The following is a 67714-nucleotide window of genomic DNA, read 5'->3' on the forward strand; positions in this document are numbered from 1 at the left end:
CAGAGATGTGAAACAAAATGATAGATGTTACTCTTGCCTGCCTCCAGAAAGGAGCATGCAATTAAAATGTAAGCATGAATGGAGCAGAAATTTCTTTCACTGGCAACAGTGTGCATTGAAAGAGCACAAGCAAAGCAGAAGGCATGAATTGCTGTCTTCAGAGACAACTCCATTTGTGTTGGCAACATATAGGAGGAAAGAAGTAGTAAGGCATTATCCACAGCCAAGTTCTTGGACCTGATACACAAACATGAGTGAGATTTGAGGAGCTGATACAATCTGATATGCAAACCTGTTGATTTTTTCCAGTTAGCTGTAATAATACAGTTGGAGGCTTTTCAGTTGCTAGAGTGTTGTTTGAGGAACTCATGGCATCACTGACCTCATTTGTTAATAAATCTTAGAAGACTGGGAAACTGCAGATACTGAAAATTGAGAATGCTGGGCCAATACACAGAAGAGGGCAAGTTTGATAACAAATGCAGATCTGATGGTGTGTTTAAAATGGAAGAGGTTTTTCAAAGAAAAACAGTTTTATTTAAGTTGAAATGTTTTAAAAGGGACTAGTCTTAACAAAAAATGCTGTAAGCAAAACCAAAGTGAAATACCAACATGTTTTTGACACTCTTGGAATAGCACTTTTTGAGTTTTGTTTAAAAAACTTTTCAAAACATGTTTACGTTAAAAAAAAAAAAGTTAAAATGGAAATCAAATGTTTTCCATTTGCTATGGATATACATTGCTAAGAAAACTTCATGGAAAATTGTGATGTCATCTTGTGCTATTTGTGCTCTTTTTGATGACAGGAGAGGAGAACAAAAAACCTCAAAACAATGGGATTTCCTGTGAACGGATACTCAAGTTCTCTGTGAATCTATATGGGTCACTCCAGGCTCATTCCCAGACTGGTCAACATGGAATTGCCCACATGTGGAATTTCAAGGTGCCAGTGTAATTAATTAGCAGCCAGTGATCATGGCTCTATGGGAGCAGATATTCCCAAATGACCTTTTTCCATCAATAGTATTTCCACTGTGGCTGGTAACTGTGGGTACATAGACGTGGCAGTGTTTTGCAAGCATCACCCTGTGCACACTAACAGCAGGTTTTTAGTTCTTCATCCATTAACCTATAGATCTCAAAAGATGAGAACTTGTCATTGAACATGTTTCTAATGGGAGTCAGTGTCTTCATGGCTGATCTGGAGATAAATAAAACATCATTTGCTAATAACCGTGGCAGATGGCACAAAGATTGTCTGTCATCACTATTTCCCGCTTCACCAAGCATGCAACGTGATCTGGCTTGCCTGATGAACTGGCCCCAAGCAGACACAGTGCAGCATAACAAAATAATTCATCATGCCAGTGGAGTGCCAGGGGGGCATCTCAGCCATAACACCTCCTTGGAAAAGGTGTTGGAGTGGATGAACAATGAAGTCTGGTTTCCCACTGAGATGTGGTGGCATGAAGGAAAGAGTCAGTTAGAAGCAGTGAATATCCATGGGTCAGGGATTTCACTTCCTTGCACAACCCAGGCAAGAGGAGAGACATCTCTGCCACCCACGGTCTGAAAATTATTAAACAGCAAAGGAAAGGAAGAAAAACTTTTGGAAAACTTGAGAACAAACCTTTCATGGGCAATGGATTGCCAGATGATTTGGCAAGAGCATGCAAATACCCCCATGGACAGAAAAATCCCTGAGAAGTCTTCTTGCTGCAGCAGAGCAATGTAGAACAAGAACCCTGTCTGGAAGCAAAAACCAGGCAAAACAACAATCAGGCATGGTATTAAGGGTGAGGCTGATTATTCACTTGAACAAATACTGATGAGTTGGAAAACTCTTTGATGTTTTCAAGCCAAATGACTTTGTGGCAGATACGTTTTAGTGAAGTACAAATCATTAGCCTGATTACAGGCATATCAGTGTAAATGTTATGTCCCCTGTGTCTGGCCATTACCGTGTCTGGTATTATGAAGAATTAAAGTCTTATTCTTCTACAAACCATTCTGCAACATTTATGTGTCTCATTAACATCTTTACAAAAGGGGCCTGAGTGGTGCATTTATCACATCTTTTTAGAGCCTCAGCCTCTCCACAGCATGACCAGTAATGGTACATAATACAAACACCCATGTGAACAAGAGTCAAACCTTGCCTCTTTCACATGGATTTGGGCAGGCAGCTACAGGGTCATTCATTAATGTTTCTCCCTACTCCTACTCATGCATTTCCAGAACAGCACCGCATGTTCCTGGGTGCCAGATGGGGCCAAGTGCCTGGGTGGTAAGCAGAGAGCACCTAAGTCCCCCAGGCTGCAGCTCTGTGCTATGGGTGCACCCTCTTGCGTACCATCGTATGGTCTCCCCTCGCCTGCTTGACGTGTGTCTGGGATATACCCTTACACTGAGTATGTCACACTGGGCAGACACCATCCCAGAGGTGGTGCTGCCCTTAACAGAGATTTGTGTTAAACCAACAGTAGGAGAAAAAAACCCATAAATATGGAGCAAGGGTTAAGGGTTTGAAGCATTTTTTCCCTATTTCTGGCATCTGTTGGTTCCTTCATGGTCTTGTCATCATTTGGGAAAATGTCTGCTATAAATAAAATTAGATCAGATGCCCTGAGATCAGCGTCTAGTGTAACAGATGAGAATAAAAACCTTTTTGATCTTAGGAAGAGAATTTGTTTAAGTTCTTGCAGGTTAGTGATTCATCCAACATTTCAGATGTGAAGAGCAGCCCATTATTGGCATGCCCAGTGGAACTTGACAGGGAGAGACCTCCTGGGTACCAGAGCTTTGCAGTCACTGAAGTGAAGACAAGTTGATGTTGAGACAGACTGAGTGACTTGCCCGCATTCCCGAACTGCCTAGCTAGCTCTGTTCAGTGTCTTCCTGACATCACCAGCCTTCCACAGATTAAAAACATCTAGATAACCATGGAAATATTGCACAAATGGCTCTGCACGTTATGACCTGGTAGCCTTGTAGCGTTGCATGCCATAGGTAGGATATGCAAGGTTGTATGAATGTTTTTATATTAGGATATGGTAGAAATTCTCCATATATACTAACTCTGCTCCCCTCTGAACAGTTCTCTTGAGAGGACTGGGTAGGGCAAAGGTGATGATAGTATTGTGCTAACTTAACTTTGGAGACAATTGTATTTTTGTACACAACTGAAAAATGCGTGTGTACTAGAGAAGAGAGGAATGATTACAGTCCATCTGCACCAGTCAGTGTTTTAATTGACTTTCAGAGAGCAGAAATCAAACCCTATGCAAAGAGTCTGTTCTGGACCTAAAGTGGGACCTCGTGTTGGTACTTGGGGGTATTTCTAACCAACATGCTTAGGATGAGAGACAAATACAACTGAAATCGGTTCTAGGGTTTAGTCCCTGTGTTCTTGCTGAGACAACCCATCCAGTACAACGTGCCTTTGGGCTCTGGGAGCTTGGCCTCAGGGGGCAAGGATCTGCACACGCTGAAATCTGCTGTGTCTCAGTATTTGTTACAAGGGCAACCAAAACGCTGGGTCAGTTTGGTGGGTAGTAAAAGGGGTAGTAAAATTGCACTAGCTCTGTTGAAGCAACAGAAGAAGCAATGGTCCTTTCCAGTTTGCATTTGTTCTTTCATGAAGAGATGACAGTTTGCCCAAAAAGGCTGGATTTGGCCATTCTGTACATCTGTTACAAGCTCCAGCTGTTGCTTCCTGCATCTTTGGATTGCTGTTGTCAACCGAGACAACACCACAGTCAAATAAGGGCAAAGTTTGTAAATAAAAGCTGTTTAAATGCCAACAAGTAACAAATATGCTGGCTCTGGAGGTTGATTGATTGCAAATTATTTGTATTTCGTAGCTTATGTTTTCAGCTCTACCAGACTCATTGAGGGTACCCTCCCACATCTATTTGTAAGCAACTGGAACCATTTAACCACTTAATGGTATTTTGATCACTTCTCACAAAGCATTCTGCAATTTATCAGCTCACTTTCTAAATACCACACTCCTGATTCTCAGTTCTGTTTGAGTACTGAGAATGACCACGTATGGACAACACTTTTCTGAGCCATTTAAAATGTGTCTGCTTGAAATTACAGAGAAAAACATGCCTGGAGAGTTCTCCAGAGTCTAAATTTCTATTTCCTGTGAGCTGGTAGGGGATTTTGCCCTTATTTTATTTAGATTGACTGAGCACCAAGCTTTTTGGTTTCTATTCTCTTGGTCTGTTGCAGCAGGTCTGTTAGGATTCAGCTCACAGAGGCTTGTGATGGGAGAGCCATCACCTGTGCTTGATCTCAGAAAGAAAGAATGGAAGAAGTGGGGACAATACTGGGGAAGAGGGGCTGCTGAGGGAAGGAAAGCGATGCGTGAATTATAACCAGGCTTCAGTGCTGTTAAAATGGGCGAGATGTGGGCCCTTCCTTCCTCACAGCTCCAGCAATTTCCCTGAGGTTGCATGTGAGGACATCAGATAAGGGTCTGTCCTGGGGGCAACAGACCCTGTACCCCGAAAGCTCAGTTCATATTTCCAAGGCAGAAGAAAAATAATTACTTGCCAACCTGAAAGGCAGCAACCAGACTGACCAGAGTGGTGAAGGAGACCTTTTTTTTGTCTCAGGGAAAGAAAACAAATGCAGTGTATTACCCAGTCTGGCATTTCTGAGCATCAGCTGAAGGTGCGCAGCTGATTCCCAGGGTTAGCACCTTTCTTCGGCGGGGAAAGAAGTTGTTATACGAAGCAGAATTAGGCAAAGGAAGTTTTCATTGCAGATGAAGAGTGGGAAACGCTGCCGACAGCCAGCTCAACAGGCTGATGAAACTGCAGCCCCAGGGAGACTGTTCAAAGGCTCTTTCGGTTATTTAATGAAGTGTGGTTGAATTTTGACCCCTCAGCTTCAGCGCCTGAGGTTTTCTGTGAGTGTTTTAGGTCTTGCTCCTATCCCTGAGCTCATGGACTACTCTGAGAATTTTTTAAATCATATTTCCCTAGATTTGTAATGTTTTTTTTTCTTGCTGCGTGAAAGGCTGCACAACTGACAGAACAAATTCATCATATGGGAAGCCGGGAGAGGGACGGAGCCCAGGAGCACAGTGGAAGCACTGGGAACAGGAGGGGACCTCAGTCAGCTTGGGTAAACCACCTCCCCAGGCACCGCCTGGTGAACAAGGCTCTGGCATTTACCGGTTCCCACAGCACTTATAACAACAGCAGGATAAAGAAATCAGTTTTATTTAGAGAGAAGGGACTTGTCTTAAAACTTTTGACCAAGTTCTTTTAAACCACAGTGGATAATGCACTGTACTGCATGGCACACTCATGCACTGGTGGGGGGGGGTCCCGTTGCCCTCATTAGCAAAGTTTTATCCTTTGCAAAATGCAGCCTTGCTCCCCCTTCTCCAGGGTTTACCACCAGGAGCACGGCTTCTGCCCCACGCCTCCCTCCCTCCCGACCTGGGGACCTGCCCTCCCACACCCAAGCCCAGCAGCAGCCCTGTGGCAAACACGACCAAAGCTGGGGAAAAGCAACACCAGAGAAACACATTTTCAGCTCCACTTTGCAATTTAAATTAAGGAGAAGGACCTGGGCAGGCAGCCCTCAGCCACTGCTCTGTGTGTGGCTGCAGTCCCTGCCTCAGATCACCAGCACCGGTGATATTGTTGCAGTCCTCCGTGCTGGTATGGGAACGACGGTGAACAACACCGCATCAGCCTGTGATGTAAAAATATCTTAGCTGGGGCTTCAGTGAGTTTCTTATGCCAGCCCAGCACCTGCGGTGCTGTCAGCCTCTTGGCTAGAGTACATAGAAGTCATTGTTGTTTGACAGGTCACTGTAATGGCAGAGGGCGAGAGCGGGAGCCTGCGTTGGCGGGGGCTCTGGTCGACTTCTGCCCTGAACCCCCTGCACCGTGGACCTGCCTGAGCCTGGCTTGCAGAGATGAGTGTCCCACTTGGGCTCAGCCACAGCCCGATGCTTGCGCTTGAGTCTGCTGCTGCCATTGCAATAGGTCCCACAACACCGGCACGTCAAGAAGTGCTTGGCTCGGTGTTTGGCCTTTGACACGGGGGCCGGGGCTGTCCCTCCAGGAGTGAGAGTCCCTGCCATGGCACCCTGTGGGTCAGGCTGCCCTTTCAAGCGGCTCCTTCTCCTCTGGACCGGATCCAGGCTGATGTCCGACTGGGAGGAGCAGCTCTCATTCCAGCCGGTGCCAGCGCTCAGACTGCGCAGTGGCAGGGCGAGCCGCAGTGCCTTCCAGAACTGGGAGCCAGAGCGCTTGGACTTCTCCCCCTTCCAGGTGACGAAGGAGACAGACTCCTTCAGCTGGAGGATGCTGGGGTGGGTGCACTGCAGCGGTCTGTACTCCACCACGATGAGCTTGGTGGCGATGGTGTTCTGGCACATGATGCCCAGCTTGAACTCCAGCAGGCTGATGCTCTTCTCCGTCAAGTAATCGGGACTCAGAACCACGATCATCCTGCGGCTCCTCTGGATGAAGTCGAACACGGCTTCAGTTGTATCTAAGAGCGCAAGGGTAGAGGAGTTGGGGTGCACAAGGGGGAGGGAGCAGGGAGAGAAAAGCCGAAGGAAGCTGTTTGGTGGCATACCTGCACAGATTCCCCTCCCCACAGAGGGAAACCTGGCACAAACCCAGTGACTTTGAACTTGCCCACGCTCCTGCTGGCAGGTACTGCAGCAGCAATAGCAGCATTTTTGCTTTGCAGTGGGTTTTTGAGAAGGCTGAAGTGGTAAACGAGAAGTCAGGACGGCAGGATAAGCCAGGACCGTACTCTGACTTCTGCCCTGCACGGCATCACTCCTGCCCAGGGAAGTGCAGGCATTTGAAAAAGGGCAGGTCTTGTCCGGGAACCACCTGCCCACAGCTCTGGCAGCCCTTTGCATGCGGGAAACACAGCGAAGCAATCATGTAATCGTGCCACAGCTCACACTGCCGAGGCGAAGACCCAACTCCCTCCCTCTCGTGCTCTTCCATCTAGAAATGGAAGCCTCCAAACTTAGAAAGCAAAAATGTCAGCCTTAAACCTCTCCACCAGTTCCCCTAGCTGTGATGGGGGACGAAAATATTGTCCTTCAAAGCATTTCTTGGGATTAATTGCAGTTTGTAAAGCTCAGCAAGATACTTAGCTGGAATGGTGCCAGGCAAGGGCAGCATCTCTTTTATTATGAACGTTGAAAAGCAGCAAACCTGAAGGATGTCCTTGGAGTTCTATCTATGGCTTGGGATACAGTAAGCATATTGAAGGTGTCATGGCTAATGGGTGAGCAGTGGAAAGCACGGAAATTAATAGGGCTGTGGCACTTAGCAAATTAACCCAAGCTGATTAACAGAACTATAAAAAGTTTAAAAAAACCCCCACCAACTTATTTAGTGCTGGTGTCTGAGTTGGGGGGGTGGGGATGAGGACAAGGTGGTGTTCAAGCAGGACAGGGAGCACTGGAGTAAGAGCTCTTGCACACTAAGTGAGAAAAACCTTGTAGTAACATCTTGCGAAGAGCTGTTCTGGGAAGAAGAGCTACCTGCTGCTTCCATCGTCTTTCGCACTGCTAAAGCTTTGATTCCTCAGTCTGGAGACTCCCCTCCCTCCCTGTCAGTAAAACATTGGTCTTTTATGTAAAATAAAAACACCGCTCCTTCCCTGCAATGGCAATGCCTCTTATTCTTCCAGCACTTGGCTGTCTCTTTCCTTATCTCTCAGTAGAAGGTGCACCATGTTGCACCTGAATGCATCTTATTTTATTACTGTACAGAGCAATACTTCTTTGTTTTTTCAGATATATTACTAACTGTAAAACTCCTTGTCACAAGATTATTTGGGGATCAAGAACTTGGGATAGGAAAAATGACTGAACAATATTCAACAATATTCCTAATGGAGAAAGTAAGGCACTGTTTGGTTCTTTAATATAATACTGGAATTTAAATCAAACTATTTGGAGTATTTTTTGCTTGTATACAAGCTTGTATACAAGGAATCCCCCCCCCCCCCCCCCCGACACACACAGGAAAACACTGATTCATTGAAATCAAAAGTAGGTGATGAAGTCAGTTCTGCCAGAATTGTTAGTTAACGCCATGAAACATTCTTGCAACCCTATTTCAAACACACAAAGAATTGGCAGCAATCTCCCAATTTACTGAGTCCAGAACTCATTCAAACCTTTCTATAACTGATTGAGATCTATTTTGAAATCAGCCAAGCTTCAACATTTTGTGAAAGAAAAAGCTCCTTTGCTGGTTTGAAAGGTCTTTCTTTTTGCAACTGGAATCACAGAATCACAGCGAAACGTAGGCAGGAGCAGCCCCTGGGAGGTCACCTATTCTACCTGTCTGCTCAAAAAGCACGGGTTCAATTAATGTGAATGATTCCTATGCCGCTGAAATGAAATGTTTTGATTGAGCTGACAGTGATGGTTTTCTTTTATCAATTTTGAATTTGCAACACTTTTTGAGACTCAAATTTTTTTGGAAGGGAAAATGCTCAAGTTGCCAAAGATAGACTTGATTTCTGAGAATGCAATGCTTTTAGCCTTGACTGACTAGGGTACCTTGGGATGTTCAGTTTACCATGTAATCACAGCTCATGAAAAATCCTGAGTGGCCACTTCACAGTGTGCAGGCAGGATGGTACCTCCCAGTGACACCAACAGCACAGGATGGGCCAGGCAGCAATAATGCTACAGGGGTTTGGATACCAACAGAGCTGAAAATTTGATACTCTTGGATATCCGCTTTATACTAAAAAACTTCCATCTTTACTACACGGTTACAAAGGTCACTGCATATTTTTGTTTGTTACTTATGTCTCCCCTAAAGCACCCCAGAGATGTAACAGAGGAATGTAAGAGCCACACATTTGTCCCAGCCCAATAAAAGCTGGGGGTTCATAGATGCCACACCCATACCCCATAGACCCCAAATCCATAGATTGTCACAAGTATTCATTTTGCTAGTGGTCTGGAAGTGCTAGGCTCTCTCTCAACTCACCTGCTAGCATGCAAACAAGGGAAAAAGCCAAGAAAGTGGCTTGGATGAGAAAATACGAAGCTGAATGAACATTTTCTAGGCAACTACCTGGGAGGTGATGGGCAAAGCAGACTAAGAGTGAGTTTGACTTCTGTGGTTAGGGCAGATTTCCAAGATTTCTATTCAAGACTCTGGCTTGGTCTCTCAAACAAAGGGATGGTGTTCCCTTCCCACCCTTCTATCTTGTGATTGCTGAGTGAGCAGTCTTTGGGTCAGAGACTTCCTCTGTGTGCACTTCCACTGCTGGGTGACATTTGAATGCTGCGTCACTGTGCTTCTGCTTGCACAGCCCTGGTAGTAGTGGTGGTGCCTCAGGACCTCTGCAGGTACACCATGAAACAGCCAGGAAAATGCCCCCCTCTAAGGAGATGTCCCCAAATGATCTTGACGCTTGGACTACACACAGTCATCTTTCTTTAATGGCCTTTAGCAGACGTAATGGGGAGGAAAATGATAGGAGAAATGCACAAGAACTGAAATGCAAAAGTGAAAATGTTTTATTGAAAAGCAAAATAAAATAATACTGACACTTCACAGACCAAATAACACAAAGGCAAAAACATACAGAAAAGAGAAGGGAAACCTCTGAAACAGCTGTACAACATCAAATGACACAAGGGGGAAGATATTTTTTCCAATTTGTGCCACGCTGTTTCCCCATGAAATAACAATGAGGAACTTTGTATGAGCTGCATATTGATAAATGTTAGGTTAGAGCACAGAAACTCAAATGAATCAACTGAACTAGACAGATGCTGTGACAGAATCCCATAATGGAAACCACTTGTGGCATAGGATGAAATGGAAGGCGTATTTGAGGTGCTTTGTAGATCTGCATTACAGCTGGGACTGGGCTTTACCCCTGCCCTGACAGCTCCCATCAAAGCCAGTGATACAGCTCCCGGGGGAGCGGAGCCTGCTCCAGTGCTCTTCCTTCCACTGCTCCCTCTGGACCTCTCAGGCCCCCTTCAGACCATCGCACCTTTTGCCTTGTGGGTGCTCTGCTGATGGCTCTCAGTAATCCTGAGTAAACCAAGGGCCACTGCAATGTATGCCAGAGAAAGTCCTGGTCCGTTGTTTATTTGGAAAACTCTTGGCATAAAATCAGCAAAATAAAAGAGGTGAATTTAACTTCCTAAAATAATAGACTAACTAAATCAGCAGAAGTTCTCTTGGTACCACAGCCAAAAGTGACACGTGATGTGGTGAGGTCTGGGATGTTAATTGAATTTATGCGTATTTTTGAGTTAATTTTTTAAAAATTAAATTGGAATCTAATACAATTCTGCTCTGGCCTCAGGGCCTTCCCTCTGCCTGCAGATCTGGCCGCCAATCACAGAAACACTGAAAACAGATCACTGAAAACAAACAAAAAGGTGAAGCTGGGCAAAATGACGTGGTTGCAATGGCTTCACAAAGCTGAGCATGGTTTTGGGTGCTATCTCATACAAATGAAACTTCCTGGAATGTGGAAAGCAGCTCTGCCCCTCCACAGACAGCCACAGTAGAAAAGCTCATAACAGCAAAGCTTTTAAGCACCTCTGAGCCGATGAGGAGCTCCACTGCCTTCAGTGAAGCTGACTGCAATTTCACCTGCTTAAAGCAAATCTTACTTGGGGGGAGGATGAAGAGGAAGGTGAGAAAGAAGCTCTATTTGTTCCATGTTTGTACAGTACCTGCCCAACGGCATGGGTGGCTGTGGCTCCCCACCGCCCTGGAATAACATTATTAATCATAAGATGCTAAGAGCAAGGGCCTTTGCTGATGCCAGGATTCAGCCCCACACCTTTAAGGCTGGGCTGTTTACTGGGATGCCCTCAAACCTCCCTGCTCCGCTGGGTGAATAGTGCATAGACTCCAAGTTGCAGTGCTTTTTTAATGCCATTATGAATGGTTATGCTTCTCCCACTGGACACCAACAGAGCAAAAGCATGAGTCAGAGGTGACTCAGGAGCAACCATTATCAACAAAAAATAAGTGTGCACTTAGTGTGCCTAATACTGAATTCCACAATTAAGTGGGCAGGCCCTTGCATTGGGAGCTACAGGAGTATGGAGACACCCCCAGAGCTTGTAGTTTTATGTGAAAACATTGTGAACAACAGCACCAGTCAATGCCAGGGTCCCGCTGTGCTTTTGTCTGTCCTACAAGGGAAGGAACACTCTTCTCCTCAGTCTGAAAAGCCCATCTGCCGGGGGTTAACTTACCAGGTCCTCTCCTATGCCTGCTGCCTCCCACTGAAGCAAGGACTGGATTTTTGTATTTCCATTTTGTGCAAAAGTTGCAGAAGCTGAGATACATCCTCTGTTCTGCCAGCTCGGAGCTGGAAACAAGATGGGTGGAGACTTGCTTTGTAAAGCCAAGGCTAGTTTAAACCTGAGCCCTGAATTATGAATGGTGATGTTGTTCATACCCAGGCAGAGAACACTTGAGTCTTCATAGAATAGTTTGAGTTGGAAGGGACCTTTAAAGGTCATCTAGTCCAACACCCCTGCAATGAGCAGGGGCATCTTCAACTAGATCAGGTTGCTCAGAGCCCCATCCAACCTGACCTTGAATATTTCCAGGGATGGGGCATCTACCACCTCTCTGGGCAACCTGTTCCAGTGTTTCACCACACTCATTGTAAAAAATTTCTTCCTTAAATCTAGTCTGAATCTACCCTGGTCTAGTTTAAAACCATTACCTCTTGTCCTATTGCAACAGACCCTACTAAAAAGTTTGTCCCCATCTTTCTTATAAGCCCCCTTTAAGTATTAAAAGGCCACAATAAGGTCTCCCCAGAGCCTTCTCTTCTCCAGGCTGAACACCCCCAAGTCTCTCAGCCCTTCCTCATAGTCTTACACAGCTGGACAGAGCTAGTAGTTTTTAGTAAGTTCAAATAAGTTTGTAGGGTCTCCTGGGGAATTGGACATTTATCCAGTGTCGTCCCAGAGGCCTCGGTAGCACCTTGCGTGTTGCTTTCCCCCAGCCAGAAGCACAGAGACAGTAGGCGGGTTCAGTAGTAAACGGGGGTTCCTTGCAGTGCTTGTGAAGTCCCTGAGTTTACTCTACAAAGAAGCATCTCTCAGACATGCTCCATGGCCTGTACTACTGAGAGATTTCCCCTGGATTACGACCGTTACAGCCCTGAAGGATCTGGGGTACACGGGAGACTGCAGAGTCCCAGGGAATGACCACTTATTAGTAGAAATGCTAAAATACAAATATCACCTGGCAAAGCGTTTGTTTTTTTTTTTTTAAATGCTTTTGTAACAGCCATTTCACATTGCCAAACTATCCAAATGCACCTCCTCCTACAGAAATGTGGGGAGCAAAGATGAGGACCCTCAAGAGTCTACGCTCTCCCCACTGAAGCAGAAAGCTGTGATCGCACAGTGATCATGACTATATAGCTGGGACATGTATGAAAGGCTCTATATTGGAGCCACCTTTCAAGCTGTCCCCCAGCCTCCGCAACAAGGACCAACGACCAGGAAGGAGTGAAGCCGCTTAAGAGAGGAAAGGAGCTCTGTCCTGGATGCTAACGAAGGCCCCATAGGAACTGGATTTAGGAGTACTGGCCTATACAAATACCATCCTATCATAAAGTGCTGGCTGCATCCCACCTGGATAGCCCAAATTTAGACCTTGAGCCCAGGGCTTGTGTGGTTGATGACAAAGACGTGCATTTGCAGAGAGGAGGTGTATGCATCTTCGGTCTCTCCACTGCCAGGGCAGTAGAAAAGCTGCAGGGAGGCATGACTGTCCTCTGAAATGCTTGGGACAGTCCTTCATGGGAAAAACCCTGAGTTCCTTCCCACTCCCTGGCCTAACTTGTGGATTTCTGGGGTTTGTTTTGTTTTGTTTTCTGATGGTGTCAAACATTTTTCAGGGATACGTATGAGCCCATCAAGGCTCAAACTCCGGCTAATTTTTTTCACTGGCATTTCCACCTGCAGCTGCTTCCAGAACCTGCCCTTTGGGAACTTGGATTTCTCGCCTTTCCATTTAATAACAGTCAAGGCCGCCTTGGCCTGCTTCAGCTCCTTCACTTTGCTCTTCTTGATGGCTTTGTACTGCACTAGAATGACTTTGATGTTGCCCTTGGAGGCCATATTCTCTAGACCAGCCTTGAGCTCCAGCAGGGCCTGTGTCCCCTGCAAGACGTAGTTGGGGCTCAGGACAACAAGCAGACGTCGGCTTTTCTGGATGAAGCTCAGGGTTTCATCTGTGACAACTGGGAGAAAGAAACATTGAGGTAGTTAGTGATGGCCAAGAACATGATGCTGAGCTGCTAGTGTGACACCAGGTGTCTCTTGAAGGGGACAATAAAATCCCTTGGAGGCCCTCCCTAGAGACTATACTGGTGCTTTCCAACCCTGCAAGCAATTCCAGGTAGGGCCTCCTACACCATGGCTGGCACCCACTGCCCCATACAGTGACATCTTCTACTCCCAGCCCCAGGCTGCCTACAGATGCATTTCCTCCTCCCCATGGTACACGGAGATGCCTGAGGTAGCTACATCTAAAAGGTACCGTACTACGTGGCAGTGACACCACCCAATCCTATGAGGATGCCATGTGGCCAAGAGGGCTGCTCTGGTAGGCTCAGATTTAGCTTCCTTCTAGTGACAGTGGAAAAAGAGGCTCTCCGTAGCAAAGCAGGAAAATTGCCAGCTGGACAACACATGACCTCAAGGAAAAGACTCAGCCTGAAGAGGCATCGGGAAGCCCGAATGCCTACACTTACATCCTCCTCTGGAAGATGTCCGGAATGACTCTGGGTAATCCCTTCACTCCTCTTGCCTTGATTTCCCCACAACAAACACACACAGTAAGTATCTACACCCTCCCCAAGTGTCCTCATGGGTTAATTTGCTTTTGAAATACTACCACCCTAACTCCTGTTACTCATCCAGCTGTTCCTGTTGCTGTCATCAATGAAAGCAGATTTGAGCATTTCTGGAAGTGACAAGTAAACTGCTCTGAGGACTTTTAATGAAGTGTCCCAAAAGTGACACCCTTCGAGCTGGAGACATGTCACGGTAACCACAGATCCTCTTTGATTTTCTAACATCAGCAGGTAGACTGTCCTTAGGCACCTTTCTGTAATTAATGTGAAAATTCCTTCTAAGTGTGAATCCTGGTGCTTGCAGTCTGCTGCAGGATCTCCCACACTTCATTGACAAGGGAACACTCTTGACTGGTCAGAAAATACCAATGGAGAATAAAATAATGCTGATAGGCAGCTTCATTTAGCTGTCAAGCACGTTTGATTATTTCCTGTCAGCAAACTCGCAGGATAATCCATCTCCCACTGTTTCTTCATCAAGGACAACGTAACTCTCTACCCATGACACAGATGCACACTCTCGAGGCATGACACCAGCTGCCAAAAGCTATTTCCTGGCCTGCCGCGCTTCCCCAAGGAGAAGATTAGTCAAATCCCAGCTGAGAAGCAATGGGGAAGCCCCAGCAGCATTGCAAACGGCAGTGCAATGACGAGCCACGCCAGCAGCGCTCTGGCGCACTGGTGCTGGATTGAGGCTGGCAGTGACTGCCACGATAAGCAGGGATGGGAGTGCTCCGCGTGTGAGTATGAGGGGCAGGGAGTCCAGGAGAGCTGCGCTGGGAGGAAAATGAGACCCTCCAAAGGGAAAGGGGAAGGATGTCAAGAAGCAGCAGAGGGAATGGGAGGGAGATGTACGTCTTGAGGAACAACTGGTGACAACAGCGCAGAGCAAACCTGCTCTGAGCCTGGCGCTGGCATCAAGCAAATAGAGCCTGGAGGGTGCCCTACCATGTCATCCAGGCTCTCTCAAGAAGGAACAGCATCAGGATTGCAGCTGCCTCCCTGTCCCGAGGCACACGTATTTATTTGCCCTCAAACTTAGAGGGGCTGTGTCCTGGCAACAATCTAGGAGATAAAAGATCCCAGACTGATTCTGCTCCCTCTGTCACGCAGCTGCGCTGGGACTCCAGCAGTCCCTCCTGTCCTATCCAAAAGGGACCCCAATGGACTTCATCAGCACAGGTTCTGTCATCCGTGGGGTCCTGACCCAAAGCCTGTGAATTAAAAGTGGGGCAGTCTGCACTGGCAAGAGTTCAGTCTTCGAACTTTGAGTAGGCATCAAGGATCATACAGCCACTCAGCCTCCAGGACACTGGAAATTGAGAGTGTTGGCTAGATTTGTGCCCTTGCTGTGGCACCTGTGTGACTGTATGCATGTCTGGAGAGTTTCACAAACTTCCATTCTTGGTGATTCCCTGCATCCCTGCAGCAGACGCTGTGTCCAGAACCTTGTATGATTTAGCTTGAAACAGTGAAAAAAATCTAGTGAAGAGTCTCACTACCTGCAACAAAGTACTCTTAATCACAGGAACTTAATTGTATGCCATGTTAGACACAGACTCTCTAATTAATGAGTGTGAGTGGGAGGCCTTCTGGGAGGGCATGTTATCTTCTCACTGATGTTGGCACAGGGCTCTCGACACCTCCCTGAAGCAGACACTCCTGGTTTTCACAGGCACTCGCCATTACCCTCTCAGCTACCAGTCTGGTCCAGTACCACAATCCCCTGCCTCTTTTCTTTCTAGCCTTGATTTCAGCCCCTTTTTTTAAGGCAGCTCAGAGGGTTTGCATGAAGGTCAGTGGTCTGTTTCCCTCATGTTGATAGATCAATCATTCCTGCACATCACTCCTCGGGAGAGCAACTGAAGCGACCAACAATCACCACTTGCCCACTGCAGCCTTTTCAGTGGCCTGGAGCATCTACAACATTGTCACATGAAGCAAAAACATTAGAAGATACCAACAAGAGATCATTAATGAAGGTGGGGAAAAAACCAAAAGATAAAGTTAATCTGGATAGGCCCGTTCCTATCAATTATCAGTACCTCAAAGAACAATAAAGAGAGGATGTGCATGGAGCACAGCCCCTTGTGAAACACTCACTTCCCCCAGGGAGGCTGTCTCTGTCGAAGATACACAGCTTGTACCCAAACTCGTTCTCCAAGACTCCCCGCAGTGTCAGCAGCACAAATTCCTCCTCCTCCGCGTTGCGTGCGTAGGACACGTACACATCATACTCCTTCCCGTCTGAGTGTTGGGAGCACAGAAAAACACAAATGGCAGAAGAGACACTTGTGATAATGCACATGCTGAGCCTTTGACTTGCTTCACAGGGAAGGCAGGTATGAAGGCTCGCTCTGAGCCCGGGCACCGCAGGTTAAGACACATCGATTTCCATAGTTACAAGACAGCAGCGCTGCCTCTTTGACTACCCAGCCTGAATGCGCAGGTACCCAGACACTGCTGGGTTGCCAAAGGCACAAGACCGCAGCAAGACGACCAACCCATTCTGTCCGGGGTCCTTTTGTCTTTTGATATCTCTGACATCGCGTCCTCTCATTGCTGTCTATCCACATGAGCAGTCCCACCAGACAGAGACTTGCACCCTGCCTACACCCTCCGAGAGCTGCCGCACCCCCTTGGCAGGTTCACACCACAAGCTGCGAGGGCTCGAACACCCTCCTCATCCTACAGAGGAAGAAATCTCAGCTCAGAGTCCCAAGAGATGAACTCCCAGTAGCACTGGGAAGCTGTGGAAGAACTGAGGACAGAAGGGTGATTTCCAGATCCATCCTTTTGGATGCCTTCCCACATTTTAGACTAAATCACCCTGGATTTGTGAATCCTTACACAGTCACCAGAGAAACCAGGGACTTAGTGAAACTTGGTGACTTATCTTGACCATCTAGATCAGATGAAACACAGCTAGCCATCAGCAGGGCAGTGCCCCAGGGAGCCTGACATGTCCACGCTTCACCTCTGCAGAGAATACAGAGGCCTTCTCTCTTCTTTCCCCTGACCCAAGTCTGACTCCTCATGCTCTAAAATGACCCACACAACTAAATGCAGGTATAGAAATGGAAGGTCAAAATGTCATTATGCTGTGAAGAGGGTTAAAAATAGCTTATATGAAAATTCCTATATGAAAATGAAGGGTCTGGCCTGTGGCAGGATAAAATAAATGTAAGTCCTTTAACTCCTTACCTAGAATGGTTTCATCTGTTCCAAAATGAGCCCGATAGAAGAGGACCATTTCAAGCCAATAAACGTGATAGACGACTATCAGCACCACAACGAGCAGGATGGTTGCCCCCAGTCCACAGGCCAGCTCCACGGTGTACTTCGGTGCTGCAACTGGGTTTGAAAAGAAAGAAGGGGTCTGGTTTACAGAACAGGTTGGGCCTTCAGCTACGCAGGAACAAGTTTGTGTGTCGCATGCAGCCGAACAGCACAGAGGAACAGCCAAGAGCCAAGCTGTCCCTTCAGAGGAAGGCAGCCAAGACAAGGCTTTTCTGGCAGGACACGTGATGGTTGGCCACCCTGGAGTACCCATTCTGGGTTACTGGGTCTGGCTGGGCTGGCAGAGCAAGTCAAAGCACAGGCTGGACTTCTGTCTCGGAGCAAGACCCTGGGAACAGCCAGATAGTAGAACGACCTATTGATGGAAACAACCTGCACAGTCCAAAGCCAGCTCATGCATATGCAAACTCTTGGGGCAACACAACAGCACTTACTTCTAGGAGAGCCAGCCAAAGCTCACCTGCAGCAAAATAAAGGCAATTGCCACCATTTTCCCCCCCCATCAAATACACAGAGTTCTTGTGGCTTGTCCCACACTGACTGCAACGATATAACTAGCCATGGCCTGATTGTTTTCTACCAGGAAATAAGAATCAGAGTTCATTACAGAAAAGCTGGAATGCTTGCAAACAAATAGGACAACCTGTGGACATCAAGCCAGAACACCACAGGCTCCCCTCCAACTCATACAGTGTCTGTCACACCACTGCTGCTTCTTTGTATTAAGGACAGAAAATAACTCTTCTAACTGTATCCCTGGGAAACTCCGTTTTTATGGCGATTCAGGTGGCAGCTGACATGCACACTGGCAAACTGCAAGAACAGCAGTGAGTGGAAACATCACCAAATTCCAAGATTTAATAAGTTTTTTTAGAAACTGAATTACAAAAAAGAAAATGGAAGGCATTTAACAACTTTAATTAGGTGATGAGCAGAAGTACATGAGAAGGAGAGGGAAATCATCCAGAAAAAGCAGGAAACGTATATAACCTAATGTAATGAAAGAGTTGGAGCCAACATATATAGCTACTTGCTAAAAACTGGAAGACAAGTGTTGAGGGGTTAGGTTCTGGCATGCTTGATGTTCCTGTGGGCAGTGGGATGGTCTGCAGTGAGCTTAGCTTAAGGTTGCTCTGTCAGCAGTAGTCAGGGATGGTTCTTGGATTTTTCTGTGGAACAGAGCAGAAAGGAGGGGTGGTGAGCAACCAGGTCTGCTCACCTGCAAACCCACTCAACTGCCCAGGAGCAGATGGGGGAGGAAGAGAGAGGCTAGTACAGATTAGTCCACTAGAAAACAGCCTTTAGGCACTGCTGTATAGAGAAAGAATCCGAAGATTTCAGATTCACCTCTGCTACATGTACAAACATTATCATCCCAGAAGAATTATGTATGTAGGATGAACACACTGGCAGATGGTTTCAGCCTTTCTCAGGTGTGTGTTTGGTCTATTGTTCCTTCCTAATGATCCAGAACAGGTTTGTCTCAAAAGAGTGGAACTAAAAAGGAAGAAGGACAAGTACCAAGAAGGAAGAGAAAGAGCTCTTCCAGTAAAGGCCTCTGTGAGCCTTCACATGATAATAGGGCAGAGTGGGGGGAAGAAGGTGTCTGGCACGAGCTGCACAAGGCAGGGCAGCATCCCTTATGGGAGAGGGGAGGTCTGACCTACAGCAAGCAGGTATTGAAGCTCTAGATGAGGTTGATAAGGAGGCAGAAATATCCACCTTAATCAGGAAACCTCACATACCGGTAGTGAAGGCTGAGTTCTTATTACTGAGACATGGGTCTGGGAAACAGGAACAAAATCTTTCATCAAAGAAAAATGTAGGAAAAAAACCACACTGAACAGAGCTGAATCTGTCCATACCATCCATGCAGAGACAGCTGTATCTAGGCTGGAGCATCATCACAGCAAGGAGTAAAACCAGAGCGTCGTGGTTAGACTGTCTCACTCCCTGAGCAATGTCAACGAGTGCAGTCTGCCTTCTGGAGAATGCCAACTGGTAGCTGTTGCATCATGCAAAACCCTCACGCAATCAAGTAACCTGAAATCATTTCAAGCAGCTTGTCCCCTCAGATCTGCTTCTATTGTGGTACATGGATGGGATAAGAACAACAGGCCTATCCACCCCTTTCTCTCCCCAGGTGCTTGACTGTGGTTGGGTATATGTGACAGGCATCCTTTGCTCCCTGCCTCCAAGAAGTGGTGCAGTATGACAGCAATAACACAACAGTGCATAGAGAACAGCGTGTGTTGGGGAAAAAGGCCTGATTTGTTCCCCTACTGTTTTGCAGGGCAAGGCTCAAGGCAGGACCGACAGCCCTCTCTGAGCATGCCTTATTTCACACCCATGCTCTGCAAGTATTTTACCTTTCATGCGCACTATGGCCTGGCTACGGTCCTCGCCTTTGGCGTTTCTGGCATAGCACGTATAATTCCGTTTCAAGTCCTCTGGTGTGGCTTTTGCAACTGTTAGAGTCCTTATGACAGTTTTGTCTTCAAAGTCTCTAGTAATTTCACTGTAAGAGAAAAACTAGAGCACTACATATATGAAACTGCAGCAAGATCTTAGCAACAAATACTCCTTTCCCTGATATAGCCCAACTCTTTCTTTAAAAAAAACAAAACACATGAACTGATACTTATAAATCGATACAGACTTCAGATTTTAATACAACTGCAGTTATTCCTTTATCTGATTTTCCTTAATATTTCTTTTGCCACTCATAATTTTCTCATTGCAGCTGTGTCACATTGCGTTTTAGAGATAAAGGAAGTTCTTGCCTACAAAGCAACAAGATCTCATGAACTCAGGATTCAGAGCCCACGTCACATTCCCTGTGCCATCCTGGATGAGTCACTTTGTCTCTCTCTGCCTGAATTGATTATCTGCAAAACGGGGATAATAGTATTTCCTTTTACCTTTCCTTTTTCTGCGTAGGTTTGTAAACCGTTTGGGGCAACAACTGCCTTTCACATATAATTCAGCACCCAGCAAACAGGACTCTGAACCTCATTTGGGTTCTTCATGTAACTGAATCTCTACTCCTCCTAATCAATGCTATGTATAGTACTACTTCTTTGTTTTCAGCCTCTGTTTTTTGAAACATTTTTATCACTTATGCTATTCGTGAACATTCCCCTAAATAAAATTGTGTCTGCCCCTGTTTTAGAAGTCCCACAATAGCACCAGCTGTTGGCACCACTACCAGGACCTCAACAAGTGATGATGTGAACTGGTAAAAAAAGGTCCCTCAAATCCTTCTGTAAGACAAGACACTGTCCAGGTCTGGAGGCTTCCTCCCTGGAGCTCCTGGTGCTCATCACGGCATAGTGCAGACACAGGGATTTCTGATTAACAGGGAAGTGGGAGACTCCACACTCCCTTGAAAGGGCAAGTGGGACTGTCACATGCCTGTACCCACACTCCTCTGCAGGACCCAAGAGAGGGTTAGATACAAATGAAGGTTCACATGACTATGTTACCTTTGTGTGACTTTTATCTTGGGGTCCATGATGTCATCTGTGTTTTTCCCATCTATGGTCCACCACACCTCAGTCCGGGAGTCCTTCAGGAAGGTGAAGAAGACCTCACAGGACAGAACAAGGTCATCTCCTGGGAAGAAAGGACCATGGTGAAGTATTGCAAAGCAGGAACAGCATCATCCTGACTTTTGTGCTTTCCAGTGATCCTACCAGCCTGAGTTCTGCCTCCCTTCAGGAGGGAATGAGGCCAGCATCCACCTTCAGATACCTGGTAACAGTTTAACACCCCGGACATGTTGATTTATGACAGACAAATAAACAGGAAAAAATATCCTGCCTTCTCAAATGTGTTATAAATTCCTTGACTGCACCAAGTGACCCACCCAAAGGGAGATGCTCCATGCCAACCACTTCCTTGGAAAGGCAAGCAGTGTTAATCATCCCTACTGCACAGAGGACAGATGCCATAAAGCGAAGGATCCAGCTCCACAAAAGTATTTTAGTGTGGGAACACTTGTTCAGGCATTTAACTTCCCCTCAAGATTAGGTTTGGGAGTGTGAATATCTTTGTGATCAGCCCGTAAGTGATTTTACCTTATAGAGTGACTGTGGAAGAAGTCTGGCCTTCTGAGCCAAAAAAGCTGTGCTTTAAAGTGAAGTCCCTGCTGCTAATCATCATCATTGGCACCACATTTATTACAGCAATGTAATGGGACATGATCCATTCAATATAGGGAACTGCTCCAAAGAGCCATCAGTCTAAACAGATCGGGCGGGGGAAGGGGTGTGGTACCCCGTTACACAATGCTGTGAGGCCCGCAAAAGGAAAGCTGTCATTAATTAGGAAGTAATCAGCCAAAAAGGGACAGGAGATGAGCAAGAAGTGGCCAGAAGGCTGAAGCCACTGAGGGGCTGAATGAGGGAGGGTTGGAGCAAACCGCAGCCAGGGACAGTGGCTGAGACAAGGTCCTACAGGAATTTCTCTAAGCAGCTGAGGGTCCCCATGTCATCTGCTTCTGCAGCTGCAGCCCTGTGTTTCTGTGACTGAATATCTACCTTTATTTGTGCTTGCAAAAATAAACTTTTAAAGCTGCATTCTCCTATTCTGGCATCGAGAACTGGCACCTCACACCGTCTGGCAGGCAACATGTGGCAGCTTGCGTGCTCTGCGAGGGAAAGCACCGGGGACGCAGTGGAAGGGGAGAGCTTCTGTGCCTGGCTGGGTATCCCCGTCCCGGCAGGCAGGCTGCCAGGACAGTGACAGCAGGCAGCAAGCGTTGCAATTTACCTGCTTCCAGTTCGTAGACAACTTTCTCATTCGGAGAGGTGAACTGTGGTGGCAAGGCCTTGTTTGGAGATCCTGCAGGAGAGAACAGAGAGCCCCCCATGGGGACCCGGACTTCATGAGAACCTGGGATCCTTGCAGACTTGCTCATGATGCCCTCACGCCCCGCTGCACATGCCCCAATCTAACTAGTGATATAATTGCACTGCAGAGTTCCATGAAAAGAGAAATCTAATCCTAGTCCCCAAACTCAGGGCCAGACCCACATTTTGAGGCTCCTCCAAAGTTTAGGTAATTCTAGATACAAGGTTTTGGGCCTCTCACATCAGAAGAGCTCCGTACCCCTCTCATCTCCCACTCAACATCTCCCACAAAGCACAACCTTTTTTGCCACTTCTAAAAAACAAAATACAAACGTCATTTCCTGTCGCAAGTATTTAATTCAGCTCTTAAAGCAGCAGTTGCCATGGGACTCGGCATGTGCTCTACGGTTCGTTAGGTTTTTAAGCTCTGTCTATAATTCCCTGGCAGGTAGGCTGAGCCCTTGTGCCTGGGGCGGACCTGTCCAAGCACTGGGCTGGGTAACTGGAGCCTTGCCTGGCCGATTAACAGTCTCAACCTCAGCACATAAGGCTTTGAGATTGCAAGAAGACTGAGGTAAGTTGGCTATAATGGAACAATCCCACAAATCACAGAATCGCAGAATGATAGGGGTTGGAAAGGACCTCTGGAGATCATCTAGTCCAACCCCCCTGCCAGAGCAGGTTCACCTAGAGCAGATTGCACAGGAATGCGTCCAGGCGAGTTTTGAGTATCTCCAGAGAAGGAGACTCCACAACCTCTCTGGGCAGCTTGTTCCAGTGCTCTACCACTCTCAAAGTAAAGAAGTTCCTCCTCATGTTTGTGCCCATTACCTCTCGTCCTGTCACTGGGCACCACTGAAAAAAGACGGGCCACATCCTCCTGGCACCCACCCCTTAAGTATTGATAAGCATTAATAAGATCCACCCTCAGTCTTCTCTTCTCCAGACTAAAAAGACCCAAGTCCCTCAGCCTTTCCTCATGAGAAAGATGTTCCAGTCCCCTAATCATCTTTGTAGCCCTTTGCTGTACCCTCTCCAGCAGCTCCCTGTCCTTTTTGAACTGGGGAGCCCAGAACTGGACACAGTACTCCAGATGTGGCCTCACCAGGGCAGAGTAGAGGGGGAGGATAACCTCCCTCGACCTGCTAGCCACACTCTTTGATGCACCCCAGGATGCCATTGGCCTTCTTGGCCCCAAGGGCACATTGCTGGCTCATGGTCATCCTGTTGTCCCCCAGGACTCCCAGGTCCCTTTCCACAGAGCTGCTCTCCAGCAGGTCAGCCCCTAACCTGTACTGATGCATGGGGTTATTCCGCCCCAGGTGCAGTACCCTACACTTGCCTTTGTTGCATTTCATAAGGTTCCTCTCTACCCAACTCTCCAGCCTGTCCAGGTCACACTGAACGGCAGCGCAGCCTTCCCGTGTGTCTGCCCCTCCTCCCAGTTTTGTGTCATCAGCAAACTTGCTGAGGGCACACTCTATCCCTTCATCCAGGTCATGGATGAATATATCGAACAGGACTGGACCCAGTACTGACCCCTGGGGAACACCACTTGTTACAGACCTCCAACTAGACTCTGTGCCACTAATCACAACCCTCTGAGCTCTATCTATCAACCAGTTTTCAATCCACCCCACTGTCCATTCATCTAATCCATGCTAATACAATAATACATAATAATAATACATAACAAATAATGATGAGCAAAGGGCCCTGGAGAATCAAAAATGAGCAAGAGTGCCAGGGTTATGCATTCACATGCCAGCAGAGGGTACCCCTGGCCATCTCATGGGCTGTACCTCACCAGCCTGAGCCTGGTCACCCTCTGTGTTGTTTGGGGCATTTGACATGGTGGTGGGTAGGACCTCCAGTGCAACGCATCCTGGGCAGTCACACAAGGCTGACCCCAGCAAACAAAAATACACCAGGTCAGCTGGGTAATGCAGATTGAGCACAACCACAAATGGATCCTGCGACTGACTCTTCTAGCTGTTTTCACCACTTCTGCAGTTATCCACCCGCATTTTACACATTTTAAAGTCATTCTTACCCACCACCTTCATCTTTATGGTTCTGGTGAGATTATAGGTTCTTCTGTGGTCCTTGAATGTCACAATACAAGTGTAATTCCCTTTATACACACTGCGGACAATGCCAATGACAAGCCTGGGCCCTTGAGGGTATCGCTCATAGAAGCCATCCACTAAGTTGCAGTTCTGGAGTCAAGCAGAAAAACACTTGAGTTTTGGGATTGAAAAGTAAAGATGTTGGTTTAAATGCTACTACAAATATCTGTTCTTAAACTATGAATATGATACTTGGGATTGTGATGTAGGCTGGACCTAAATACCATGAACTCTGAGCATGTTGGAACACAAACTGTTATGTTCACCTTGAAAATGAGGTGATGAAGCAGATGACCCTAATAGTTTTATCCCACCTTAAATACAGACAATTTTATAAAAGAGAGATCTCTGATCCAGAAGTACATCTGCAATCAAGGTGAGCACCTCAGCAGAGTGAAGAGTGAAAGTAAAATGAGACAGGAAGAAAATTATGATGTATTCACAAACAGATACTAAGACTAAAGGACATGTCCCCCGTTGATGTCAGCCTGTCTAACTTTTTGGGACTAATCAAGCTACCCTGACCAACTTCAGCTGAGGATGAGGCCCCAAAACTGGCAACTGGCAAATGAGAATCTGTAGTACAGAAACCTTAATGACTCTTCTCTTTCTGTCAGGCGAGGCAGGAAACCTCTGCCAAGTACTAAGCTAGAGATCCCTTTTCAGAAAGGGCTTATGCAGATGACATCTTGATTGTCATAAAACTCAGAGATGTGCACATTTTCTAAGAGATTATTTCTGAATGGTACATTTCCAAATCAGACACATCCTAATGGGGCAGTTTAAGACAGGGGTCATGTACCATTTTTAATGATTTTTATTAGGCGTGGGATGACTTGCTGCCTGAAAAAATATTTCCATGGGGCTTTTTGTTTCATTCTGCTAATTGATTGTTGAGATGTGAATTTCAATGAATGGTACAAGTAAAGTATTTCAACTGCTGGAGTGAAACTGCTCCTCTTAGATAAAAAAAGTAAGTTTTTCCTGAAGCGTTTTAGAGTTGTTTTTTTCCTTTTGCAGTGTTTTTTTTTTTAATCTTTTTTAATTTTTTTTTTTAAATCAGCAGATAGAGTTGTTGCCAACTTTCTTTATTATTAAGTTCACTCATACAGAACCTTCTATCTAGAAATTGAAAAGCGCTTTATAAGCAGTTAGAGAATTCAGTCCCATAACCCTCTGGCTGTACATCCCCTGACAATTCTTATTCTCTCTTGACTAAAGGCATCCACCTAGAGAAAAACATTGAGGTCAAAATGTAATAAAATTTATCAGTAATTCTGTAGGCAAGATCCTGAGGATGGCTAGAAACAGCCTAATTATCAGAGCAGTATGGAGGGTGGGGTAGGGATGTCTCCATCTTCAGAAAAGAGGTTTGCTGGATTGTGTCAAGCAGGGCACCCATAGTCCTTGCAGAGACCTGATGTACAACTTCATTTCCTGACCTCAAAGAATTTTGGAAAGGATGATATTTTCATTAGCAGGTGGGTTGGTGGGGGGGGTTTTGGGGGTGGGTTTTTTTGTTTGTTTGGGTTTTTTGCACAGAAGAGGGAATAGGAAGCACAGTTTCCTTTACAAGGATAGTGCCTTGCTTACATGGCAGGTCAGGTATACTGCCAGCAGCTGAACTGAGGTTCCTAAATCCCTGCTAGAGTATTCTCCACTTGTGCATGCTGGTCAAAAAAAAGTCGTGTTAGCTCTCAATTTTATTCAAGTTCCTTCAAGGGCAGTTTTACGCAATGGAAACAAAGCTCTTAGAATTAGTAAAGCTGCATTAACAGCTTCATCACTGAGGAGACACTGAAACGTAGCTCCATGATTCTCACACCAACCATTGCCTTTTCAGATACAACACTGCATTCCCCCACTGCCCAGATAAGACAAAAATCCTTCTTACGAAGTACCACTTGACAGTTGGTGTTACACTAGCAGGGTAAAACCCATCAATATCTGGACATATGATCTTCTCATTAGCGTGCTCCAGGTAGAACATCTCCTCAGCGGGTTTTACTGAATGGCTCACACAAGAGTGTTGGTCTTTTGGAACAACTTCCAAGGGAAATGCAACTTTGCTGCAGTAAGTTGTATTTCTAAGGAGAGAAGAGGATAGGGCTGATTAGTTGAAACTTGTTTACTCCTATAGCAGTGGAATTAAATAAAAATCACATTTGCAGTAATGAGCATCATAGTGCTGATGAGGTATGTACAGCCTTAGTTGACTCATTTATAAATATGAAAGAAAACACCATCAGAGATGGCCACACTAGCTCAAGAAAAGCTTATAAAGATGACTAACAAGCAGCATTCACTCCCCTGCTGGTAAAGCAGATAATAGGGTCAAAGACACGATGAACAAGAGACAACGTGAGGAAGATCAAAAAGAGCTCTTGTGCTCAGTGCATAACAGATGCTATGTTCATTTTGTACCACACTTAGAGACACTTTTAATTTCCTAGAAGTCTGAATCTCATGAATCTTTGCCAAATTACCATGCAGTCAAAACATTACCCCTGCATCTGAAGATATTTTTACTCTAGACATACAGATCACTTCTTAATGGTGAGTGCCTGCGGATTTTGCCATGGGCTCAGCAATAATATTTTCATGGACACTTGCAGCTAGAAAGAAGAGGCATGTTCATTAATGTTTGCAAGGCTCCAAGCATTATTACAATGTAAATTGGCTCAGCACTGAGCGGTCTTATAATTGTAACATTCTTCTCCCATTAATACTTATGTAAATGGTCTTCTCCCTACAGAAAGATGTGGTGCTAACAGCATCCTTTTCCTGTTTCCATGAAAGTCCCTCGATCATGCTGAAGTCATAGAGAACCTGCACCGCACAACCTACCTGAGCATGCATGTATAATTCCCAGTGTCATTGAGAAGAGCAGGCCAGAACCAAAGGGTGTCTTTCTCCTTACTGATGTGATTGTCCGGGAGACGAAAATTAATGGGCTCCTCCAGATCCCGGTCCTGCCCAATCCTGTACCAGATCAGGGTTAAACCCGCAGAATGGGCTGTGCTGTAGTTGTACTTCAAGAAGGTCTCAAAAAGCGGGCATTTGATCTTGGCAGGTTCCCCATCATAGATCTGGATCTGCTTCATGGTGTCCACACCCCAGTCATCGCAGCGTTCTGCAACCAGGAAGAACAAGGTACCTTAGCTTGCAAGTCCACAAGAGAAAAACAGTTCTGCTCACGTTCCCCACAGCCCTTGGTCCTGTCCCCATTAAAATCAGAAGCAAAAAATGTAGTGTTTTCAGTGGAAGCAAACTGGGCTTTTATAAAGCACAGCAAGAATACTATGTTGATTTCTAGAGAACCTGCAAACCTCTACTTTCATTTGTACGCCTCTTTCCAAGCTATTTATCCCCCATCAGGACAATATGATAGGATACAATATTCCTGCATAACACCAGGCTTCCTAGAGAGCTCCAAGAAAACTCAACCCTAAAAATAACCAGTGTGGGAAGGTAAAATTTGGATGAAAACAACGCTAGATGCGTGTATGCAACCATGCACAGTGATAGGGAGGGTGGAAATAGAAGTGTTGGAAAAAGAGGAAAAAAATAACACTGCAAGCATCAACCCTCCCTTAGAGGTATGGGCCATTGCCCCTGCCAGAAGAAGCTGGACTGTGGGTTCTGGCAACAAGGACTGTCTTTCCTGTGACGGATTCATGCAACACCTGCGCATGCTATGATAATACAAAGAGTACCAGTGACACGTAGCAACTGCTTGTAGTGAAGTTTGGGAAGGGAGGCTGAGGGGCAGAAAAGACAGTATGGAGGAGGTGATAGCAGGTTGACTTGGGGACCCCCAAGGTCAGTGCAATAACCTCAGCATGGCTCATTGCAGACTCAGGCTAGCATAGAAACTGGGCAGCATGAGGAAAAAACTGTTCAGAGCCTTTTTTTTTTTTTAATTTATTCTTGTCATTAGCGAATAGTTTCAGGACAAACACCACAGTCAAAACCCACTTCTCTTCTGAGAGCTCCTTTCCATGCCATTCCTCCTACCCATCAGGATGCACAGGCACGAAGGGACTCTGTGCAAGCAAAGCATGGTACCAGCGTGTCAGCAAACCTGAAAGCAACCTGCGCTGCCTGCACCGGTTGAGATGCACAGAGAAGCTGTGGTGACTGCATCTCCTGTCTCCCTGCGCTGACGAGGCAGTGGATGGCACGGCACACTTCCCAACACATCTCTTGTAGCTGCTGGGAGGCATTAGCTAGGGCAGCCTGATGTGTGAGAGCCCAAAATGCGCCAAACAGGAGAGAGGTGTGCTACCTGCAGCGGTCCCCAGGAGCAGTGTCTCAGCATATCACAGGCACACCAGAGACGACACTGCAAAGCCCCTCCGGTTTACAGATATTAGAAGAACTCAGACAGAGAGGAAAAACAGAGTACAATATGCTCTTTGAGCCCAGTTCTTCTGAACTGACTTCACAGGCCCAAAGCCGGATTTCTGGCATTTTATCTTCCTTAAATAGACAGTGGGATGTAGCTTGGCCCCAAATTCATACTTAATTAAAAAAAGCAGAGAGATAAACCTTTGAGAAGACGGGCCCACAGCGCTTAAAGGCAGCAATGCTAACTCCTGTGGCTCAGCAATGGTTAGTCACAGTGAGGAGGAATCTGGGCCAGTAAGAATAGAAATGCTTTCTGGCGGGTTTACACATAAATGTAAATACAAACTGCACTTCTCCTCCTGCGGTATGCCACACACCCATATGACAGAGTGCTGCTTCTGGAGGAAGAGAGGGAATTGGGCTAGGAAGAGGTAGTGAAGGTACCCAGAGTACAAGTATTTGCTAGTAGGAACCCCAAACCCAAATGGCTGGAGAGTGCCATCACTCATCATCTAAGAAACATATAGCTATTTCTTTCAAAAATGCACAGCATCACCCAGTACGGCTGCTACCACAGCCAGCACCAAGGCTCATTTTGAAAGACCAAACCACTATTGGAAGCCTTATACCATGGGAAGGTGCATAGTCACCACCATGGTCAAGGCCAACTGGAACCAGTACGGTGCTTTATGCTGGTGGGGTCAAGCTACTGGATTAGGCATGGTAAAGTTTCTATAGTAGTAAATGAGACAAATGAGCCTGCCAGAGACTGCCTGCTAATTGCATGATAAAGTGCTGATTACTATTCTCACAGGGAGGGCATTTGTTTTTATAAAGAAAGGCTTTCCCTCTGAAAGGAGCAGACCCAGGTCTGTAAATCAGGACACCTGGGTTCTCTTCGTAGCACCTGACTTTGCTCTCTCCTCTTGGGCTGCATAAAGACAAATTGTCCTTATTACTTCAAATGGCAGGACTGGAGAGGAAGAAAACTACATAAAACATTACAGTAGTGAAATTCTTGGAGTCAAGATCAATGAAATTTGCAATCATGAACAGCTCTTGCATTTTGCAACAGCTCATAAATCAGCATTGTAAAACTACTTACCCATTCTACCCGGATGAGTTATTGAAAATAAATACAACTATTTTATTTTTTTCTTCCTAGATTACTCAAAAGCAATGTATGGGCTTTGTCTTCTTGGCTGGGGAAGAGGCATCTGTTGTTGTTCTTCACTATAAGAGCTGTACCTGGAGATTTTGTCTCAGAGCTGGCTAATTCGCCTGATTTCAGCAACATTGTCACACCGAAAGGCTAGTCCAAGGCTCCCCATGCGCATCCTGCCTTGGGATGTGGCATACTCTGAGCTGAACCCCAAACACAGCACATAACCATGCTAGTAACAGGCAGCCACATCACAGACCCCAGGAGCAGCCATGCAGCTCGAGATCGCAGGCTGTGCTTGCCACCCTGCCGGCAAGGACTCCTCCTGGCTGCCAGGGCAAAGCCAGCCCAGCACGGCTCCGATGGCTCAGGGAGCAAAGCCACGTTCCATTGCTCACAGCAGAGACGGCAGAAACACCACGGGCTGGAGCGAGACCTCCTTCACGCATAAAACACCAAGGACAGAAGTTGTGGCACTTTGCACAACCTCCCTTCTGCCTGTGCCATGCTGACAGTAGTACTGCTATTTCAATTTTTTGGGGTGTTTTATGCCTGAGACAGCTGTGCTCTGCCTGACAAGGCATGTGAGGGGACTACAGGGCACCCCTCACACACACACACCTTTGTGAGCCTCTTCCTCCTCGGCTGTGATGATGTGGCTCCTCAGCTGTGATGTGCCTCTTCTCCCTATGCCAACAACATCCTTTGCTGTGGTGGCACTTCTGCAAACCCCAGCGGATGGGTCAAGCCCCGACAGCTGGCTGCACTCCCCCCACACACATGAAGTGGAGGGGATGCTCGAATTATTATTGCTATAGGTTTATTTGCATCCAACAGCCCCCTGCACCATTTTGTGCCCCTTCCACTATTTTAACGTTTATTGGATATTCAGAGCCTATTTGCTGCTAACACCAGCATGCAGCTACTCAGATATCAGTCTAAACTGGAGATAGCCTGAAAAAATGGCATGACTTCACACTGAACCTCACCGGCATAAAGCAGCTCCCACTATGAAATAAAATATATATATACACACATACACATACTCATTGTTATATCCTGACTCCAGTAACAATATGTGAGGGGGCATTGCAGAAAGAAGATGCAAGAACCCAGTTCTAATTGTGAAAAACAGCACTAATTTCTACAGTGCTGTGCCCATTTGCAGCAACTCACACTTGTTTTCGCTGGCTAAACCTAGTAAGTGAGTTTCTTCTCTCTTGGAAGGTTTCCTGCACAAAACAGCTAAGAGCAGCTCCTGATTAAATCAAGCGGGATCAGCATTCATGCTCTGACTTCAGAGGTTCACTGCAAATGGAAAGCAGTGAAGAGATGGGGGAGCTATGTGCAACTCCATGGTCCCTTCCATGCTGCAGCAAATGGAGCACTACACACATAATGGAGGCAGACAATAAAATGCTCTAAAAATCCACCATCCCACAAATGCATCTTCCCAGAAATGCCTCTGCAAAATACTTTTTAAAGAAGCCATCCTCTTCTCATTTCTGATGAGGTATACTGCTGGTGCCTTAATTGCTGCTTACTGCTGGGTGCTCTGTAATCACACAGCAGGTCAGTCTGTGACCCATAATACCTATCCATGACAGGCAATGCAAGAAAAAGGCAAGAAACAGTCCTGTTTCCACAGCCCTGCTTAGGAAAAGGGATGAGGATTATACAGGCTGGAGGGAGGCTGCGTGGTAGAAGGAAACACCCACCTCCAGCGTGGGAAGAGAAAGTGTAGACAGAAAGGTCAGGGTAAAGATGCCCATCTTGATTTCATGTGCCTTGAGATAAAGATAAGAGCTGGCTGCTTCACTACTGCTCCTCCCTGATGCACCCTGGGAACTAGGTGAACTGGCAAAGTTAACTCCAAATATCTTCCTTGCTTGGATTGTACATTGCAATCCGTGTTCAGGGGGGTATCTACTACTGATACAAAGGACAGAAACCTCTTCTGTTACAGTAGTCAGATCTCTCCCATTTCCAAAACTGGTGCTACAACACCCTTAAACACCAGGTATCCCAAAAGAGACTCCTTCTCAGAAGCCAAACAAAGTTGAAGAAAGTGGCTTCTCCAGATGCAAGGTAGAAAATGAAAGGGGTGGAGGGAACGTTGCTCAGCTGCATAAAGGTAAAAACAGACATTTCTGGAAACCTTTCCCAACCTTTCACTTATTACACTGATTTACACCCTTGGGAGCAGAGGTCTGAATACACACACCTGAAATGCTCCTGAGATGCACCTGCAGCACCCACTACAAGCACCCACACAGTCAAAGCAGAGATTACACTGGTGCAATTATTTGGATTTTTCAAGTGGAGGCAAACTGCTTAACCCGTGGATCAAAAAAGAAAACCAGGGTAATGCCACATCAAGAAATGCTGTCCCATTTTCTCTGTGGTTTGGCATTTCTATACAGTAATTTCAAGTACCTCCATTTAAAAAAAAAATTCTCAACCACCAAAACTCTACCAGCTCCACACTGCCTCCACCCCTTCCCTCCCTGGCCCTCCTCTGGGGCTACAAAGGCTTCCCCTAGTTAAAATTTCTGTGAAGAAATAATAAAGAGCCATTCTTATGAGAGGCCATCTATCATGCCGACACAAATTACCCTGCCATTTGCCAAATTGATGCGCCCTTCTTAACCATCTCTAATGTTGGGAGGGAGCCCGCCTTGCACACAGGCTGGGACCGTGCAGTGGCAGCAGGACACGAAGCCATCAATGCTGCCGGTTGAACGACATGGCAGACCCCTCTTCCCAGTACCATTTCAGCTGTAGCATCAGATGGGGCTGCACTATCTCAATAGCTTCCTACCTTCTTCAGCCGCCCCTGCTGCGTTACCTTAAAGCAAAGCTGATATGAGTCAGCCTTCACCCGGGGAGCACAGCCAGGCCAGCGGTTAGCTTGATGCAAGAATCAGCATCAGTAAGGCAGAAAAAGCTGGTCACGCAAAGCAATTAAGTGAGAATTAATCACTACTATCTGAAAAAAAAAAAATGTTTCCACTACCCTCTTTCAAGTTCACAGCAGTCAGTGAGAAGGAAGCAGAGCAAGTCGGGCTGAATGGAGGAGTTGGGCTGTGAGCACAGGAGGTACCAGCTGTGGCCAGCAGCCACACGTGGATGCACTTCCCATTTACGCCAGTGCCAGGAGCACCCACTCTTTCACTGCGTCTGCATTCTTCCTTCCACAGGCGCATCCTGCCCAGGACCACCCCACAGCAGCATGCTCCCTGGCCGTGTGCTTTGTTCAGCAGCTGAGCAATAAGGCAGCGGGGCAGGGCAGTGTTTCCCATGTGGTCTGTATCCTGTCTGATTGTACAACACATCGGAGGGAGGGTACCACGGAACAAAACAAATGAGAACATCTTCCCTGAACTGGGAGAAGAGGTACAGACCCAAACACACTGAAATCGGTGGAAATGACAGAGAACTTGGGTTAGCCCTAGCTAAGAGCAGCTAGCTCCCACCATTTGCTCCTACTATCTCCACAGATGCGATAGTGGTCAGAGAATGCCTAAAAACTGGTCGTAGCGCAATGCTGCCCTGGAGGCTCAGCTTGGAAGCTGCACAAACTCTGCAAGAATTTATAATCTGACTTCCAGTGGAAACACATCAAAAAGGGCCTGTCGTGACCTCACTGCCTTCTTCCCACAGCCTCTCCAACAGAGCAAGTAAATGGAAGTGGTCCTGGCACAAACCTCCCCATGACCAGCTCCAACACACCGCACACAGCCCGGCCCCATCTGCGTGGTTCTGCTGCAATGGCATCGGCAACGTGGCTTTACGCTTCTCCCAAGTCTCACCATATTCCTCCGGTGCTGCCGCTGAGCTGCGATGCCCCCATGGAAGCAGCTCCACTGGATGCTGCACAGAAGGATGGAGTCTCTCTCTCTCTCCCCCTCCCCAACCACTTTTATCATTTAAATAGGTAGGACAGCCGAGAAAGGAAAAAGGAAAAGGACTTTCTGTTGCAGAATAGCTCATCATTTCCAAAAGCACTTATACATTGTGGTGGTTTAACTTTAGATCCTGAAAGTCTAGTTTAAACAGGTGTGACTGTCTGCCTCTCTGCCAACGTCACAAAAAACAAGCTGACTGCGTAAACTTCTGTTGACTTCAGCACAGCCAGAACTTCAGAGGAAGCAGCCAAGGCACAACATCCAGAAAGCAATGATTCTGTAATGGAGCCCATAGCTCCTGACTCTGAGTTTCCTTATCTAATCAAGCACAGCCTGTAACATGGGGAGGGGTAGTTGTTGTTTGTGTCTTAAAACTCCTTCACAGTGAGCTCCATGCCTTCACTCTCTCTGTGCATAAAGCTGTGTTTACTTTATATGGCACAGAGTATTTTGGTTACCTCCAGCAACCAGGCCAAAAAAAAAAAATTCAGTTTTCTCCAGCAAGCTTGACATGTTTTTCTGGAGGCTTTTTTTAAAATTGAGATCAAAACAATAAAGGTAGGGGTATAAACTGCTTCAAAGCCTGAAGGAGAAAAGGAGCAAATAGCTTATACCACTTCATTGAGGAAATTGCTGCGTGAGGCAAAGCAGAGCAGCACGGGAGGAGGAGAGAGAGAGAGAGGAAACAGAACAGCCCGTTGCAAACTCATGTGTAGGAGAGGCAGCATGAAAAGGAGGTTTACCTGATTAGCACCACCGTAGATCCGTGCCCAAGCTGGCAGGGGCTCTTCTGTGTGACTGGGACTTGGCAAGGTCCAGGCTCAACTCCTGGCTCTGCCACAGGCTTGCTTAGTTAAACCCATGCAGCCTAGTTATTGCACTAGCCAGACCCACTTAGCCAGGGTCTCTCTTGCCTGCTTTAAAATACAGTCAACAGTTCTGCACCACCCACCACAAACATCCACAGGAATGTCTGCATAAAAAAATGCTGCAGCAGTTGTTCTCGGTTGAAGACAGGAACTAAAATAACGCAACAGGCAGTAAAATGCACCATAAGGGTCTATGAGCCTGGCAGAAGTCACTTGTGTGCAATAAAATATGAGAGTGAGCGCACTACTCTGCGGCTGCAGCAGGGGGGATGTGATGGATAAGGAAGGTAGGAGACAGGTCCCCGATGTCCCCGACACCCTATTTGATACACACAGAGGAGCAGAAGTGACCGTCCAAATATCACATCAGCAACACACCCAAAACAGGCTGCTTTCTTCCATATGTTTCTGCACTTCTGTGCAGATGGGTCACATCAGGTTGACGCCTGCACAAAACTCACACCTCACAAACTATTTCCTCAGCTGACAAGAAGCAGAAGCCAGGTCTTATCTCCTCAGCAGTGGCTCTGGCTGGTGCGGAGGGAGGCTGGCGGCTGTGGTTACACATCTGCACACAGGCCAGCTCTGCTCTGCAGGTTTTATCTCCATCCACTTCAGGGCTATGTACCTTTCAACACTCACGGTGTTGAATAACTTCATGCCCCCAAGCGCAATAAACTTCTACAACAACAGTAACTCACAGATGGGTATGGATGGTTATAAAATCATGTCCTAAATTAGGACAGCAAGAAGCTGAGATTGGAAGAGTAGGAGGAAGTCAGGAAATCCCAAGAGAAGATGATGGGGGAGGGATTTAGTCTCTTTAGAAAACAATAATGCAATTTAATCTATTTTTCTTTTGACTTTACACATTAAAATAAGCTTCTCAGCTTCTGGGGCTGTCACAAATCATAAGAGAAACAAGGCCACTGGAACCCCATCAGTAAGAATAAGAGCTATGTAGTAATAATCCTGAGGAGCTGCGCAGGGCTTTCCATCTTCAAAGTGTTTTACAGACAGTAATTTATTAATATGCAAATTTCCCCTGGCCATAAGTAACTACTCTGCCTCTCTGCTAAGCGCAAGAGACATGCAGCACAGATCGGCACTTGGGAGAGATGGTGCAGCAGCTCTGACCTCCGGAGCCGGACCTCGGTTTCTGGCTCGCTGTGGCGAGACCTTCGCTGCTTCAGCCATTGCCTGAATCCAGAAGTACTGGTGATGTCTGGCTCTTGGAGCCAAGTTCAGAGGGGACAAAAACAGTGCCTGAGAGCCTCCGGTATGGAGGTGTGTAAGAGACATGCTCAGAACCCACGAAATAACAGCAAAGCCCGAAATAAAACTCCCAGGACAGAGGCTACCTTACAGCCACTGTCTGCCATGCTGGGGTGTCACTCTGGCCCCAGTCCTGGGCTCATCCTGCCATGAAGCCCGTCTGATAGCCCCCAGGGGAGCTGTCAGAGGAGTTTCCTACGCAAACATGATGCATCCTCCCACCAAAGGGCTATTTATGCACAGCAGTCACCTGTTCACTCTAGGTGAGTCCTTTAGATAACCAGCATGAGGCTGCGCCTCCTCTCCTGGCAACAATATTCTTCTGCTTTTCTAATTGCCCAAGACAATACTCCTAACCGTGATCCTCTCACCAGCTCTCACACTGTGAAAGCTGGGAGCTCTTGGACAATGAGAGAGCAGCCTGGTTAGCAGAGAGAGAAAAAATGGAACAAGGAACACAACTACAGCTACATCTTCTAAATAAGTCAGTATCTAACATAGGCCAGCTTTGTTTGGCAACAAGATGATAACATATTCCATATTCATACTGGCTGATATGTTCTTTGTCCAACTGGTTTTTCATCTCTTAAGCCAGTGTATATTTACATGACTTCAGTAGTGCCAAAGAAATCATTGTAAGACCAAAACTGGGTTCATCGTTTTTTGCTATCCTTCTCTGGATATCAGAACATCTGGGTTCGTTAAGTATCCTACAACACAAGCACAGAGATCTAAGCCTTATTTCCATCTTAAGGATGGCTTAGCTGAGGCAAGGAAAGCAGAAGACCCTGGGTACCAATGCAAACAATGTCCCAAAGGTCACGAGTAAGGAATTCAAACCCAGGCACTGCAGATCATGTATATTCTCAAGATCAGAAGAGATTTGCCCACGCATACAGCATGAGTGAGTAGCAGACTCAGGCACAGATTCAGTCTCAGACTCCAAGTCTTTTACTCTACATTACTCAGATCAGATTTCTTTCCTCTTCCAGGTTGTGGCTCCCTTTCAGCAAATGATTTTGTTTCAGCATCAGCCTCCATACACAGCAGAAACAGCAGAGCCCAAAGAACAGATGTTTAGAGCCACAGTGCTGTTGGCAAAATTTGGGGGGGAAAAAATAAAGTTTGCAGATTTGTCTCTCCAGTAAGAAGCAGGGTGAAGTACAATGCTGAAGCTTTCTGACACACTGCCAGGAAGATTGTCAGCTGAACTGGCCAGAAAGGCAGTCTGCATTATAGCCGGAGCAGTGCTGGTGTTTTATAGCTGAAATTTAGCAAGTGTTGGCTCCTCATCCCCGCTGTAAGCTCACAGAGCTCGGGACCCAGCAGAGCCGGCACCCCTGGCTTGGGCAGTCCCCGGTCAGTGTTGCCTACCACACTGCTCCCCCAGGAAGGATCACAGGGGCAGGCAGAGAAAGCAGCAGCAAACCACGACAGGACTCCTGCCCCTGCCCCTAGCCTTCCCCAAACCCCAGCCAGCCTAGACTGGAGAGAGAGAGACAGTCCCAACAATACAGCATATACATGACCATACTAGCAAAGCACACAAAAAATAAGCACTGGGGCAACCAAAAAGCAGAATACTCCAATTTCATCTCATGAACAACTCTACAGCTCTGCTCCATGACAGTCGAGATCCAGCTGAAATGGCAAATCCCTACCAAGTTATACACCTTAAATACCCCAGGAGCCAGGTTCCCCACTGAGAGCTACCCATCTCCGTGGCCTCACTTGGTGATAGGAGATCACTGGGGCAGCTGCAGACTGTGCACAGCCCTTCTGCATTCACTCCGGATAATTTCTGCTCCTCTCTCCTACACTCCCCACTCCAAGAAGAAAAAGCAAGCCCAAATGCTGTAACATTATCAGAACATGTCCGGTCTCCCACACTAGTCCATGTTTACAACTTTGCAAGGGTGAAATGAGCTCCAGTTGCCTTGTGGTGCCAGTCCCAGGAAACCCCACAGTGTAACAGAGGGCTGCACAGACGGCTGCCCCTCCACCCAAGTACAAACAGCCGTACAAGCCCGTCATGAATCACAGAACACTTCAGGCTGTCAAAACATCTTTTATGATGTCCATGGAAGAAATAGGGAGCTCTGAACTGAAGAGCGGGTCTGTCACCCACAGACCTGCAGAAAATTAAATGCATACGCTACAGTGGATTTGCAGAAGAAATGTATTTTAACTGATCATGTGCCCCATGCATCACCCTTTGCCACTTGTGTTCTTGCAGCACTCTACAAGGGCTCTAACCATCCTGTACAGAAAACAGGAGGAATATTTAAAAAGCACTAAATGCTTCACAGAAATGCATGGATGGTTCTGCCAGATCAATTGGCACAAGCCTGTGTGACCCCAACGCCAGGGTGCTCATTTCATGGCTCCCAGCTGAGTCTCAGTTTTTAGAGTTGCTCTAACATTTCCTGGGCAATCCTGATTCAATTGCACCTACGTCTCATTTCTGAAAAAGCCCAAGATGACTGTACGGGGGGTGTCGTAACGCTGCCTCAGCAGGAGGAGGATATTGCATTGGTGAAGAGCAGAACAGCACATCCAGAAGTGCACGCAAAGCAGGGATTTTCCCAGCGAGCAGCGGCAATCCGAGCTGCCGGGTCCCTCCTTCCCCAGGCACTCCTACTACCTAGGGCTTAGCAGAGGAGACCTGGGCCATATATTCTTTCTCCTTTGCATTTCTGCATTGCTCACTGCTTCCACCGGGCCCGTTAGCCAGGATGGAACATCCCCTACTGAAGGCTACACCCTACTGTGAAGGCCTGCAGCCCTTGGGCAACCCAAGGAGAAAAGCCTCTCAGCCATCAGCCTCTGCAATGAGCCCTGCACTGAGATGAACCTTGCTGAGGTGCATGTTCTGAATCCGGCCCCAATAATTCAGCATGGTCCAAGAGATAACGATACAAGAGCTGTTCATCTGCTCAGGGTATAACAACTGCTTGTTTGCCACCACTGCAGAGGGGCAAAGGCTCGTCGTGGGGGGAGGACTTGCTCAATTCCCTGCACAACCCTTATTTCTGAACATTTCCTCCTATAAAGTCAGCGCCTGTTCTTTCCTCCCTCCCCCTTTCCACTCGCCTCCTGCAAATCGTGCTGTCTCCTTCCACCCCCAAATAGGAAGTCCGGAGCTGAGACGCACACAATCTGCCTCTTCACAAGAGCTGGGCTGAACGTGTGCCAGAGGAGCTGCGAGCATGACAACATATTTCCTGTCAGGAAAGTGACTCAGTGAGACGGGTATGAGAGCTCCTCTTACGCGAGAAGCTCCCCTCTCCCCTTGCATTGCTGAGGCATGAGTCAGAATCCGAGAGACTGAATTTCAATCCCCTCCGGATCCAACCAGGAATAGCAGAGTTCAAGCCCAGGTCCTCCTTGCAACTCAGTGACAAGTCAGCGCCACGTGCTGAGCCCTGGTTTCACCCCTCGCAGAAGGGGCATAACAATACTGACCAAGTGGACAGCTTGAATTTGCAAAGCACTTTTAGGCTGAGATGGTGCTTACTGCTATTTGCTTATCCACCTGTTTACACCATGCGCGCAGCCTCTGCGTGTGAGCATTATACAATATCCACACAGAACTAATATCGTGTTCATGCATTTTGCTAAGTATTTTACACACGACCATTTCATCCAGGAAATCTGCAAATGCTTAAAAATCCCTGCAGTCAGTTTTCTTTCTCCGGCCTCAGATCAGCTCTTCCCCGTGATAAATGGGCAGACCCATTGCATGCTACATCCTTACCCGAGCCGCTGCCAAAGGTGACCATGCACAGCCAGAGCGTACCCAGCAGGGCACCGACCATCTTCATCCTGCTGAGACAAAGCAGACACAGAGCTTCTGGTTACTTTACAATATTTCATCACTGCGGACAATTTTTTAAGTCTGAGTGTATGTGTTTATTTTTCTTCCCACCCAATGATCCTTTAATTCTGGTACTCTTTTTTTTTTTCATTAAGATTCCTTAACAAAAGCATCTGTATGGCAGCATTGTCCTGCCTACAAGCAGCTGCATGAGCTCTCCAAGCCTGGGAGGTGATGGCTCAGAAGAGGACAGCCGAGCTCATTGACTTAAAGCACTGAAATAGTCTACGTCCATGAGCACAAGGAGTAAGGTAGACGCTTGCAAGCTAGAAATCCCAAGCTTTGACTCCCAAAACACCAGGTCCTTTGTCAAGGCCTCATTCTGCTTGTTTCTAAGAATGAGTGCAGAAAGCACCCATGACGGCGAGCGGTGGCTGAAGCACATTCGCACTGAACATGCGTCCGACTGTTAGGCATGACAACCACGCTGGTGCAGTCCGAATTTGCAAGGTCTGCTGCTGGTGACCTGCGAAGAGGTTGGCTGCCAGAGTCCTGACTGCTTCACCCCGTTCCTGCAGGCAGGCTGAGGCAGGACAAGGTTCCACCAGCTCTTTCCAGTCCAACCCTCCTTGGAACGGCCACCTCGCAAGGGTAAACAAGCACCAGGTTTGTACGCTTTTCAGAAATGATCTGAACAAAGGTTTAGACTTTCAAAGCAGCACTGACAGGCAAAAAACAATCCCAGACTTCTCTGTTCCCGCTACAGAGCACAATTTCCTGTAATTTGAGATAAATGTACACTGCCAGAGTTTCACTTGCCACCCGCTTTGGTATCTGGCATTCAGCTCTCAGAGCTGTTCACTCACTGGAATTCAATTTCCCTGTGTTTTTAGGTTTTCCAGGATGCCACTTAGAAGCTGGTAGTCACGAAAGCTGACATTTACGAGATGCTTTCATTAATGGAGCAAAGGTTGCATTTGATATTCCTGGATGCTGTCAAATCACAAAGGGAGAAGAGATGGTTAAAAGGCTGCACTTAATCAAAGCATCTCAGCTCCACCAGGCAGATGCGGTAATGAGCATGGTGATACTGTCAGGAGCGCACTCATGAGATGACAGGGAAATCTGCCCCATCAAGGTGGGCTGAAAGGGTGGGGAGAGAAGCCACAGAGCTCCCTTAAACATGTCCCTCATAAACCTGTCCATAATATATGCATTACACAGAAGGGCTTCGAGCATAAGCAGAGAGCACCTAAGATTGCACAGACTGCAGAGATTAACAAGAATGGGACGTGTGAACTGTACCACTCAAAAGCCAGCAGCAGATATTGAATCCTTCCTTTTCAACGCTTGCACCTGAAAAGCCTTTGTACGACGCTTTCCCTCTGCTGGGCTCATCGCGAAGAGACAAAGGAAATCCGGAGCAAGCCTGCTCTTCCCCACACGCAAAGGGCTACAGACTGCCTCGGAAGCCATAAGGCCTTCAGAAACGGGCAAGAAGACAGGAAGAAGATGAGTTTTCTTCCCTGGGGTCCAGCTGAGAGGGCTGGTCATCCCTTACCTCCTTCATCCAAACTGAAATGCCAGCTGCTAATCAAACCCTTCTCTACTGCCGTCTACAACCAGCTCCCAATGTCACTTAAGATGACTCCATAAGGAAGAAACAAAATTAAGTACTCCTACCCTCTGGAAATGCTGAAGAAAGGTAAAACCTCTTTATGCCATCAGACTGGCCAGAGAGAACCAACATGCTGCACTTTCAGTAGCAATTTAGGAACTTTTGGGAATTCAGATGCTGGAAGAAAGAGAGTGTAAAGAACGGAGGGGATCCTTCCCATAATAAAGATCCCTCATGGTTTCCTCTCCATTTGTCATTAGATAAATGCATAGCGTGTCCTAACTCACCCTTATTTTTCAGTGAGTCTCTCCTGCATTTTGCACAAATCAGACTGAATTCAGCCCTGAAGCAAGCAGAACAACTACTGACTTTGGATGAGTTTCCCTGGTTTAAAGCAAGGCCATTTGTGTGGCCCGAGGCCAAAATAAACTACTACAGTTTCACTCAGTGATACATGAACTCTGCAGTGAGCTAGTATTTACATCCATTAACTATGCGCATAGGAACATGCTTCTTTCAACCCTCTCACAGAGCCACCAGGTCTCTGTTCCCATGAGCAAGGTATCGAAGATTTCCATGCTCTGCCTGCTAGTAGGAAAATTCCTGTTTCTTGCTCCACCCAGCTATAACATCAGAAGCCCTACACAGCGTGATTTACTTCTGGTTCATTCCAGGCTCTTCAGAGATCTTATCAGTGGAGACAGATGGACACAGAGCCTGTCAGATTACAGCAATTTCTGCATTACAGGAATGGGACTCAGTTGACCACAGCCCTGGCTGCTCTCACACGGTACAAAATACGAGGGGCCATGGAAGACATGTGCACAGAGTCAAGGGCTGGTGGAGGGGAGGCATCACCACCTCCTAGATGCCCTGACAACGCCAGCATTTGCCAGCTGAGATGAGGAAGAGGATTCTCGCCCTTTGCTAAAGAAATGGAGAGCTCCCACACAGAGTGAAGAAGGAGGGGACTGTAGGGGATGCTGGTTTCTGCAGTCCAGCTCCATTCCTGTGGCATATGATTATTCCAAAAAATTCAATTAACGCCACAGGATCTAATGGTTTGTACTACTAATGCAGTGCAGGGACCAATTCTTAGGTACTAGTGCTGCTAGCACTGTGACGCTTTGCTTTAAATGGCCTGAAATCTATGCTACACCCCAAAGAGAAAGGTCTTCCCACAACAGTCCTGTGGTCACACAACAGCATCATCTCCCCCCATTTCAGGAAGGATAACGTGATTCTGCCAACGACACCAGGAAAAGCGCATTGCACCCATTCAGTCACAGAGAGAGAGGGTGGGTTTTGCAATGCCCTAGGAACGTGATGCCACAGGACTACAACCCACTCCGGTCTTGCCAGGAACAGAAGAATTTTCTCAGCCTTTTCCAGCAACCTGCTTCTTTGTTTTGTGACATCAGAAAGCGTGTTGCCATTTTGCCTCTATATGATGCAATTCCAGTGGTGTCTGATTAACTTCTTGCACCATTTGGCATTGTTGCACTGAAACACCAGTGTCTCTGGCTGCAACCGAAGGAGCCAGAAGTCAGAGGGTGCAACTCCCAGGCTGCAGCGGAGGAGTTCACCCAACTGCGCCCACCCAAAACAGTCACAGACCTCACCTCTAGTATGCAAGCAAACAAAATCAAAAGCAAACACTGAAGGGAACCAGGAGTAAAAAAAAAAAAAAAAAAAAAAAAAAATCAGTGAGCAGGAGCATACCAGCTCAGAAATCGCACCACAGCTAGAAAGCAGGCGATCAGAGCAGCCAGAAGAACGTGGGAGAGCTCTGATACAACCTCAGCATTCCAGGAGCTTGTCACGAGACCAATATACTCTAAGGTGTTCTTCATGTCTCCATAAATTAACATTTTGATAATAATAATTCATAGAGCAGTTGGGACAAACAATCCATCACTGCTCTTGCTAGAGTTTTTTTAAAGGAAGTTATTTGAAATGTTCATTTTGTTTCAAATCAGAAATCATTTCCTTTTCATTTCTGAGCATTTTTTTTTTCTTTAAAACTTTCACCTTATGTTTACTGGGGAGCAAAGAAAAGCAGGGCGGGGGGAACATGGTCATGAAAGAGTCTCCTGTTCTTAAGAGCAGAGGTGGTGGAAAGGTTTGTTTTTTCATTTGATACTGGCCAGAAGTGGACTTTATGCCAGAAAAACCATTAATATCTTCATACAAAGCACCCTTCCCAAACAGACCTAGTCAAGGAATTGTTCACTTGTGCCTTTAGCACCACGGACCACACAAAGCCTACGCGCTTTCCAAACGATTACAAAACCCAAGACAGATGTCAAATAATTAACAGAGAGCGCTGCACTCAAAGTTAACTACTGTACACCTATTCTCAAAGACACTGTACCAATTCTACAGAACAATGCCGCATTTTTCCAAGAAAATGTCTTTGTCCCTCCTAACCACAGGCACCTAGGGAGAGCTGACAGGTTTTTTGCTTTTCACTGAGAAGTCACACTACGGCATGCAGAACAAAAGCACTCTTCAAAACCTTGCCACTAAGTGCTCCGGCTGAAAGGGCATTTAAAATAAAGCAGTTTCAGAAGGAGAAAAAAAACCCACAACACTGGTCAGAGCAGGTTTTGCATATTATTTTCTTTCTGTAATTCTGTCCCAAGCCACTCAGAGTCAAAAGCATTCCAGAACACAGGACTGGCCCCAGGAAAAGGGATGCAGACATGGGTAGGCTAGCAGGGTGGGCTAGATTAGGAGATGCTTTGCTTCTTAGCCACATGGACTTGGGGCTGAAGGCTGATGGGCTGCAAGGGGGGCTGGTGCTCAGGAGAGGGGCACAGCTCCTCTGCTCCCACATCACTGCATGCCCATGAGCCCTGGGTCCCTGCATCACCATGTAGCAGCACTGGAGAAGGCTGCTCGATGAGTTTGCTGGGTTTTCTTACAGGGAAAATAGATGTACAGTCCAAGTAAATTCAAAGAATCCAAAAGGCAGACAAAGAGCAGCCTGAAAAAGCAGCTGCAGAAAAGTAATAGCAAAAACACTAATGGAAAGTGGGAAAAGGCCCTTCAGCCCTCCAGGAAACACTTCTGCTTTTCAGTATGTGCAGGAGTAAGTCAGACAAAGGGGGAAATGACTGTAGCATAAACCATCTTGGTGCCACTTAGCCAGCATTTGCGCAGCATCTCTCTGACCCTCCCTCTCCTCCGGAGGCCATTTGGGCACCGTACGGCACAGCCCTCAGCTGCTGCGCCAGCGTTTCCACTCGTGCCCCTGCCCAAAGCAGGGCCACTCCTGCAGCGAGCTGGCCAGTCCTGCAGACAGCCCTCCCAAGCAACCTAACGCTGCGCTGAAACCTCTGGAGATGTGGGTAGAAAGACAGGCGATGGGTTTCGGAAGTCCAGCCTTTTCTCCCCAGGAGGAATTAGCACATTCATGAAAAATTTTCCCTTCCAGAGAGCTTCCAGGAACAGAACGGGGAGGAAACCAGCGGCAGTTTGATGATGAACACCATAAGCAGCTCAGAGCGCTTTCCCTGCTCTTGTGCGCGCTATGCCACACTCATCACTTTCAGACACAGGCACGCTGACCAAAGTGCCCCCAGCGCTGTCCTCGGAAAAACATTTACACCTCTCCTAAGGGCAGGGAGCCCAATTTGTCTTGGCAGCAGCTCCCTAACAGCCAGGCACATTTCAGCAGGCATCAGCCAGGGCTGAAGCCTGGCCCGCAATCAGGGATATCGCAGGAGCCCTTAAGTGTGATCCAATCGGTGCATCTAATGGTGACACATCCAAGGCAGGGACCTGCGAGATCAGTGCTGAAGTCCCACTTTTGCCAGGGTAGCTGCACTCACCAGGCTATCGCGTGCCTGACAACAGAGCGGACTGAAAGGATTTTGTTCTGAAACGTCTCTATTATAAAAGCAATTTATATAATCAGAACAAAAGGAAACATTTAGATTTGAGCAGACTGAAACTTTTTCGCCAGCTAGAATCACAGCAGATATTAAACACTTGCTTTTGCAGAGGGGAAAAAAAAAAATTTAAACTAGTGGGAGTCAGATGGAAAGCTGCCCTGGTGAGAGGCCTCCCCCATTGCTAGCACAAAGCATCTTCTGTCTTCCTTGGCCAGAGCTGGCCACCATCACACAGGACCTAGAAGCACTGGCTGCTGGCACCAGGGAGCTATGGTGCTCACGCACAGCTTCACACCCAGGTCTACCAAGTACCTGGGGTGGGGGAGAGGCAGGGGGAGAGGAAACAAGAGCATCTGGAAACAAGTCTTCTCTCTCAGTGGCTCGGCCAGCTCTTTGCCAGCTGAGGACATGACACCGGGCACCCGAGGTGGCTCTGTGTGCCCATCACCCACCACTGCTTCTCCCTGGCCTCCTGCACCGCATGTCCAGGCTAAGGACTGGAGTCTGCTGGCTTTTTACTAATTAATTTTTACTAAATCCCCAACATGGGAATAAACAAACCCAGCAGTGTGTCACTCCAGGGGTCACCCAGGGAGGTAGTCCCAAGCCATTTCTGCTTCAACACAGCAGCACAAACTGCAGGAGCAAGACTGACCTTCAAAGAGCACCAAGAGCTCCTGCGGGCCGAGCAGGCAGCAGCCCCACCTCGAGCTCAGAGGCTCAGGGAAGAGCGGGGAGATGTTCATTAGCAGCAAGCCATTTCCAGGAGCTTCCTTGGTAGTGCAAGATTTGCCTCTGCTGGTGCCAATGTTTGGGACACAGAGGCAATTGCCAGGCAGGGGATTTGTGATCCACTATTGGCATTTAGATACCACCTCCTGGTGTCCTTTTGGCTCAACAGATATAACACAAATAATCAGAATTCAGAAGAAGCAGCTATTTCCCCCCCCTGCCAAGAGAAAAGGAAAAAAGTGCAATCTAGACATGTGGAGAGAAGTGGGGGAGGCTTGAAAAATATATCTGAAGAAAGTCAGTATACCCTCCTTCCCTTTGCAGTTCTCCTGGGGTCCTCTCAGGGCTTGGCAAAGCAGAAACGCTACAGATCTCGCACACTGCTCCGCTGGAGCCCAGGGTGCCACTGATTATTCTCTGGCAGCTGTTTAGCAGGCAGAGCACGCTGCATTTCATACATTTAAAATAAACTAGCTCAATAATCTGTCACCTCTTCAAAATATATGCACACCTGGACAAGACAAATAAACAGCTGGGACTATCACCAAGAGATCTGTGGAGTGGGCTGAAGAGGGGTAGGTTGAGCCACAGCTATGAAATCAAACAGCACAGATTACAAATGCATACACGCTGGCCACCGAGCTATTCAAACACCGATCTACAAGAATACTTCTGTGTTCAAGCAAAAGGTATCCAGCCAAGATAGTCTATTTTTTAAGTCTGAATAGCCAGGGAATGAAAAGCTTCCAACAGAGCTTCAAAGAGAGCCGAGACTTTCCATGAAGGCAGACATAATGCTTCTATTTTGGACAGCAATGTTATAGTAAAAGCAGAGCTCTGAGAAATACCCATGTATTGCGCTACCAAAAAATAAACTGACAAACTAGTCTTTGCACAGGAAAAAAAAAATAAATCCACAACCAACATGGCTCAAAGACCTGAGGAGACTTAAGGAATCCAGAGTGAGGTTCCTCCCTCCCTGGAGGAGTCCTGATTAGCTCTCATGGAGCACCTGGAGACATCTGAGAACAAGCATTTAATTCATACATTCTGCCTCCTGACCTTTTTAATGGCTTTTAGATGGAAGCAACTCCACTACCCTCCCTGAGAGGTTACTCCACTGTCCCTGCAGACATAGCAGCATGTCCACATTGTGCAACAGATTGCACAGCAGCAATCCCAAGCTAGCTCAGCTCAAGTCTCTAAATGCAGAGAATACAATGCAGACTCAAGCAGGTTTATCAGCTGGGCTTACTGCCTTTTGCAGGACCAGCCTGGGACTCTTGAACCCCAGAGCAGCTTTCCCAGGAGAGGAGTCTCCTCGCAAGCCCAACCTGGCACAACAAGTGCTCCGCAGCCCCTGCACATCCCCACCCTCACAACGGGGGCTGCACCCAGCTCTGCTGAGCGCTAGCTGTAATGGGCTCTCAGACTCAAGAAAAGAAACTCTTGGAGCATTTTTTAAGTTCAAGCCCTTGCTGCCAGCTACATACCTGCTCTTTCACTTCATCTCCTCCCCTTATAGCCCTCAGTGCTTGCAGACTGGATTCCCAGGATGGCTGCTCTATATTCAGCCAACATCTTCCCCTTCCCCCAGAGAGGGACACAGCAGGCAAAAAGCCTCCAAGCACCACCATGCTCCAGAGCGCAACATCACCGTGTTTCACTCCCCTTTCCAAGCATCTCTTTTACTGTACCATTGTCACAAAATCCCCCAGCAGACTGCAATGTCTCCAGCATGGCTAGCAGGTTTACCCATGCTGCTGCCAGTGGTGAAGACCTCATCTCCAGCTCTCCCTGTGGCATAAGAGGAGGATTTCTTTGAGTGACTCAAGGTATCCTGGGATGAGCAACATATTCAAGGGTAAAAGCAAGTCAGCAAGTGTTTCTTTTTCAAGTTTGGGCCACACAGTGTTTCCACACCTGGCACTTACATTAATTATGTTAATTTAATTGCATTTATCCTTATAAGAAAAAGCAAACAAGAATAAGACATGAAGATGCTTCATTCCCTCTCCCCCAGCTCAGGCAGGCTGCTCTATAAGTGTGCTTTACACATTAATCCACAGCAAAATTTAAAGCTATAGAAAAAGGAACAGCAAAGGCACTGAAAGCCCAGGAGCTATCTGCCTCTCCCAGGACAACATCCCACTTAGAAGCAGTTCTCCGGAGGTCCTTCCAGCCCTCCCACGGGCCTCCACATTCCCAACCCACCTACTTGGTCCTCCTGGTGACTATCAGAGCAACTTTCTTCTGCATGCCTGGCCCTTTCTGGTCAGCACAGTACAGCTGCATTCTGTAAAGAGTACTAGAAAAATCCGGGTACAGACAGAAACAAAGGAAGAAAAGAGAAACAGAAGGAGACAATCCTTCCCATGCCATGCCTATTACATTTGCTCCCCATGTCTCTAACACTTCCTTCTGCAAATATTAGGTTGTGCCATCACAGGGAACTTGCTCAAGCTCTGCCTGCACTGACCCCATCAGTGCAGCTCCAAATTCAACCTTCAAACAACAGCACGCTGAATTTTCAAGTCCAGCAGCCTCCTGCGAGAAGGTCTGCTCTGTGACCCACAGCACTTACACAGTGGGAAGGCTGAGAGGGAGCTGCAGGCAGCAGTATGCTGCGATTGTCATCAATATTAATTATTTGGGGAGAATATGATTGATCTCACGAGGGCAATGAATTCATTTCTCCAGCTGAATGACAAACAAAAGGCAATATATGCACTGCTGACATTTCCAAAGGCTACAAGGAGCAGTGACAGGAGGGAATACCGCTATGTGTTAAAATACTGCTGCAAAGGGCCAAAAATCTGAAAAGTCTCCAGAATTTTCATTTCTGAGCACTTTCAATGCCAGCAAGCAGATGCCTTCGTATTATCAAATCTGCACTGACCCTAGCCCTCAGCTGGCTCACCTCTTTGCACTGAGAGGAAGCAATCACCAAGTGTCTTTGGAAAGTCGGATTTAGTTTCCCTCTTGCTCTTTGACACTTCTTGTCAACAACTACAGAGTCATTACACCTGGTAGACAAGGGGGAATAAAAGCTTAGAAAGGGGAAAACATTGCCCAGGGCTATTCAGCAGGGCTGAAGTGCCAAGATGCAGCTCCCCTGTGCAAAGGGAGAAGAGGAGGACACAATAAACCTGGAGAAAGGCATTCCCACCTCTCCATAGCCTCAGGTCAGGGATGTCTTTGTGTGCGCAACCTCCCAAGGAGCCAGAATTAAACAGAGTCTCCCTAAAGTCCACACAGCCACATGAGAGAGAACAAGGAAGGTGAAGAAAGGTAAATGCACTGAGGCTGAAGCTATTTTTGCAGGAGGGCAGAGGAGGGGGAAAGACAACCCAGACCGTGAGGATGTTAGTCCAGCGGAGTCTGAGTTTTGTCACATCCTTCAAGTCGTCCCTGTCCGGCTCAACTGCAACCAGCACAGTTTGCTAGAGCGACACATTTTGGGATACAACAGCACATTTGTGCTGGTTCAAAGAGGCTGGGTGCCCTACAAGCCCTTCACAGCCTGCCAGCGTTATCACGCCGGGCAGCAACACATACGTCCTCTTCCCATTGTCCAGACCCCTCCTTAAAAACAAAGGGCTGTGAGGTGTCTATGCTTGAAGGAGGAGGGGGGAGGCTGCCATTTCTCAATGGAACAAATCCAATTATTTGTATTAGAGTGAATTTGTATGGCTCTTACTGTCAGAATAAGTGTTTTCTACAGATCCCAGAGCTTTGAATCAACAGATTGCTGATAAATTTATGTAGGTGGGACCCTGGATGTTACTGTGGTGGGATGGAGGTGGGATTGTTTTACTTTTGGTTCCTTATGAGATTTGCTTTTTGCAATAGGGCTAACCTCAGAAAAAAACCCTAGAAATCTAGGCTCCTGACACTGCCATTTACTATGCTCCTGTCAGTCTCTAAGGTTGAAGATTTTAAAGCAGTCTACTGGTTTAGGGTAGCAATTGAGTTTCTGGTTAATCTACATGAAACCTACAGAGGCATCAATCACCAACTGTAGTGCATGAAAAATTGTAGTGCCTCCCTGATAATCAGGCATCAGACAGCTTATAAACAGCTGTCCCCCAAACTGAGGGCATTAGTGGAGGCTTCTGAAATCTGTGCCTCTGTTTCCCTAGCCACCTTTATAACAGCCTCTCCCCACCTCGCACCACAGCCGTGCATCTTAATGTCTCTAAAGTGCTTAGAGATACGCAGATGAAAGATAACATATGAGTGCAAAGTATAGATTAATTCCCTGAGCTCAGCAGTCACTGGAGCTGATGGGGCTAAATCTACCACATACCCACCACACAAAACTTGGGTTCTGAGCCTGTCTTAAATTGTAACTACTTAAGCAGCAGTTCCCTTGGAACAAGTCATTTTGGGGCTGGTTGGCTGGGCACACGGAGCCCCAGCAGGCAGAAAACACAGAAATGCAATATACTACCATGAAAAATAGATGCTTTTCCAGGATACAGTCTCAAACCTGTTCCTATAGAATCTGGTAGTTGGATTTCAACTCATTTCAGCAGGTATAAGACAGAGCTGTTCAGGTTTTAGCAACCAGCACATTAAGAACATGGTGAAACAATTTGAAATGCTATTATCCATTTCTGTTTGGTTTTTAAATGATTAAAAATCCCGTTTAAATATTGCAAGGAAAACTTTAAATTGAGCAAGATAAGTTTTGGCTTCCTTCCGAGTAGAAGGCAAACCCCAAAACGCTACTGAAAAATCTAACAGATGGAAGTTATTTTTCACTCTAAAAATTTCATTGCCTTGCACTGAGATTAACTGTAATTAGCTCCTTATTTACATCTAGGACAAAAGGTAAAATGATGAAGAAAGGCAACTATAACCAGAAATCACAGGCAGAAAAAGCCAAAAAAAGCAAATGTCATGTCTTTCTCGCCAAGCAGCATAATTGTTATAAATACATAGTTAAACAGCTCCACAGCATCCTGTCAGCACTAAGGATAAACATTTAGGTCACAGTTTTGCAAGCTTTTACACACAAGTTAATCGAACATATAAGAATCATCCTCTGAACATCGGAAAATATCGCATCACTATGAGCGGACAGGATCAGGCCTAAGAGAGTCAAGATATTCCATGACACTTTTATCTCAGTCATGCAAAGGATTAAGCAAAACTTGCAGGAAAAAAAACCCACAAAAACAAAAAAACAAACCTGCACAGCAGCTTTACTAGTTAAAGACACAGAAAGGTATTAACACATACTTTCTCTTTTTTAAATAACTCTTCTAATAACACCTCGGCTTAGTAAAGCTGAAGAGGCTTCTAAAGTATTTGTGCCAGTGCGTGATGCGTCTTTGCCTTTCAGCTGCACAACACAACCGTCCCAGGCGCTTCAGGCCAAGCTAATGCCTGGCCTTTTACCACGGTCCTTCCAGGCTGTAACACTGAGCTCCCACCCTGTGCCCACACAAGCCGCAGACCCCAGCTCTCCGTGACCCTGCTCCGGGTGGGATTGCCAAGGCGATGGCCCTCTGGCACCTCCCTGGTGTTCCCACCTACCGCGCCCCTGATCCGGACCAGGATTGATGGCAATCTCTTATTCTCTGCCCCAGAGGTTTGAAGGTCCCTTTTTGTGAACATATGTAAATCTAAAAAGACTCCGTAAGAAGAGGGAAGGAGGGAAGGAGGGAAGGAGGGAAGGAGGGAAGGAGGGAAGGAGGGAAGGAGGGAAGGAGGGAAGGAGGGAAGGAGGGAAGGAGGGAAGGAGGGAAGGAGGGAAGGAGGGAAGGAGGGAAGGAGGGAAGGAGGGAAGGAGGGAAGGAGGGAAGGAGGGAAGGAGGGAAGGAGGGAAGGAGGGAAGGAGGGAAGGAGGGAAGGAGGGAAGGAGGGAAGGGTCCAAACCCAACACCACAGACCTTGACTCCACTCACTCCAAAAGTTACGGACCGGTATAATTCTCCTCATTTTACTCGTACGAGAAAGTGAAGCTCTCACTCTCTCACACCCTTTCCTTCTCTTTCCCTAACGCTCTCAGGGGCTTCTATCTTTAGCGAGCTATCCTTGCTGTAATTTTCTTAAAATTGTAATTGGATAATCATCCAGACTCGGGGGAAACCTGTGTCAGAGGAATTCCTGGGGATATAGAGCCCAGCTGATGAAAGTGAGAGTTGCTAAATTAACAAAGGACTGACTAAAGAGATGATGCTTTGCTTGTAGTAGAACTCCTGTTTTACCAGCAACTATTTTTAAGGAACCCTATAACAAAATATGTACACTTGTACATTCATGCTCCTGCATTTTATCTTCTGTCAAATAAGACTCTGAATTTACAAGTATCATGATCTGTGCATGTGTCTCATCGGGACCTCTGAGGTTGAAGGTAGCAAGTGCACTGGCTAAGGCTGAAATTCCCAAACACGTCGGCACCATTTGAACTAATTTCCCCAAATCAGTCTCCTTTTTGCACTCACTCTCAGTGTCCATGTGGCTCAGTTGCCTACAAAAGCCCTACATGTAACAAAACTGTGGCTGAGAAACGTGAGATCAGCCTTCTGCTTTGCGAAAACATTGGGGGGGAGTGGTGTGGAGAAATCCTAAAATACCTCCCAAAAGAAGAAGCTGTTTTGTTCCAGTTTAGCAGTGACCAAATCTCAGCCATACATTTTGCTGGTGGAGCAGAACAAAGCTGTTACAAATTGCGGAGGGAAAGAAGCCCACCTGCACGTGGGCCCCCGAGCTACACCCGGGCTGCAGAGCTGGCACCAGAGAGGGGGTCAGCTCAAGCGTGGCAAACGTAAGAGCCAGATTTGCCTTCCTTCTGCTTTGCATCTGGCCCACCTCGCGCAGCCAGAGGAGCACCAGCTCTTACCCACTGGGTACAGAAATGCTACTGGCCAGGCTGCATCAGCCTGGCAGCACGGAGGAGACAGCTCTTGGCTCTGCTTATGGGGACAGTGAAATCCATGAGCTGTGTCAAGAGAAAGGCAGGGGAGGAAGGAGGAGAGCAGGCAACGTCTGAATTGTGAGCTCCACTGTAGAATGTGTTTCAGTTCCCAGATAATGTGGCGCTGTTCACAGATTTCAGCTTATATAGGCTTTTCCATATATCTATTTTTATTCCCGAAGCATTCCCCGTTGCTGTATGACGGAAAAAAAGACTGGACAGCATGGATGCTCACAGATATGTGAACGCATTCACATTCTGGTTGTAATCTTCCTAACTGTCCAGCTTGCTAATGCAACCTCTGCTCTGAGAGCCAAGCTGGGACACCTCCTCTCCCACACCACCAGCTGCAAGGGTTAGCTTTGTGGCAAGTTTTTGCAAGTCAGAGTCGTGCTGAAATGGGAGGACATTTGACAACAACGGGGGACCCAGGACAGATGGGGAGAGGAATATAAATCATGTACCTGCCAAAATAACCAACATAAAAATCCAAACGTAAGTGAGAAGAAGGAATAAAGGAACAAGTTCTGGCCTCTTATTCCAAAGGAGTGAAATGCTTTTTCCCTGGTGCTGGAATCTGGCACATACAGGTATTGAAGGAATAAAGCTGAGACAAGCTCTCTCTGCATCCTCCTTCCTATATGCATATTTTAGAGCATAAAATTACAGCACCGGGGCCAGCAAGGAGGCATTCCCCATCCCTCCAGGTATCCAGGCACCATCCAACCTCCCACCACACTGCTCTCCCAACCCTCTGAAGTATCTCTTACCTCTGTGTTCCCATAAGGCACTTTGGGGTAGTGCTGCCTGACCCAGGGTATGAGCCTGCTCGAGCCCGGATCAGCGCAGTACCCATCCCTGCTGCACGCTAGCTAACGCTTAGATGCGGGATACCTGTGCAGAGCCCCAGAGGTCTGGAAGGAAAGAGCCCTGAGGTTTTCAGATGCAAGCTTTCCTTCACAGACTCTGAAGGCATCAGGCATGGGCAAACTTGAGCAAGCACAGCTCTTCCTATGCAATACATCAACAATTTGAACTCGAGCTACATCCAGAGACATGGAAAGAAAAGTCACAGGACTGCGTGCATATAGACCTGCCCTCTGCCTTGCACAGAGGCACTGTGTTAGAAACTTAACCTCTCACCCCATGGCTCTCTGCTTCACCTCCATGCAGCATCTCCCACCTTCCCAGCTTAATGTTTCCTGATCATTTCAGCACCCTGCACGCTTCCACCACTGCAAGTCCTCACAGCCTTACTCTCCACGACCCATGTTATTCTACATCCTTAACTGCTCCTACAGAGAAGGTGTTCCCAGTGACAGAAACAACTCCGCACCTACTTGAAGAGCTTAATCCTCTCTGTTTGTCCTTCCCTGCTCACCACAGCCAGGCAGGCAATGGGAGCAGAAAGCAGGACCCTACCCAGCACCAAGCCCTCCCACCAGAAAGCCCTTGGGCTGGAGCGATGCTCTCCATGCAAACAGGAGGGGCTTTTCCTGCAGGAACACAAGACAGCAAGTAAATCTGCCAGAGCTGCCAAAGGCAACCTGTTATAAATGGCCCTCTAAGTTATGAGATACGGACTCTCCACAGCACAGTTAATAAATAATACCCCACGATCCTTCTGTGTATGGAAGTGTCAGTTCAGTAGCAGTTCTGCTAATCCAAGAAGGGCTTCAATTAAAAATGGAGTGTCAGAAAATAGTACTTTTTAATTACATAACAAATTTTCTTTTTTTAAAAAAGACAAGGAGCTTGCTACAATCTTCCAAATCTAGAACTAAAAAGCATTTCCTAGAACAACAAAGCTAAATGCATGGAACAAAAGCCATCATTTTATAAGAAAATAAGATCTGTAAACAAAAACAGAATTTTATCCAAGCATTATAACAAGCTACTCACAAAGCAGAGGCTAGGATGGCAAGAGAGAGCATGCATGCAAGAGTGTATTTATACTCCAGCTTACAGTAACATCCTCAGGCCCCGAGATCAGGATCCTGTTGTGCCAAGCACCGTTCAGAGACACTCCAAGAAACCAGCCCAGGCTGAGGAACAAGCACTGCCGTTGTAACGAGGGGAAGTGACACTGGCACAGAATAAGGGCCACCTGAAGCACTGGAGCCCCGATGGTCTCTCCCCCCCCCCCCCCCCCCCCCCCGCCCCCTTCCCCTTCAGGAAAGCATTCCCACCACCCAGTTTCCACCCAGATACCCCCCCCAAAATCATTCGCATAAGGGGGCAGCTGTCCCCAACAAACACACAGCAAAAGGCATCTTGCTACCAGCATCTAATCGCTTTCAGGCGGTTTTCTTGGACGCGTCTCTTCCACTTTATTTTCCTGCTGCGGCTTCAGTCTGACCCCTTCCTCTCTCCCCTTCCATTTCAAAGGTCTGTTCGACAGCAGGAGAGAACAAGTAGCAGAGGCTCACGCATTTGCAATGCGGATGAAAATTAGAGTTGCATTCGTCAGCGCACGTAGCGGTCCAGCTAGGGATACCCAAATTTCCCTGGCCCAAAGGAGGGAATTTAAGCAAACCCCTCCGCGTTCCGGGTACCGGAGGCACGGCCAGCCCGGCTGCAGAAGCGGCCGAGACACGTACCTGCGGTCCGGCAGTTCGCTCAGACTTGCCTTCACACCGTTTGCCTCCTTTACCGAGGGACAGCGGAGGGGTCCCCCGGCCCCCGCAGCAGCACAGGCGCCACAGCGCCCGCTCGCCGCCTCCGTCCCTCGCTCCCCTTACCGCCGGCCCGGCGGGGCTGGACGCGGCCGCGCACGCCCGCTCTCACCGTGCAGAGGCGCCTCCGCCCGGGGGACGCCCCGCGCTGCTGCCGCGGCGCCGCGAAGGCTCCTCGGGCTCTCCCGAGCGTCTCTCCTCCGAGCTTTCCCTTTTTCCCCCGCCGGCCGACCAGCGGGGGCTGCTGCCGGCTCCGCGCCGCCACCGCCCGCCTCCCCCCGCGCACCGCCGGGGCTGGAAGCCGCCTCCTCCGCCAGAAACTTTCCTTCCGAGTGCGGGAAGTTCACGGCCGGGGCGGGCCGGGCCCCCTCTGCCCCCGCCCCGGCGCGCCGCGGAGGCCGCGCCTCCCTCCCGCCGCCCACGCCTACAGAAACAGGCGCGTACCCCTCCCACCCCCACGCACCGTGGCTCACCTGAGAACGCGGAGGGCGCGCACAGCCACGCCGCGCTCTCCGCTTCCTCCTCCTCCTCCTCTTGCTCAGTCCGCGCCCCCCGGCTCCGCCCCGCCCCGCGCTCACCGGCCGCCCCTTTCCCCGCCGGTCGCGCTCCTCAGGCGGGCGGGGAGGGTTCCCCCGCCCGCCGTGCCTACGGGGGGCGCCCCCGGCTGCAGCGCGGCCCACAGCCCCCCGCAGGGGGGGGGGTGTCGCTCTGGGGAACGGTCAGCAGCCGGGGTGGGGGGAATCCGGGCGGCGGGTGAGCCACGGCGGGTCTGTAACGCGGCAGGCTGCCGCGGTGTCCCTCTCGCAGTTTGCGCGGTCCTGCTGGGAGGAGGCGGGTTCCGCGGCCGTGCGCGGGCCACGGCTCCCCCTCCTGGCCTGAGCTGTCCCGCCGGCTTGAAGCTGCTGGCGGCGGAAGCGCGGGCGGGCGGGCGCGGAGGCAGCGGCCTGATCTCAGGGCCCCATCGCCCCGGCGGCCAAGGGAGGTCTGGAGCCTTTGGAGCCAGCCCGCTGCTTGGTTGGGTGAAGCAGGCTGGCGTGCACAGCCCTAACGCTGCTGCAGCCCCCTCCGCTCTCTGCGGGTCGCTTGTCCCCCAGGAAAGCGAAGTTTCCCCTTCTCCCCTCTATGGCACGCTGGGAGTGGAGGGCTCCTTGGCGAGAGCCGTGGCCCTGCGCAGCGCCCTGGGTGCTGCCATGCCACCTCGTCCCAGAGAAGTGGCACCTGCTCAATGCACTGTGGTAAATAAAACACGTATCTGCTGGGGTGGGACGTGCCCAGAGGTGCTGGGGGCACTGCTCTGCCAACGGCTGGCCCTTCCCGCCACCATTTTATGGCATCTCCAGGGGCTGCCCAGCAGACCTGGCACAGCGCTGTTGCCTCAGCAACATCGACACTTTTTGCTGTATCCCTGCCACGGATGCAGCCCGGATGAGACTGAATGAAGCTGAGGAGCGGGCACCTGAAATGGACTCCAAGGGAAATAATAGTGAGGCTGAGGAGTGCAAGAACAATCTGCAGAAATTTAGGCTGCCGTTTTCTCCTGGAGAATGCGGCCAGTGATAACCAGTGCAGCCCCTAGAGCAGGAGTGCCCTTGCCCCAGGCAGGGAGGAACGCTCTCTCTCCTCTCAGGCTGGCCAGGAGGCTCTTCCATCCTGGCAGCGTGTGACCTGGCTTTATTTGTGCTTTTTGTCACCTCTTGGCAGCCTGACAGCAAAGCGATGTGTCTGGACACGAAGCCTTTAGTGCCAAGGAAACTCCCATCAGTTCAAAGTGCTGCAGCACCTTTTAGCACTATTGGCTACAACACTGCATCCACGTTGGACTGAGTTCAAGATTTCGGTCGTTATCCCCGGGAGGTGGCTCGAGGATATCTATCTAGCAGACTAAATTTCACTCCACCCCGTGAAGCTCCTCTGCAGCAAACCTGTCCTGCAGAGCAGGGCCTGGCCAGTTGCACCCGGCACAACCTCTCACAGCCACCACTGGCACGTATCTCCCCATCTTCTCCGCAAGGCTGCGGGAGGTACCGCTGCACACACACTGCTGCTCTGAAAGGAGGTCCTTGTCCGTATCAGCTCACCCCAGCTCATCAAGGTGGGCACACCTGAAGCTCTCCCCCACCCCGAGGAAGAGCGGCTGTGGCCTGGCTGTGCCACAGGAGCTGCAACGGGAGGCCAGCGCTGCTCCGGCTGCTCCGGCAGGAATAGCTCTTCCTCCTGCACCTCTCTCCCCTTCCCTCCTCAGGGCTCTGGCACAGCAAAATTAGGCAGAAAGTTTCTTACCTCAGCAGCTTTCTTGTCCTGGTGGTGAATGCCCTTGAAAATCTGCCTACTTGGCTTGTTCTTTGAGTCAGCTCTACACAAGCCATCTCTAACCCAAATCCATCCAAGTATTAAAGTAACTTGTTAAGGCAGAGCTCTGTGTAGACTAATTTACCCCACTCTTAGGGCAGATTAGTCCGTGTTTTGCTCCATGCTACCTGCACTGCTCTAGGATCCAAGCTATCTTGTCTGGAGCTGCTTTAGGTATCTGTACACTCGGCTGCAATACTGAATATAGGGAAAACTGGAATAGCAAGGCACATTTTGTGAGCTGTATTTTCCAACAAATGCACAGAAAAATGTGTGCTTAAAATCTTCTGGTGAAACATGACAGTCCACTTTTCTCACAGAAGGTGAAATAACAAAAGGATTGCGTATTTTAGTCATGATATTTAATGCAGCTGTGGGAGTAGCTCAGCTGCTCCAGTGATTGTTACAAGAATTAAATAGTAATAATAATAAGACCTTGTTCTACGTAATATCTGCCATTCATAGATACAGATCTGGGATAGGACATGTCATTATTCTTGTTTGGGAGGATCCAGGCACTGTTGCAATACTAGTAATGCAGGTTAACAGTCATCAACACATACACCCTAGGAAATTCATACCGTTCCAAAATCCTAGCCTGCCTCCACCGGTGCAAATTAGGGTCTTTAGGCCAGTGTCATTAATTTTCTCTGATTTTGATGGAAAGCCAGAATTCAGCTTTAGACTTCATCAAAAGGCTCATGAACTAAGGTTCAAGACCAAGTTTCCAGAGATTGTTTCAAGGCTACAGCTGATAGCAAAGCCCCATGCCACACCTGCTTATTGGGTTTTCATGGGAAAGGTTTCAGACTCTTTTTGCTTATAGATTAAAAGAATCGGCAATTCCCTACTGTAAAATAAGGGTAATGTTGCTCACTTGGGCTCAGTGCTGTCCTAAAGATTATTTTTGTATTGCTATTTTTTCTCCCATCCTCTCTCCACACTTGTGCATGCTATTTCTGTGCAGGTTAAAATGCAACACAGTTACACCCTAGAGTGAATTATACTACAGTCTGAAGAGCAATTCAGTAAATAGAAAACATTTTTTAAACATAAAAAAGCAGCGTTGTGCCACAATTTTTGGGCAGGGAGCAAAGAGTAGCATTACTATGTGAAACCACGGGGGGGACTTAAATAGCAGAGGAATGTGTTGGTGTTTAGCCAGGACACTGGAGCTGCTGGCATTGTGACTGCTGCGAAAATATTCCACAGATCTCCAGTAACAAGTGGCTAAAGGCCTCGGTTTGCTGCTGCTCTATTCCCGTTAGTCAATTTAGAGCTAGAAGCACAGGAGGAGCCTGGATCATACAGCCCAGTTCTCTGCCATTGCAGGCACAATGTTGTTTACGGTCCTTTTCATGGAAGGACCATGCTCCAACTTAAACCAAGTTTGTGTTTTCTGCCTGTTACTCCTTCTGGGAGATTCTCCTAGACTGTCATGTCCCTGATGGTCAGTAACCTTCCTGTCATTTCCATCACCACTTTATTCCCCCATGTTCTGGCACCAGCATCGGCTCTCCTTTCAGTAGCTGTTTTGCTCACTGCTCCTTACTCAGGTATTTTTATGGAGATGGTTCTTGCCTCCTTTTCCCCCTGAGCTACAAAGGACTGGCTTTTCAATCTTCTTTCCTAAATGACTCTCAATTCACCTCAGACGTCTTCCCTCCATCTGCTCTGGTTTCAATTAATCTTAAAGTGCATATGGATGACCAAAAGTAGTTATAGTATTAAATGAGAGGCAGTCTCACTGATGCTTCATACAATGACATTAAAGTCCCTGTTTCTCACTGAAACATCTCACCTGATAATCCCAAGATTGCATTTATCTTTCCGCAAATAAGCTGTAGTGGTGACCTCATATTTCTTCTCCATTTTTGCTTGCAATGGTAAGTTCCCAGGCTGGTTCAGAAACTTGCTACTATTCCCTTGTCAGTTCCCAATTCTCTTGTATTTGTCCCAACTGCCTGCACGCAGTTTTCTGATTTGTTTGTTCTTAGCCAGCATTTCTGATACTGGGAGATAAGGTACTTTCATAACCTCTAAAAGACATGTTCCTGCTTGTTACTTTACTCACACCCACCTAACCCATTTTCCCTCCTTCCTAGTTCAGGAAACAAGCCCTAGACTACATATAATTATAGTCTGTGTAGTTATAAATGAAAGTGCCTTCTGTATTTTACACCTACGTTTTAACTGGCATTGAGAAGAGCACGCCTGATAACCTAAGATACAGGACATCATAGAAGAAACCGAAGAATGACAGACATTTCTAACATAGCAGCACATGGACCTCCCATCTGCTTCTGTCAAGGAAGCAGAGGTTACCCACACACGGGTGTAAGGGCTGAATATTTTCTGCTGAGACCATTTTCCAGTGAGGAACCTGAGCCTGGCTGTGCAGGCACGCATGGCTTTCAGACAGGTATGCACTGCTCATTCACCAAAATGCACGAGGAGTTGCAATTGTATCTGTGTCAGATGAGCTTGACTAACACAGATTGTGTATTCTTTGCCATATTGACTATGACCAAACTAGGTCTCAAATCATCTCACTCCCCAGTGAGGCATGTTGTGTAAACCTCTATAAAAACCCTGCACAGCGAGGAGGGATTGGAAGCACAGCTACGTTATGATTTCATCTACGTTTATTCCTGAGGATATAGCAAATAGCTGTTGTCCATGTTCATGTGCTAAATATCGTTAGTGTCTCTTCCTCTGTGTTACCATGGTGGTAGGACTACTAATGCAAACGGTTCTCAAATGAAAACTTGACCTTACATGACTTGCACCTAAGTCCATTCAAATCTCTGTCACAAATGTTTTGATAGAGCCTAAGGCCAGAGATATTTTCCAGTCCTATGAGTCTGTGTTTCATACGAGCTAAAACTATTTCAAATCAGCGATGGAGAGGAATATCTTTGCATCCTGCTAAAGGCTTCAACTTTTGGCAGGTATCTGACCCACAAGTACAGACGTGTTGGACACGGTTTGTGTTTAGGATGCCTGAACATCCTTCTGCACAACACATTCAAACATAGCAAATCTCTATAAATTGTCTGACAGTGGGGTTTGCAGGGACACTCAAATTGGGTTGGCGTTTCAGTTGGGCAAGACCAGCATCTGTCTCAAACAGTCTTTGAAGAAGGCATCTAGCCTCGGCATTAATTAGCTGTAGCTTACCTTGCTTGCTCACTGATGCCAGTGAGAAGTGGCAGGCTGTCAGCAGATTAATAAAGCTACATAGTCTGAATACAGCCTTGGTCGTCTAGGCAATTCCCTGCTGCTGGGTATTTCTACATGGAGTGGTCTCTGGAGTTGTTTTCAGACACCTTGCTTCTCTGGCTGATGGTTCGCTGACACCATTGCAAAAGGGAAAAGGCGCTGAAGTAACACACTGTCTTTCCTGGGTAAATGGAGCCAATTAAAAGATCTTAAGAAGGTAGAAAAAGCCTTAATACATCATGGTTTTATCCTACCTAATTGTAAAAGCTCTCCCTGTCTTGACCTAATTTTATACAGATGTTGTGATGCTTTAATAGTCTTTTCAATAGTCTTTTTTTCTGAAGAAAACTCAGCTTTTCTGAGTATCAGTCCCATGATGAACTGCAATGGTTATGGAAAAAAGAGAACATCAGGTCTGTTGAACGAAAAAAATTCCATTAGCACATTCCACAAGCTTATTATTATAATCAATAACAGTTTACTTCTTCCCCTAGAAATGCAAGTTCTTTCTGCAGAATGGCCTTTTAAATCTTTGATTTCACTTCAGCAGTGATGAAGCAACATTAACCTTTAGACTCTCAGTTTATCTCTGCATAAGTTAAGGATTTCTTAAGGAAAACAATCCTTTTGTGTAACTCTAGAAAGGTTACACATGCAACAGAAGATTTTAGGAGCGAATTCAAGAAACTGCAGAAAACCTTACACAATCCCTGGAGAGGGCAGCTGCAGGTTAGCAAGGCCTTGATATAGGAAGATGCTGTTACTTGCCAAAATCGGGAATTCCTCTGCAACAGGCTGGCGTGTTTTAACCAAAGGGCAGGACCCTCTGCTCCTGCTAATCAGCGCTGTGCTGATGGAGCTGTAACAGTCCATGCTGGTCGAGGTTTCTGGCAATGTTGAGTGCTGTGGTTAGGCAGAATACCCATCTGCACAAGGAGTGATTCCTGGCATCCTTGCAGCTCATTTCCCAGGTTAGCGTATTTCCAGGCATTTGAAACTTCCTTCCTCTCAATAGCTGCTATCCATCATTACAAAAATGAGCATAACAGAAGAAGCAGAATGGCCAGTTTTGCTCTAACTCCATTGACCTCACTGGATTTACATTAGAGAAGACTTTGGAGTAATGAATTTGCATTTGGACAATTACTAGGAACATGCTGTAATTCCTCCCACCCCGATTGCTATTGATTTCCCGGGTGCCGGATCAGCGCAACGCAGCCCCATGCAGCTGCAGTGGACCAGCTCCAGTGGCAGGAGCAGGGGGACGTGCTGGCCTTGCTGGCACTCTGTCACAGCAAAGGTGCTGCTTGGATGTGAGTGGCTCCTGCTAAATGCAGCCAGGCCCACGCCACCCCTTTATCATTGCCTCCTGAAGCACCAGGGATGAAAGTTTCTGGAGCAGCCTCCTGGCAGTTGCAGGAAGGGTAAAATAGTCTAACAGATCGATCAATTTTTAAGTGGAAATCAGTATGATTATAAACGTCATCATGAGCTCTGTAAAAGCAGAGAGCAGGACTCAGGGATGCTCCTGGTACCTTCTAGTTCTGTGTTTCTACATCTATCTTCAAGGGAAAATCAGAAGCCCTTAAGACTAATTTCTTTTCTGTAGCAGGAAGAGGGATTGACCCAAAATTTGCAAAAGTGCAATAAATGTTGTTAGCTTCCTAGGGCAAAACAAGCTTGGACAAAGGTTTTTGAAGGAATGGGTGAGCCACAGGACTATTTCATTAATTGTGGATGGTATTCGGAGAACAGCTGTAAAGATCAGCAGAGGAAGTATTCAATTTGTATGAAGAATGATGAAAGGATACTGCCTGCGTGTGTGGGTACAACAACCTACAGCTCTCACAGGAATGTGGGCACCTTGAGGAAAAAACTTTGGCTAGGGCAGTTAATTACTGCTATGTAATTTGACAAAAAAAGACTGAATTAAGTCAATGCAAATTGGATAGATGTATAGGCAGCCTTAAGACACAAGCCACTCTTATGGAAACTTTTTTTTTGGAAGCAGATCACCCATCTGCCTCTTCCTTATGAAATGAGAGATCTTAAAGATCACTGAAGAGGAGGGAATCAAGAGCAACGCATTTGTTAGCAAGTCATAAATTTGCAGGGAGAAAGTGAGGGGAGCAGAAGAAGAATAAACTCGAATTTCACAAGGGCGAGAGGCACCCTCGAACCCCGGCAATTGCTCTGCTCGTGGCAGAGAGCCATCAACTGGGAGATGCAAAGTCGCAAAGCAGCATCTGACAATGAAGTTCACAAGTTGTTAACCAGCGATGTAAAGATGTGCTCGACAGGCTGCAAGTTAAACGACCTTCCAGGTCTTCTTAATATGCCAGAGAAACTTCTGAAGAGAGTAATTGGCCAAAAGGAAATGAACAATAAACCCTATGATGGAAGTCAACACTCCTGGAAACTTTTATTATTTTTTCAGTTAAATTTCTCTGTATTATTATTTCTCTGTGTACAGCATGGATGAAAGGTCCTGGGTGAACTGAAGTCCTCTGCCCATCCTCAGAAGGCTAAAGTTAGAGGACATTTCAAAGCAAGGTTGCTCATCCTGGTAAACATAGAATCTTCATCTGATCTGAAACAAAAGGTGTCCTTTCATGTTTGAACCACTCAACTTTTTTTAAAACCATTTAAAATACTTTAAATTTGCATTTTTTCTTTAAGATTTGACTGCTATTTCAAGCACATTAAAATTCTCCCCTCTACTCCTTTTTAGTCAAAACTCTTCACTGAATTCTTCTTCAGTTTATAAATAGTTTTGGTCCTCTAAACCATCATTTTTATGACTTTCATATTTCTGGAAAAAAGGCGCTGCTATTATTACTCACCTACAGTCTTCAAGTTATTACCCAAAGTATTGTCAAACAACTTCTGTTCCACTATTACTTGGAGGGCACCCTCTTAAATGGATGTTTTTTCTTTGACCAGTCACTTCAGACAGGTTTCTCAACCCACAGTTGTGCAATCAGTTAGCAAATTATTTTGAGGTTGAAAATACCCTTAGAGGAAATTTCCAGTTTGTTCTCACATGGTTGTGTGCTCCCAGCCGCCTTTCTCTCAGCTGAGCCCAAATCACCATGTTCGGGTTCACCAAGAATGATGCTCGTCCATAGGAGAGAGAATACACGTGTGATCCCACCCTGGAGAAATGTATTGCGTTGGGCCATATTAAGTCAGGAAAAAGTTGTGTACCTGGTGCTACAGTATTACATGGGCAATTTAACGTCTCTGATGCAAATGTGGGTTTATGGGGAGGGAACTGTTTGAACAAGAGCTATGACTCCCCGCCGCTTTCCAGATGTCTCTCTGCGTAATGTCTGGCTGGTGCCTCCCTTTAGCTCCACTTTCCTGCTCTTACCACACCTGAGATATAATTACAACCTATTTCATCTGTATTTTAGTCAGGTTTAGGGTACAATTTTTAGCACGTTCAAGATCTAAATAAAATTTCTCCCTTGCAATGGGTGATAGTAGAATAGGAAACAGAAACCAAATGTCTCCTAGCAAGCCAGTTAAATAGCTTGCGATCTGGACTTCCTCATGAGGATAAATATGGGGCTGCAACTCTTCCCTTCCCCATGAACTCTCTGCTCTGCTCTGCTGGTGAAAAGAGATTTCGTTAAGGTTTTTATCTGGTGAAATCACCTAACCTATCATTTTCAGGCATGGAATTTTTCTGCTCACACATGCTGTCAGTTGTTCTGTGGGGTTATTTCTCATGCACACCAAAATAGTTCCTGATTTAAAATGTTCCTCAACCTGACTGTTCACATGATAAATGACATAATGGAGTCGCATTCGTTAGCACCAGAAGCAAACTCCAAAATAGAACCAGACAATTACTAAACAAAAATTCTGTAATTATCTTTTCTTTCCTGACCAGCTGAACGATGAAGAAAGCGGCAATGTGTGGAGCTCGTGATTAGAGCTGGTCATTTAGACAAGAAAAAATATCAGATTCAAGTGTATTTCATCAATCAGAGTGTGGAGGGAGCTGGTTTCAGCTGATGGGACCAATAATGTGGAGGATGTTGATTGTTTTCCCGGTGTTGACTCCCACTGGCTTCCCTTCTTTTAATCTGTCTCCTACATCACTTCATGCAGCCTTCTCTGGCCTATTTTCTTCTGTCTTGCATTAATAATTCTATTGCTTTTAGGCATTCCCTTGAACTTCAGCCATTACCAACACCTTGATATACATCTTTGGACATGTCATGCTATATATCACATTGTACATGTTTGAATACTACATGGAGGTGTTTGCAAGTAGGCATGTCCTCATACAAACTGCAGGAGACTTTTACAGACCTTTGTTAGTCCTTCTTTGGAGCTCATTAGTCCATTATCTGGCAACATAATAGTCTTATTCTGAGGCATACCATTATTTCAATTACAGAATGATCATAATTAGTCTCTCTTATTATTATGACTTCATTGCTTAGTCTACAGATGGGAACCTGTATAAATCTTAATGAAAAGAAAAAGAATTGTTTGTTGTTTAAACATGAGTTTAACCTTAAATACTGTCCTACAAATTAAGGACAAGCTTAAGTGCTCTTTTACATATAGCAAGGGTAACACCTACTTGATTACTTGCCCAAGCAAAAGAAATGTTCCAGATGTTCAAGGCAAAACAGCACAGAGATGTTGCATCTGCTTGTGAAAGAATTCATATGGTTTGGACTCAGAGTGACTCTGAGTAGACACATCTGCTCTGTGTATCTCAGGTCCAGTCCCCAGCAGCCATGCCTACCTCAGAATTGTTGACTCCAAAGGTATTTGTTGGCAATGCAGGGGAGGACCGCACAGGGAGGAGGGCTCGGGAGAGTTTCTGCGTGATGCATTGATGGCTGAGCAGCAGCATGGTCCCTTCTGCAGGCCACTAAAGCCAGGTCCTGCCTGGTGGTAGAAGGGCAGGGAGTTTGGTTTCTTAATATGCCATTCTGGCAAATATTTCATTTGTTGAATGAAGAAGCAGTTCCTTTCAATGGGAAGCACAAATTGCCACTGGAGAATATCCTGAAGGGAAGAGTCTGAAGTTTAAAAATTACTTGATCAAAATATTCAGCGTACATTTACAAACAGTGAGGCACAGCCAACAATTCAACAACTGCAATGCAGGGTGAAGTTTTGTCATTCCTGAAAGTATTTATGACAGATATTATCATTAGTTTAACTCCTGATGAGCCCTAACAAGGGAGTGAAGTTTTGTGGCTCCGTGGAACAGGGTCTCTGGAATAACCATCGCTCGAGCCCTCGTTGGGGCTTGTTCTAGACCGTGAAAACCCAAGCAAGGTGGATTGCTAGAGACTTGCCTAAAGCAGTAGTATGTGCACCCAGTGTAGCAGAGCTGGTGAATCCCACAGGCCTCCTCATGTGCCTGCCTGAAGAGGAAAGGAGCTGTTGCAAGTCCCCAGGGAGCAGCTCTCTGTTTTTCTCCCCTGATGTAGCCAGGTGTGCGTGTACTTCTGGAAGTAGCTAGGTGAGTCCTTTGCATTTCAGTTATATATCCAAAGGGCATGTGCTTTTCTTATTGCTGGTAGCATCTGTCATCTCTTTCTGAAACAACTCTCCAGGCGTAAGGTAGATAAAATTTGGTGGCACTATGGATAAAATCAACTACTGCTAGTTTCTGTAACAAAATAAGGAACACCCAACCTTGCATTCAACACAAGAAAGAAGGTTTAATATGCAGAGAAAAAAAATCACAAGAAATCTGTTCTCCTCTTTCCATCAACCTTTAAGATTATCCTAGAGAAATATGGAAGGTCTGTCCTTTCCTCCTCCCATCATTGTGTTTGGTACAGTGTCCGGGGCTTTACTTGGTAAAGTGCTATCAGGTAAAGAGAGCTCTATCTCATGTTGCCTTCTAATAAATAGTGGATTAAGGATACAAGCACAGCTATTTCATCACCATGACCTAATGACATTCAGCAAATACGAGTGCTTTGAACTGCTTTGATATCAAGAGCAGGGGGAGCAATGATTGATTAAATCTTCAGTGTTTAAGATCAGTAATAAAGTCAGGGGGATGCTGCAAAAGGCCAGGAAAACTGCAGGAAATATTGACTGAAAGTCACTTCAAGTCTGAAAGAGCATCTCATCCTCCCGGACCCAAGGAAAACATTTAATGGGGTTTTTTTCAGTTTTTTAAATCAATCAGTATCATCAAACTCATTCTGCTGGTAGACATTATTCGGGTCTTCCCAATTTTTATATGCTCAGCAGATTACGCAATATTAGATCAAATATTATTGCTCAAGGATTCATGCCCTGTGGTTTGAAGATGCAACACACAAGTGGAAGTGCTGGGGCAGAAGTGGAACTGCCTGTGTCCACCGTTGCCGGTGGTGAGAGCAGGGACTGGCAGGAGCAAGCAGAGCTGCTGGCTCATGGCCCACCTGCCCAGTTGTCAGACACACAAATATGCCTGGGAGAACTGGGAACTTTTTGGCTTTGAAGATGAATCAGAAAAGTGGAAGCATTGGTCTAAGACCGCTTAAAATCAAATTTGGGGGGGTTTGCCTTTTTTCTGGCAAGTACCCCCCGCCTCTGTTTCACGCTGAACCACTCCCAGTGCAATACACAGGCTTTGAGAAGTGTTATGGAAGGGTTGAATTGGTCAGGTCTTAAGAATTGTATTATAAGATTAAAACTTATAAAATTGCAAATATAAAAATCAATCAGCTTTTTTATTTCCTTACTTTTTGAAAATATCTCTTTTGTTAT

General features: G+C 47.0%; 1 protein-coding gene across 1 annotated transcript; it reads right to left on the bottom strand.

Moving 5' to 3' along the window:
- Window positions 1–5800: 5800 nt before the first annotated feature.
- IL1RAP (interleukin 1 receptor accessory protein) lies at window positions 5801–59620 on the bottom strand. Its single transcript, XM_059822861.1, is given in 12 exon segments — window positions 5801–6525; window positions 15988–16131; window positions 17089–17238; window positions 19554–19702; window positions 20670–20799; window positions 21958–22029; window positions 24091–24256; window positions 26061–26253; window positions 27014–27306; window positions 27308–27328; window positions 48717–48822; window positions 59550–59620. Coding segments are annotated over 12 exon segments (2220 nt in total).
- Window positions 59621–67714: the final 8094 nt, after the last annotated feature.

Source organism: Gavia stellata, chromosome 11 (assembly GCF_030936135.1).
Source record: "Gavia stellata isolate bGavSte3 chromosome 11, bGavSte3.hap2, whole genome shotgun sequence".
NCBI lineage: Eukaryota > Metazoa > Chordata > Aves > Gaviiformes > Gaviidae > Gavia > Gavia stellata.